The 72,089-nt window shown below is 36.4% G+C and overlaps 1 protein-coding gene across 1 annotated transcript; it reads right to left on the bottom strand.

The window, feature by feature from the left end:
• Positions 1-19,548: 19,548 nt before the first annotated feature.
• On the bottom strand, positions 19,549-70,729 carry KATNBL1 (katanin regulatory subunit B1 like 1). The gene is made up of 10 exons (XM_065871962.1): positions 70,490-70,729; positions 31,291-31,421; positions 30,306-30,346; positions 28,583-28,862; positions 24,567-24,685; positions 23,816-23,866; positions 23,627-23,716; positions 23,194-23,283; positions 22,290-22,383; positions 19,549-20,541 (listed from the first exon to the last, which is right to left on the bottom strand). Exons 2-10 carry the CDS (start codon positions 31,405-31,407, stop codon positions 20,509-20,511), a joined length of 915 nt encoding a protein of 304 aa, XP_065728034.1. The 5' UTR covers positions 31,408-31,421; positions 70,490-70,729; the 3' UTR covers positions 19,549-20,508.
• Positions 70,730-72,089: the final 1,360 nt, after the last annotated feature.

Raw genomic sequence — 72,089 nt, 5'->3', positions numbered from 1 at the left:
GGGCCTTCCCGGGAAAGATGCTTCCATGTCCTCTGCCTGCCTCCTGTTAGTAGAAAAACTTTAGCCTCCTAGGCCTTCCCTGAGTTCCAAAGAGCAAATTTAATCAGAGAAGTGAGAAAATGCAGAAACAAAGGAAACAGTCAAATAAGGCAAAATAATATTTAAGCCATTAAACAAAGTCAAGGACCTTTAGTTCCTCCTCAAGGGCTATGGATAATATTCTGGGCCATATCCAGAATATTTTGCGAATACTGAAACCCTCACGAGGTGGAAAAAGTTAACTGCATGCTGACCACCAGCACGTAGACCCCAGACTGGTTGGAACTAGAAGGTTGATAATGTTGACTCCCGTCTACCTCACCACCAACCAATCAGAAGAATGTCCACAAGCTGGTCACACATCCTGCAACCCTCTCCCTCACCCTGTCTCTAAAAACCTTTCCCTGAAAGCCATCAGGGAGTTCGGGTCTTTTGAGCACAAGCTGCTGGTACTCCTTGCTTGGCCTCGCAATAAAATGCTGCACTTTCCTTCACCACAATCTGGTGTCAGTAAATTGGCTGTACTACACATGGGTGAGCAGACCCAAGTTTGACTCGGTAACAAAATGATAATTGCTGTCCTTGAAGAAGAGTAAATGATAGATTCCTGGGCTTTTCATGGTGCTCTGTGGTACTCCCGACTTAGGCTACTATCCTTTACTTTTCTGAAAGAGCAGGTCACATGGAAAACCTAAGACAGAGGTTGGCAAAAGGCTGCCTACTGCAACATGAGAATGTTCTAGGCTTAATTTTCATTCTGCCATCTTAGGGAGAGATACACATTAACAACTTATTTCTTATGTTAAAATCTTAGGTAGAAACAAACAAAAACAACAAAGCACAAAATGATTGCAAGCTTCTTTTAGAGAGGCTTCTGATATCATTCCATTTCATTTTTTCTTTGTACTTAGCTCTAATACTCAAATTAAGAAATCCTAATTTGTAGTATTTTCTAATATTTGTGGTATAAATACTCTCACCATGACCAATGACAATTATTATGTCATGCCACTGAAGGGAAGGTAGAGTTGGGATGTGCACAACTGGCTATTCCAGAAGTTGGTGCAAGCTGGTTGCAGCATACCATTGCATGTGATCACAGTTGAGCCATACCAACTAACTCAAGACAGTCGATTCACCCCCACTTATGATCCAGTCATGGTTAGAGTAGATATAATCTGTTCCTGCTGTGCTCTGCCCAGATTCCTGACTCCCCAAATTGTGAGAGTAATAAAATAGTTTTGTTTTAAGCCACTGTTTTTTTTAAAACAGCTTTGAGATCTAATTCACATACTATATAAATTCACCCATTTAAAGTGTACAATTCAGTGGCTTTTAGCATATTCATAGAGTTGTGTGTCCATCAGCATAATCAATTTTAGAACATTTTCATTACCACTCCCCCCAATCCTTCCTCTTTAGCTATCATTTCCCAATCCTTCCCCAAAACCCTTCCCTAGGAAACCAATCATCTATTTTCTGTCTCTATTTATTTGCCTGTTCTGGACATTTCATACAAATGGGATCATACAATGTGGCTTTTTGTGACTGGCTTAATTTACTTAGTGTAATATTTTCAAGGTTCATCAATGTTATAGCAAATATTAGTGTGTCATTTCTTTTTTATTATCAAATAATATTCCATTGTATGGATATACACATTTTATTTATTCATTTATTAGTTGATGAGCATTTGGATTGTTTACACTTTATCTTAGTTCATCCAGGCTGATATAACTTGTAAATTAGGAGCCTTATTTTCGTTTTGTGACCCTTACTATACAGCGTCCTAGTTAGAAACAGAATGAATGATAAAAGGACTTTCCATATTACTCTTTACAGATTTTCTGCTTTATGGCTATATTTGAATAATAAATATGTTTCACATACACAAGGAATGTACAATGAGACAAGTTATCTAAATTAAACTGTGGTAAAAACAAAGTACTTTAGATATAATAGCAACATAATTGTTCCTTTTCTCTGCCTTAACTCAATGCACAGGCTTATTAGAGTTATTTTAGCATCAATTTTCTTAAATAGTTTTGCTTATATTTATTAGGGTATTGGTAGATTATAATTTAGCCACAGATTAGACCTGATCTTGCCAATTTTGATGCAAAGGAGGTTTTGATATCTACTACAACCTCCATAGTTAAGGAAAAATATAAGCAGGAACACCTTTGATTTCTTGCTATATTTAGCACAATAAACTTTAAATGGAAATTTTCTTGCTCCACCTATAACTGAAAAGGCATAGCACCATAGGAATGATGTTGTGTAGTGCTGCAGTAGCAGAGAGACATGGTTAAAAGTATACATAACAGGTATGAACACACAGATATATTTTAGATCTTATAGAGAAATGACTGCTATTAAGAACAACTGAAACAGCAGAAACTGATCAAAAACATCTGTAATTAATATGTATCATAAAAATATTAGACACATATTTTGGGAGAATAAAACATTCTTTGAAGAATCACAAAATTCACATATGTCAGGCATGATAGTAATACCTAATTAAATGCCATATTCAAATGTCAAATTTTGCTTAGACTGCCCCACCTCCACCCCTTTTCCCCACCTCTTTTCTCTTACTATTTTAGGAGAGGAAAATAGTTCTATGGTTAAGAGCACAGACTCTAGAGTCTAGTTGCCTGCTTTGCTACTTATGAGCTGTGTAGTCTTGGGCAAGTCAGTTAAACTCTCTGTACCTCCATTTCCTGATAAGGACAATTATAGAACCTACCATATGGTGGCTGTGAGGACAAAATGAGTTAACATCAATACATGTAAAGTGCTCAGATCACTGCTTGGCACACAGTTAGTAGTCAGTAAGTGTTAGATATCATCTCCAGAAACTTTTTCTTCTGAGGGCCTTCAATTAAAACAAGGGCTTCTAAAAAGGGTGAAATATTTGTGTTCCTTAGCATTATCACTTCTGATCTTCAATAAGACATACATATGCACAATATCAACAAGAAGTCAAATGATTAGAAAAATGTTTATTAAGGTAAAGCTGCAAGGGACTTTCCTGGTGGCACAGTGGTTAAGAACCTGCCTGCTAATGCAGGGGACACAGGTTCAAGCCCTGGTCTGGGAAGATCCCACATGCCGCGGAGCAACTAAGCCCATGCACCACAACTACTGAGCCTGTGCTCTAGAGCCCGCAAGCCACAACTACTGAGCCCACGTGCCACTACTACAGAAGCCCGCACGCCTAGAGCCCATGCTCCTCAACAAGAGAAGCCACCGCAATGAGAAGCCCGCGCACAACAAAGAGTAGCCCCCGCTCACCCCAACTAGAGAAAGCCCATGCACAGCAACGGTGACCCAACGCAGTCCCTAAAAGGGCTGAAGGGATCACAAACCGAATCAAGTGACTCAGCAAATCCTGTTAGAAGGCAATGCATTTATTGAGTACTCTTGCAAATAAAGTGTTGTAATATTTCTATAAATACAGAAACTTAAAACTAATCAGCTAGCTGTTGTGTATTTATTGAGGTCTTTAATATCTTAACATACAAAAAATGGGAAGATCAGGCTACAGTGAAGGAGCTAAGCTTATTAAGGATTTAGCTCATTTTCTGGCACAGCATTCAGAAATATTAAAAAAGAAGTCTCAGTTGATATAAAACGGTGTGTAAATCTGCCTTTCCAAACCAAATTTGACATAGCTTTATCAAGATATTTTTTCTCTGTGGAGCCAAAGCAGAAGTTGTATAGCATGCTGAGGACTAATTGTCATGGACCAGAGTTAATTATTATTTTGGGTATTGAGCTAAAGTCAGACCCATTTCTCCTAATCCACATAAATGAAAACTACTTCACCTGATAATCTCTCTGAGCCTGTTTTCAAGTGTTTAAAACTCAGGGTCCCCTGATCCTAATCCAGTACTCTTTCCCCTCTGCCACACTACTTGTGACTCTGCATGTGCTAAGGAACAGCTTCCTTCTGAATCCTTAAAAGGAAAAACTCAAATTCCCCAGAACATAAGCAACTTTGGAATGAAAAGTTCAGCAATTTCATTTGAGGTAGTTCAGGGAATGTATTTATTTCAGGCTAACCACACCCCTGCAGAGGGAGTGCTTTTGGCATACGGCTTCATCTTGTGCATTAGGAATGCAATCTGCAGTCATTGCATAACCACTGTACAATGCCAGTTTCACGAGGCAATGGTATTTTAGCTAAAATAGTTATCTCAGGGAGGAGGTGAGTTGTTGGTATACTTAAAGGCTATGATTTTGCCTAATTTATACATAACTTTCTATAAAAGATAATGGCATGACAAACCCAAAGGAGAGCTACAGTTTTGCTTTTACAAACCATTTATAATTAAAATGGGACTATTCTCTGAAGAGCCAAAAGTAGCCATTTAGAAAGAATGTTGATACAACAATTCAGGAAAGAAAAAGCGAAAAACAGATACTTAGAATTTACCAAGCAGCCATTTACTCAGATGATACAGGACACAAGCACTGAGGGCACATGGAGCCTAGCAATTTACAATCTAAATGAATATGAACAAGGATGTTCATGACATGTGGAAAAAAAATTAAAAAGCAAAATATCAAAAAGGAAGGTGAAAAGAATATTTTTAGCAAAAATTTGAATTAGTTTCTTTAAGGGCGCATTCTCCTCAGCTTCCAAAGGTATTAATGGTTAAATGAGACAATTATTGTTAACTATAGGCACTATGTTGTACAGCAGACCTCTAGAACATATTAATCTTGTATAACTGTAACTTTACACTCATTGAACAACTAGTCTCCATTTTCTCCCTCCCCCCATCCCCTGGTAACCATCATTATTTTCTTCTTCTTTAAGTTTGGTTATTTTAAATACCTCATAGAAGTGGCATCATGTAGTATTTGTCTTTCTGAGAATGAGTTATTTCACCTAGCATGTCTTCAGGTCCAACCATGTTGTTGCAAATGGTAGGATTTTCTTCTTTTTTAAGGCTGAGTTAATATTCCATTGTAAGTATACAGCAAATTCATCTGTCAGTGCACATTTGGCTTGTTTCCTTATCTTGGCTATTGTGAATAATGCTGTACTGTGCACTGCAAATATTTTTAAAATTAATTAATTTTGGTTGCATTGGGTCTTCATTGCTGCACATGGGCTTTCTCTAGTTGTGCCGAACGGGGGCTACACTTTGTTGCAGTGCGCTGGCTTCTCATTGTGGTGGCTTCTCTGGTTGTGGAGCACGGGCTCTAGGCATGCGGGCTTCAGTAGTTGCGGCTCGTGGGCTCTAGAGCTCAGGTTCAGCAACTGTGGCGCACGGGCTTAGTTGCTCCACAGCATGTGGGATCTTCCCAGACCAGGGCTCGAACCTGTATCCCCTGCATTAGCAGGCAGATTCTTAACCACTGCACCACCAGGGAAGTCCTGTGCACTTAAAATTTTGATAAGAGTGTATTTCTTGCCACACACACACACACACAAAGGACACAAGGAAATTTTTGGAGGTGATGGATGCTTTTCTTTTTTTTAAGATTTTTTTTTGATGTGGATGATTTTTAAAGTCTTTATTGAGTTTGTTACAATATTGCTTCTGTTTTATGTTTTTCTGGCCCCAAGGCATGTGGGATCTTAGCTCCCTGACCAGTGATCAAACCTGCACCCCATGCATTGGAAGGTGAAGACTTAACCACTGGACTTCCAGGGAAATCCCATGGATGCTTATTTTTTGATTGTGGTATGATAAACATCAAATTGTATGCATTAAATATGTGCAGTTTTGGTATATCAATTATACCTCAATAAAGATGTAAAAAATTAAAATAAGTTTAAAAATGATCTGGAAATGTAATCAAGAGTTCTTCTGGGTCAAATTCTTGTAAGGAAAACGTCCCAGCATCTACTCATTAAACAAGTCATGGTATGCAGGGAAGGGTGGAAAGAACCCAAGACAAAATGTCCTTTAAAGTTGTACCTTAGTCCACTGAATGCCAGTACTTCACCTGTACTCAAAGCCAGTACTCAAAAACATCAATATGGACAATTAACTAATACATAGGCATATGTTATTTTAATTGAAGTATACTTGCTGAATAATATTGTATGTCACAGGTGTACAATACAGCAATTCACAATTTTTAAAGGTTATACTCCTTTAGTTATTATAAAATATTAGCTATATTCTCCATGTCATACAATATATGCTTGTAGCTAATTTATTTTATGCACAATAGTTTGTACCTCTTACTCCCCTACTCCTACATTACCCTTCCCTCCTTCCCTCTACCCACTGGTAACGAATAATTTGTTCTCTATATCTGAGTCTGCTTTTTTGTTATATTCACTAGTTGGTTTTATTTTTTAGACTCCACATAAGTGATATCATACAGTATTTGTCTTTCTCTGTATGACTTACGCCACTTAGCATAATACCCTCCAAGTTCATCCATGTTGCTGCAAATGGCAAAATTTAGTTCTTTTTTGTAGCTGAGTAGTATTCCATTGTGTGTGTATGTATGTGTGTGTATATATATGCCATATCTTCTTTATCCTTTTATCTGTTGATAGACACTTAGGTTACTTCCATATCTTGGCAATTGCAAATAATGCTGCTAGAAACACTGGGTTGCATGAATTGTTTCAAATTAGTGTTTTTGTTTTTTTCAGATATACAATATATCCAGGAGTGGAAGTGCTGGGTCATATGGTAGTTCCATTTTTAGTGTTTTGAGAAACCTCCATAGTTTTCCACAGTGGCTGCACTAATTTACATTCCCACCAGAAGTGTGTGAGGGATTCCTTTTCTCACATCCTCTCCAACATTTGTCATTTGTGTTCTTTTTGATGACAGCCATTCTGACAGGTGTGAGGTGATATCTAATTATGGTTTTGATTTGCATTTCTGTTATGATCAGCAACGTTGAGCATTGTTTCATGTGCCTGTTGGCCATCTGCATTTCCTCTTTGGAAAGATGTCCATTCAGTTCTTCTGCCCATTTTTTAATTGTGGGGTTTTTTTGATGTTAAGTTGTGTGAGTTGCTTATATGTTGGATATTAATCCCTTTATAGGTCACATTATTTGCGAATATTTTCTCCCATTCAGTAGACTGTCTTTTCATTTTGTCGATGGTTTCCTTTGCTGTGCAAAAGATTTTAAGTTTAATTAGGTCCGTTTGTTTATTTGCTTTTATTTTCTTTGCTTTAGGAAATGGATCCAAAAAGATATCACTGAGATTTATGTCAAAGAGTGATCTGCCCATGCTTTCCTGTAGGAATTTTATACTATCTGGTTTTACATTGCTGTGATTTATGTGAGATTGTTCTGCCTATGTTTTCTCAAGGAGTTTTATAGTATCCATTTTGACTTTATTTTTGTATATGGTGTTAGAGAATGTTTTAATTTCATTCTTTTACATGTAGCTGTCCAGTTTTCCCAGAACTTGTTGAAGAGACTGTCTTTTCTCCATTGTATGTTCTTGCTTCCTTTCCTGTAGATTACCTGATCATATAAAGGTGGGTTCATTTCTGGGCTCTCTATTCTGTTCCATTGATCTATGTGCCTGCTTCTGTGCCAATAACATACTGTTTTGATTACTGTAGCTTTGTAGTATAGTCCAAAGTCAAGGAGTGTGATTCCTCCAGCTCTATTCTTTGTTGTCGATTGCTTTGGCTGTTTGGGGTCTTTTGTGTTTCCATACACATCTTTAAATTATTTGTTCTAGTTCTATTTAAAAATGCCATTGGTATTATGATAGGGATTACATTGAATCTGTAGGTTGTCTTGGGTAGTATGGTCATTTTTTAAAATATAAATTTATTTTATTTATTTATTTATGGCTGTGTTGGGTCTTTGTTGCTGCACACGGGCTTTCTCTAGTTGCAGTGTGCGGGGACAACTCTTCATTGCGGTTTGCAGGCTTCTCATTGCGGTGGCTTCTCTTGTTGCGGAGCACAGGCTCTAGGCACACGGGCTTCAGTAGCTGTGGCACACAGGCTTAGTTGCTCTGCGGCATGTGGGATCTTCCCAGACCAGGGCTTGAACCCTGCACTGGCAGGCGGATTCCTAACTGCCTGCATCACCAGGGAAGTCCCAGGATGGTCATTTTAAAATTCAAAAACATGTTACCTCTTTCCATTTGTTTGTGTTGCCCTCCGTTTCTTTCATCAGTGTCTGATAATTTTCTGAGTGCAGGTTTTTTCCTCCTTAGGTAGATTTGTTCCTAGGTATTTTATCCTTTTTGATGTGATGGTAAATAGGATTATTTCCTTAATTTCTCTTTCTGATATCTCATGGTTAGTATATAGAAATGCAACAGATTTCTGTATATTATTTTTGTACCCTGTAACTTTACTAAATTCATTGATGAGATCTAGTGGTTTTCTGGGTGGTGTCTTTAGGATTTTCTATGTATGGTATTGTGTCATCTGCAAACAGTGACAGTTTTACTTCTTCCCTTCCTATTTGGATTCTTGTTTTATCTTTTTCTTCTCTGATTGCTGTGACTAGGACTTCCAAAACTATGTTGAATAAAAGTGAGAGTGGGTATCCTTCTCTTGTTCCTATCTTAGAGAAAATGTTTTTAGTTTTTCATCATTGAGTATGATGTTAGCTGTGGGTCTGTCATATATGGCCTTTATTAAGTTGAGGTATGTTCCCTGTATGCCTATTTTCTGAAGGTTTTTTTTTTAATCAAAAATTGATGTTGAATTTTAGCAAAAGCTTCTTCTGCATCTGTTGAGATGATCATATGGTTTTAATTTTTTGTTAAACTGGTTAATTTGCGGATATTGAAAAATCCTTGCAGCTCTGGAATAAATCCCACTCGATCATGGTGTATGATCCTTTTAATATACTGTTGGAGTCAGTTTGCTAGTATTTTGTTGAGGATTTTTGCATCTATGTTCATCAGTGACATTGGCCTGTAATTTTCTTTTCTGTGATATCTTTGTCAGGTTTTGGTATCAGGGTCATGCTGGCCTCATAGAATGAGTTCAGAAGTGTTCCTTCCTCTGCAACTTTTTGGGATAGTTTCAAAAGGATAGGTGTTAACTCTTCTCTAAATGTTTGGTAGAATTCACCTGTGAAGTCATCTGACCCTGGACTTTTGTTTGATGGAAGTTTTAAAATTACTGATTCAATTTCAGTACTTGTGATTGGTCTGTTCATATTTCCTATTTCTTATTGGTTCAGTATTGGGAGATTGTGCCTAAGAATTTGTCCATTTCTTCTAGGTTGCCCATTTTATTGGCATATGGTTGCTCACAGTAGTCTCTTAAGATCCTTTGTATTTCTGTTGTGTCAGTTGTAACTTCTTTTTCATTTCTCATTTTATTCATTTGGGCCCTCTCCCTTTTTTTCTTGATGAGTCTGGCTAAAGGTTTATCAATTTTGTTTATCTTTTCAAAGAACCAGGTTTTAGTTTCATTGATCTTTTCTATTGTTTAGTCTCTTTCATTTATTTCTGATTTTTATGATTTCTTTCCTTCTACTAACTTTGGGTTTTGTTCTTCTTTCTCTAGATGCTTTAGGTGTAAGGTTAGGTGGTTTGAAAATTTTGTTTCCTGAGGTAAGCTTGTACTGCTATAAAATTCCCTCATAGAACTGTTTCTGCTGCATCCCATAGGTTTTGGATTGTTGTGTTTTCGTTTTCATTTGTCTCTAGATTTTTTGATTTCCTCTTTGATTTCTTCAGTGATCCATTGGTTTTTTAGTAGCATATTGCTACTAAAAATTAGACATCTAAAACATTAGATGTTTTTGCAGTTTTTCCCTGTAGCTGATTTCTAGTTTCACATCATTGTGGCCAGAAAAGATGCTTGATATAATTTCATTTTCTTAAATTTACTGAGGCTTGTTTTGTGGCCTAGCATGTGATCTATCCTGGAGGACATTTCATGTATATTCTGTTGCGTTTTGGATAAGATGCTCTCTATATATCAATTATAACACTAAACATAGTCATTGAATCACAAAAGAAGAAAAAAGGGGGAAAAAAGACCTACAAAACAAATCCAAAAGAATTAACAAACAGTGGTAAGAACATACATATTGATAATTGCCTTAAATGTAAATGGACTAAATGCTCCAGCTAAAAGACACAGAGTGGCTGAATGTATACAAAAACAAGACCCATATATATGCTGCCTACAAGAGACTCACCTCAAAAGAAACAGACAGACTGAAAGTAAGGGGATGGAAAAAGGTATTCCATGCAAATGGAAATTAAAAGAAAGCCAGAGTAGCAATACTTATATCAGACAAAATAGACTTTAGAATAAAGACTGTTACAAGAGACAAAGAAGGGCACTACATAATGAGCAAGGGATCAATTCAAGAAGATATAACAATTGTAAATATATATGCACCCAACATAGAAGCACTTAAATATATAAGGCAAATATTAACTGACATAAAAGGAGAAATCAATAGTAACACAATAACAGTAGAGGACTTTAACACCCAACTTACATCAATGGACAGATCATCCAGACAGAAAATCAATAAGGAAACACTGGCCTTAAATTATACATTAGACCAAATGGATTTAACTGATATATACAGAGCATTCAGCTGAAAGCAGCAGAATAATACGTAAGTATAAATATCATACATCTAACTTAGAAATAAACAGGAATGGCCATGGTATACAAAACTCTCTTTTAAGCTTAATCATTACTTGGGTTTCGATTATAAAGGTCTGAGTCATCTATTGACACCAGGGCAAATAGCTTCCCTCTTCTGCAGCTAGTCATCTAGTAAAAAGTAACAGACACTACATAAAGAAAAAAACACTAAAATGTTCAATATACTACCTTATGCATTTGAGTATGAAATTGCTTACATGTCAGTCACCCTAAAACGTATAGATAATAACTAAATCTTTCAAAGTCTTTCCCAATAGTATGGTTTTAGAATCATGGTACATTTATATAGTATTTTTAAAACAACTCTTTGAGGACAGGGACTGTATCTAACCTTTCTGCTTAACATCAACAAGCATATAGCAAGTAACCTGTTGATTATGGATGGCCTCACTACCTCAATCAGCTGACATCTTATTACCCACTGGGTATCTGACAGCTTAAAGCCTCTGTTTAGCATCTGGAAACAATGACATATAGTCATTGTTTAGACATAGCCTCAATCATACCTGTCAGCATCCATTGGGACATAAAACCAACTTTTTAATTTTCCAATAGAAGTTTTAGGAAACTTACTTGAAATATGACTTTTAGGGAGCTGTTTAATCAGAATGAGTAACAGGAGAAAAAAAATTTGTATTAATCTTTCTTGAGGAAAAAAATATTCCACAGATTCTACTTTATAAAAATTTAAATACTTGTTAACAACTTAATTGTTGAACGTTGAACCAAATGTTTCTTTGGTATTTGTAAACATTTTGTTTACAGTGGTTGTGTACATATATTTCTAAACTATCAGTGTTACAATTTACTTAGATCACTACTAATAAATATTACTAGTATGTATTTGAGGAAGCTATTCCTTCCATATAGTCAGCTGTTGCTTTTTACTTAAAAGAGGTGGAAAAGAATGATCAAGAGGTAAAAGTAGCAGACATGAAACTCACACATGTGATTTGACAAATGGGGGTGGGCCAGCTGCTACAAGCAGCTCATGGAAGCTGTGTATATTTTATAAATATCTTTTAATTAAAGTATTTGATTTCAAAGATATAATGCAGTTCCTCAAATACACTAGTCAACAGCTGAATTAACATGTAAAAAAAAAGCACTAAGCTGTGTCATTTAAACACAAATCTCATAACTGAGTCCTCCCGTATCGACTTGTATTTGCAAGGAATTAATAGGTCCTACTACCTCATAAAAGCGGAAAAAGAAAGTCATTATTTTCATTTAGTTCAAATTGCAAAAGTGTATCATTTGTCCAAGAAAATCTTAAGTATATGGTTTCATACTTTTCTAAAACATTAGCTACTCTCTTGAAGATTACACAAACACATGTTGATTATTATAACTATAGTTTTCCCTATTTAAATCCAAACTTACGTCAATATTTAAATAATAAAATTTACAGAAAATTACTTTAAATAATTTGACCAATCTATAATTTCTAGTTATCATGAGAAACTTTTAAAGCAAACTTTTGCTATTTCATAGTTTGAAGACTTGTAGAATGAAGTCATTATACACAATAATCTAACTACATTCTGACTAAGCAGAAATCACTGATTAAATTATTAGACTAAGGCAACAATAACATGGACCTGAATCAATATTCCTTTTTTTTTTTTTTTTTCCACGGGCCCAGCCGCTCCGCGGCATGTGGGATCCTCCCGGACCGGGGCATGAACCCGTGTCCCCTACATCGACAGGCGGACTCTCAACCACTGTGCCACCAGGGAAGCCCGGCCCTGAATCAATATTATCAGACATTCTTGAAAGCCTAACATGTTAGGTTTGTTTCAGTTGCTATCCAGTCACCTTTAAAAATTGTCTTTATTTTAAAAAGCTCATAAATGACAAAATGTTATATTCGAATGTTCAAAAATTATTAATTAGAAGGGTACTAAATAATTTTCTATTGATCTCTTTTGCTGTTAATTGGCTTTAAAAGTGCCAAGTCGAAGAAAACAAAACTATACTAGGTTAAATCACCAACAACGTTTCAAAACTATACTAGGTTAAATCACCAATAACTTTTCAAATAATGTGGAGAATAAAATTTTATTGCTGTTCTTTAAAACAAACATTTAAATGGCTCTTTGTGAAAGCAAGCCAATATAAAGTGTGATCTTGCGAGTTGATGAAGACTAAGGAATTTCACCTAGTTAGCAGTGTAAACACACTAAACCATTACTGGAGACTGTTCATTCAATAAAAGTCATTTATGTGTCCATTTGTAAGAAACCCTCCCTCCCTTTACTCTGCATAAAGATATAATAATCTTTATGGTTGATCACAGCATAGGATAATAGGTTGATCCTAGGCATAGGGTAATATTCACATTATATATATGTGTGTATGTATAATTAACTAGCTTTACCTACCTCTGTTCCTACTCACCATTAATTTTTTCTCCATTTCCAGCATTAAGTGATTTTCTTCCTGGACAGAGTGCAATGATTACTTTTTATTTAAGAATACAGAATCTAACGAACAATTATTTAGGCAGAAGAGAAAATTATTCACTTAGAAGCACCTCATTAGATGGACTCTTTGTCAAAAATGTTTTAAGAGAGAGTCAGGTTATTTGGAATTGATTTATTTGGATAGGGCTGAATCTTAAATATCAAATCTTAGTTCTATACTGACTCAACATTTATAGTACTGCTTAATGTTATGTCAGTTTCATAAATAAGGACTAAACTACTATTTATTCAGAAAATTAAGTTTGATGGCTAGGGGAAATACACTACAGTAGAAGTTGAAATTTTGAAATTTTGTTCCAAAATACTTAGAATCATTTAAACAAACCTATGTTTCTTTTCAAAATACAGAAAATTATATTCTTTTTCCTTATAAGCTCCCTTCCTAAAATAAAATTTTTTAAAAAGTACATAATGATTAGTAATGGTCAAACAAAACAGAATCCTATAGTAAAAATTCTTCAAAGGTAATTCTCAAATATTTTTTCACCTCTTCCAATTTCCCCAAAGAAATTAATAGCTTTTAACACATAGCTTTAATAGGCAAAAAAAGTTTTTCAGTTACCTTCAAGCTTTTCCAGGATATGGAAAGTAGGAAACAATATACCAAACATCAGTATGTAGAGTATGAATCCATTTGCATTAAAAATATGCATACATATGGAATAAAAGCTGGAAAGATAGACACAGTGGTTCCTCTCTAGGTGGATGAGATTATGGGTATTTAATTTTCTTCTTTTTCTTATTCTATTTTCAAAAGTAAGTATGAACTACCATTGTAATTTAAAAAGGAACTAATAGAAAAAAAACCTCACATGATTCTCAGCTGCTTTAAGATAAAAGCAGAAGAGAAACACAAAACATCAATTCCAGGAAAATTTATGTATTTTACGCATTACATGAAAATACCTTAATTTTGAACTTTATAGATGGTCCTTACTTGCGTGGGTCTTGTGTGGAGTGTAAAACCATACCATAGAGAAATAAATGTAACGTCTTTTAAGAATCAACCATGGGTCTTCCCTGGTGGTGCAGTGGTTGAGAGTCTGCCTGCCAATGCAGGGGACACGGGTTCGAGCCCTGGTCTGGGAGGATCCCATATGCCGTGCAGCAACTGGGCCCGTGAGCCACAATTACTGAGCCTCCGCTTCTGGAGCCTGTGCTCCGTAACAAGAGAGGCCGCGACAGTGAGAGGCCCGCGCACCGCGATGAAGAGTAGCCCCCGCTCACCACAACTAGAGAAAGCCCTTGCACAGAAACGAGACCCAACACAGCCAAAAATAAATTAAAAAAAGAAACACATTTTAGCTAAGGTTGTATTTTGTTGCAGCATGAACATTTATAAACCAATTTCATAAAACAAAAAAGCAAGAGAAGAAAATTGGATATTTTGATTCTATAACTACTCATTTTTAGCTGCTATGCTATCGCACAATAGCTTTGGACTACTAAATTACTTCCTCCCACAGTGTATGCCCAAAGATGCCACACCCTTGCATTTTTATTCCTAAGAATTAAATGCCTACTACTGGTAGGCTAGGTAAATGCTAGGTACTGGGGATATGACAGAGAACACAGACCCTGGCCTCATAAAGCTATCAGTCTACCTGGGAAGACAGATGGTAAGCAATTACAATACACTACATAGAGTTAAAAACAGGGTTGAGGTGAAAGACTTGTGGCAGAGTCCTCTAACAGCTGAAGAGGCTTCAGAGAAGTCTCCGAGAAATACTGTGTTTAAGCTAAGACCTGAAGGCTAAGAACATGATAAATGGGTGAACTTTGGGAGAAGAGTGTTCAGGCAAACAACCCTTGCAGAGGAAGTGTAATGTTTTTCAGAAACTGAAACAAGTTCATTCTAGCTAGAGCATCGGGAGGGGAAGGGAGAAAGGTGGCAGTCGAGATTGTAAACGATACTGTTTAGACTCTCTCCTAAGTGGCCTTAAGGAGTGACACGGTAAAAATTTGTGCTCTATAGACTATTCTGGGGGAGCATGTGTGGAGAATAGGTTGTAGGGATGTGGGACGAATGCCAGAGAGGGAAGTCAGGAGGCTGCTGGAATAATGTGGACTAAGTAATGGCAGAAGTGGAGGGATACGGCAAAATGAGAGAAATTTAGGGGGCTGTACCAACAGGATGTGATGAGCGATTTGGAGATGATTCAAAGATGACTCATGGGGTTGTGGCTTGATAATTGTTGATATTAGGAATACTCAATGAGAATGGAAATCCAACACCCAGACACAACACTTTTATCTCCCTGAGTGGTGGCAGGAGAGGGGGTTGGTGGCAGGTTCGGGGCAAGGGAGTGGAGGTGGAGAATGAGGTCAATTCTGGATACACTTTATTTAGGATGTCTACAAGATAATCCCAGTGGATGTTTCCAGTAGGCAATTGGATATATAGTGTATGCGCTGAGTTGGGTTTAGAGCAAGATATACATTTGAGAATGATAAACATACAATTCAGTGTTTTCTCAACCTTAAAAAAAAAAAGATCCATGCCTATTTGATCAGTCAAAAAATGACCTCCCTTCTGTTCCCCAAATGAGAACAATTAATGTGGATGACAAAGGACGCCATGGGAATAAACAATGTTTTTTTCAGGGAAATGGTAGAGGGAGAAAAGAACCTAAGAAAGAACCTTGAAGAATACCTATGTCTAAGGGAGAGGCGGTGTGGGGGGGGCTTTCAAGAGATTGAAAAGTGAACTGGTTTCTCCCCTTCACTGATTTCTTGTCATCTATATTCTAAGTAAGGGGAAAGGAATCTGGATGGCAAAGGGGGGGAAGATAAGCATCTTCTAAACCTTTTGTAAGCTTTGGAACCTACCTAAAAGGAAGGTTGTTAACTTGCATTTCTCTTGCTGTCGTTGGGCCTAAGCTACATGTGTACAGAGGAACCAGCAGGCTACTGCAGGGCAAATGAGAGGTGATGCAGGTCCTCATTCACTGGTTCAACTAATTCATGCAGAGGTCTAATGAAGTTTTTACATTTCTCTCTCTTTCTCCTCCTTCCCCTTTCTTTTTCAAATGAAAGTAGAAAAGTAAATGGATGCAAATTCTGCTCCTGACTTCTGGAAAGTGAAGTCTAATTCCAATCCAGGCCCCATGTTGCAAGTTTGGTTAATAAATGCAATACAGTAATTCTAGAAGCTAGTAATTGTAGCAATTCAGTGTATCCCAGGACTCTCACTCTAGCTGGATCAACTCTTCTGAGCTTTTGTATAAATCCATAGTGTCACAACCGTCTTGGCCAGGTCCCGGACCTTTAAAAAAAAAAATCCTGGTTTAAATCTGAATGAAAATACAGAATACTATAAAGCACAGAACTTGAACACAACATACATTTGGGGGCTGACTCCTTATCTAGACTCATGGCATCTACCAACAGAAAACTTCTTCGTAGTTCAGAGAATAGTAATTCTGTATATCAAAGAATATATAATAAGCATTGCTATAAAAAATACTGGCAGCTGTGGGGCTGCCCTTTCACAGAACTACTGGTACACAGTAACTATGTCTTTTCATGTTTTATGATTAATTATAGTCTATAAGAGAAAATACTGTGGCATATATTTGTATTTGTACTTAATTTTTACTGAAGTTTGATTTTAGCATTTACTGTTAAGTCAATGATCTGACCCAGAGAAAATTATGATGACTACAATATTCTATATATTAAGTACAGCATTGGAAAATGTACTCAGTATCCTGGTTTTATGATATGCAGTATTTATTTTTATTGTTATACTTGGTGCTGTTATTGAATCAATCAAATTATATTACAAATTAGAACCATACAGTGTTTAAGGATGAACTTTTTATTCTATGTGCCTGTTACAGAATGAAAAAGGAGGGGGAAGAGTGTGTCACAAAGTTCTATGACAATTTCCATAGCTAGAAGAATTAAAAATTAAGGGAGAAAGAATAACATAGGAGTAAATACCTACCAATAAATGTCCAGCAATACTATTTTCATCTGAAAATAATCTAGAAAATAAAAGTCTGTGTTGAAAGATAAGTAGTGTATCCAAATAGATCACTCCAGTTGAGTCAGCTGCTTGTGATTCTATTTTTTTTTCTTTAAATCAACAAAGGCAATTGACATTACCATTTTGTTCTTAAATAGGAAGAAAAAAAACTGGGAATGACCCACCAAAATATTAACATAAATTTTGTTTTTTCAAACTCCTTGACTAACTTAAGTAACTAAATAAACATTTAGATATAATTTCTATTATCAGCATTTAATAGCTAATAATTATTACTCAAATTAGTTTTCCATTGATAGTAATTATATCAACAACTTGCCAAATATAGAAATGTTCTAAGTTTGAGAGAAAACTATTTCAAAGTCCAGATATATAGCTTTGAACCCACACAAGGATTTTTAAGGTTAGGACATGACATGTACCAAGTATGTTTAGGGGCATTAGGATTTACTTCCTCAGTAGCCCTTAGAGTTCAGTGCTGATATTAATGATCCCTCAAAGTAGATATAGATATTTATATCCAAATTCTCATACTTCAGGATTCATGTAAATAATGTATGTCAATTACTTTTGAAATTACTGCCAAAAGATAGTTTTAAAAACCATCTGACAAGGCTTGCTTCTTAACTTTTAACTTTTATTCTGAACACTCATAAAACCATTTACTGTATCTCTAGAAGAAGCAAATTACTTGATTATAACCCTCTACCATCTCAAAAAACTACCTGTCCCTGGACTTGCAAAGTTAGAAAGTCACGAACAGAAAACTGAAGAAGGTAGAAGAGGTAGAAAGGCATAGAGACCTTGGGTAGTCCTTCAGTTATACTGCTTAGCAACACAGCAACAAAAGAGCGATGACAGACAGCAATTGTCCTAATCTAGGTCAATACAACAGCCAAAATACTTTGTAAACACTTTCTTTGGCTCTTTCTGGAGATCAACACTGTTCTAATTAAACAGCATGAGAAGGGCTTGATAACAACATAAGAGTTCATCAATATTTACTTATCCAACACCTTTTATCCAAGAATCTTAAAATCAGCTAATACTAATCATAACTCAGTAACTGAGAGAGGTAGGTACTAAGGTAAACTGCAAAGGCCAAGAACAGAAATTGGGAGTGTGTGCCATTGAATAATATTTGTGAGCTAAAGACTGCTGCCTTATATGGCTCTGAGTATGTAAAAAGAAGTATTATCTACTCTCCTTTAACAAACCCAAACTCAGCATTAACAGGATAATACCTTTTTTTTTTTTTTTTACTATGTTTCATTTGTATTTGTACCTAATTTTTACTGAAGTTTGATTAAGTTTGCTTTTCAGAGGACAATGTTTAGTCATTGAACTTACCCAGAGAAAACTATATTGACACAGAATTTTAGATATTACATTATTTTTAATATTACTTTAAATATTAGATTAAAGTCTATAGTATCCCATGTGCCAATTATTAGAGTTATCTTTCCATTTGAGGTGAAGGGTTTGTGTTATGCTATACACACCATCTTCCTTGTGACCAAGAGTGAATTTGTGAGATGGATACCTAAGAGAAGGTGCAGTCTGTAGCCATGAATAGTTCTGTGTATGTGTGTACAGTTAACAAACACCTAAAAGGATTGAACTCTTGTCCTTAGCCTCATTAGCACCATGCACCAACTGCGTTGACTGGTTGAAACTCTTAGATAAGAGAGTGCAAACTAAAAGGAATAGGAACAAAGGAGGGTTGTATTTCATCATCTTAAGGTTTCACAGAGATGACACAGGTTTACAATACAAATTCCCATCTCCTGAAAAATGACTTCTTAAATAACTCTCAAAACTCAGAAGTGCAGTAATCTGAAATTATTCTAATCTAAAAACTTTAGAGAATAACCAGTTACTACAATTGATGTTCACTGTAAGGAATACATAGCTATACAAAATATAGCTACACAAAAATAGAACTCAGTGAAAAAATAACACGTTTTAAAGCAAGAAAGATGCTTGTTTTGGATTCATATCAGTAGTGGCTAATTGGATAAATGTTAAAGATTTACATTCAAGTGCTGGAAGGATTACTGCACAGAAATTCAATTACTCAAAATCTTTGCTCAGACGCCTCTCACGCTTATTAAAGATGAGATGATGTATGAACCACCAAGAGTGGCATTTAACCCCAGCCACTTTCAAGATAATGCATACAGCTGTTAAGACATTCCAGAATGTTAAGACATTCACTGATACTAAGAGTGGTATTAAAAAAAAAAAGACCTCATACAGTCTGCTGGCATTTCATACCAAACTTTGGAGGAGGTAGTAAAGTGTTGGAATTTAAAATACAAGGTCAGCACTAAGTGTAAACAATTCTAAAGCATTGTATGCAATTCTTTAAACATATGTAGTGAAAAAAAAATCAGAATTCATATAAAATCAGAATTTAAAAAAGCAAAAAATAGAAATTTTAGTGAATTTACTCAAATGAAGAAAACTTAAATGATACAGAACTGAAAATATTAGAAATCTATATACAATAAAAAGTGAATATAAATTAGCCAACTCCATGGACATTTCCAGTTAAGCATTCATACAAATACACAGTCACCTTTTTCTTATGTATGGGAATAACACATACACATACGACATGATGATTCTGGCAAAAAAAATAAATCAGAGATACTAAAAATATTCTCAAGTTTTAAGAATGGTGTGGAATAAGTTTAAACAACAACATTCTACATGAATGGAAACCCCTGATTTAATTCCATGATTTTATCATGCCAGAATCATGGTTGGTTTTAATTTTCTTAAACAGATATTGGTATCATACACATTGGCTTATTAATAATTAAGGCATTCTGCATACACAGTATCTCAGTGTGAACAAAAAACTTTTAGTATTGATTATCTGCTATGGTTTAAACTTTCAAAGTCTTTTCAACATAAGAAAATAGTAGCTGCACACATTTAAGTGTTTTCTTATAAAACACAATCTTAAAAAAAGTAATGATGATTGGTCTTTATAATTCCTAGTAATAAGTCCTGTCTTATTTTTCACATAGTATAAATTATATTCTTATGCAGGATTGCATTAAGACCCAGTAGTTCTTAAACAATGTTACCAAATAACCATATAAATCCCAAATTGCAGCAAAGGTGAACAATCTTCATAGTGCACTTTCACCTCACTGAAGTTGAAGCTGCTCCTTTTGGATATTTTTCCACTTCAATGTGAAGTAGATCCTTAGCGTTTCATTGGTGGTCTCATTATGTGGCTTTTTAAAGGAAAAAATGGTTTTGATTTCTTCCACAGTTCAGAGTTCTCAGTTGAGACATTTTTGGGGAAATCATATAGTCCAGGGGTGTTTTGAATAACCAAATGCTATTTAGCAGATGAAGTCTCTCAATGCAACTGTAATAAATAAGCATCTACATCCTTAGAGAATAAAACAAAAACATTTCATTAGCCAGTACTGTAAATACAACACATACACACACCCCATTTTCTTCTCCCTTTTGGTCACTAGCTTTGCCTGTTTCCCTTTGTGACCTTTTGAGGGCAAAAGATTTGTCTTACTCAACATTTTATCTGCACTTTTGTAGCACACAGCATGTGCTCAATAAGTGTTTGCAAAGTGCTTAGTGAATGTTTTAGTTTCTGTGATCAAACAACTCTGCTTTTATAGAGTAAGTAAGATCATTACATCATTCACGGCAACTCCTTCAGTGCTATATAAACTGTAGACCAGCTTGAGGATAGCCGTTCTGATTTCTACCCTCAAAAAATTGCATTGAGGGTTTAATATTGTAAAAGAGGTTTTATCACAGCTTAAGGAACTTCATAGATCTTTTAATCACTCAATATTGTTTGCAATAATAAATACAGTATCTTAAGGTTATGTTCACAATAAAGCTTCTCCCTTTATAAAAAATTACAATTGAAAGCAAATTTCTAAGGAAACAAATTTTCAGTTCTACTACTAAGAAGACAAGGCACTTCCAGAAAAAGGTGATATATCATGTATTCTATTTTCTGTCAACTTTTACTTCATTTTCCCTCCTATTATCAAAAGAACAATTAAAATTGTAACAATAAAAAAACTTCAGGAAATTGATTTCCGTTCATAACATTTTCATCATTAAGAATTCTACACAGGGCTTCCCTGGTGGTGCAGTGGTTGAGAGTCCACCTGCTGATGCAGGGGACATGGGTTCGTGCCCCGGTCCGGGAAGATCCCACATGCCGCAGAGCGGCTGGGCCCGTGGGCCATGGCCACTGGGCCTGCAACAGGAGAGGCCACAACAGTGAGAGGCCCGCGTACAGCAAAAAAAAAAAAAAAAAAAAAAAAAGAATTCTACACAGTGGTAACACACTTGCTTGATACATCATTATACTTCCTCTCATGAAGGTTATTTCAAGAAGAATTTTATAAGTCCAAGACATAAATCCTCTTATTGACATCATTATGCTTCCTTTCATGAAGTATTCCAAGAAGAATTTTATAAGTAAGTCCAAGACATAAATATAAATATTGTATATTTTTAAACCAAAGAAAGTTTTTATATTTCTGGCTAGTACATAATTATTAGCTAATTATTAGCAGTATGCCCAATACAAGGGTGGAAATATTTCTTAACACTGATTTTTTTCCTGCAGTTATGTTTTAATTACCAAAACTATTTTGGAGTTTAAATATTAAAATCCAAAATAACAACGTACCTTTTCCTTTGAGACAAGCAAATCAAGCAAAAGAACGATGTCAAATTCATACTGTGATTTGAGCAATTTAACTTTCCCAAAAAAGCATGACATTAGCAAAAGCCAAGTAAAAATACCCCCAAACTGATTATGTTCCTCACCCCTTGCTTCCTGAGTAGCACTGTCTTTTCAGTTGCCTTTTTAACCTGGGTTCTTAACCTTTTTTCAAATATTTTCCTCTAATTGGAGCTACCTACTACCACATTATTTCTGTGGCTGTATCTGAAACACATTCAATGACTAATTCCTGTATTCCTTGTCAAAGTCATATTCATATCCAGAGGACCTTAAGCGTTTATAAATATGAAACTGACTTTAGACGTTATTAGAGTAGTACTGAATTGGACATTTGAAAGAGTTTGTTTATGAATGTATAATACTATTACATTATGTCTAATTTTTAATTAAGCTTAAATATAGATTACCTTGGCTATATTACCAGTATATCCTGGAACCAAAGTAAGATGGTTTTCCTGTTCCCACAATCCACTTAATTGTTGTTTTAAAATCTGAATATTTCTAGGAGAAAAAAAGAAGAAAAAATGCAAATATAGTAAGATATGGACTTTGGTAGTAAATAAACTTAATGAAAACAGCTTTAAAATTTTCAAGTATTTTTCAGGATACAATTATACCATTTGAAGTCAAGCAAATCTTTAAACTAGTACATGTCAATCATGGAAATTAAAGGTTACTTAGTTGTTAAAGGAAGTAAGAAAACAACAGGCATTTGGAACATTCAGACAGTCGAGTATGAAGTGGGAAAGTGGGAAAATTCTGAGAGCCTAGAAAGCAAATTATGGATTTAAAGGAAACTGTTGGGAGATTTTTTTTTTTTGTAATTTCATGATAATCTGGCTCATTTGGTAGAATACCCACACATTTTCACATCAAGGCAATACTCAAATTATGATTATAATACAGTTTTTAGAAGTGTAATCATCCACACTGGACTCCCATGTTAATGTCTGGGAGCCAAAGGACCCCACAGGATGACTCCATTCCTGTGCCTCAATCTTATTCCACTAAAAGCCATCTCTTTTTCTCTCTCTCACTCCTTTCTAATGGATATAAGGGTTAAACCACTGCTGTGCTTTTGCCTCCCCAAATGAAGGGTAGGATTCTGCCAGAACAATATATACAGGGGGTTACTGGGCTCTGGAATTCAACTTTTCACATATGAACAGTATCCCAATTTAATATTTCTCTGAAAATGAAGAGAGTAAGTATTACATACTGATAATCATGAAATAAAATTCTCAACTAGCTTAATCAAGCTGCTTTTCCTGAAAAAAAACTTTATTAGTATGAGTTTAAAGGTATACTCACCCATCATTTATAATTTCTGTTTTGGATGATAGTTCTGACCACCACCTTTTTATGACTGCTTGAAGCCAGTTTAAACCAACTATTATATATCTGAAATGACATTTCATTACAAAATTCAAGTGTTTTCATCCAAGAAGCCTTTAGAAAAGATGACACTCTACCCCCTTCAAAAAACACATACACACTTATCTTTCCCTTTTAAAAAATTTATTTCACTACTTTCACAAAACTATACTTTATGTAACATATTTATAGACAGTTTTATAATTGTTCTCTAGTCATTCCATATTCTTTTCCTAATTGGACTATAAGCTCCTGGAAAACAGAAACCATGTATGTCTCATGGAGCTCAGTCTACCACTATGCACTTATAAGGCACAAGATCAAGGATGTTAAAAGAGAAAAAAGAATTGAGATTCAGATTAGCACTTACTCTTCAAATTTGCTTTTAAGTAGTGACTTTACTAGAGGCAACAAGTCTACACAGCAGCCAAGTGAGATGTATTGTTTTTCCTCCTGTAAACTAAAGTAAATAAATACTAAGTTATAAAGTTATAAAATTATGAACAGGTCATCATTTGTCCTTTAAATGTACTTTTTTTCTGAAAAATATTCTTTATACCTATTGGTGAGCACAGGAAGGCAATCCACCACAACTCCAAGGTCTTCTATCCTGTGGGAACAAAATTGCCTAGATAGCTGATTTCCTTATTTATTTATTTTCATATTATAACCTTCACACTGCTTTTGAGAAATTTACTCATTCAACAAATGATCTGAGTGTCTATGATGAGTCAGTTGTTAGGGATACAGCCGTGAACAAAGAAATAGGGCTTGTATTTCAATATGTGTGTGAGTGTGGGAGGAGGTGGAGAGGGCAGGGACAGACCATAAACAAGTGAAATATATAAAGCATGTTGATGGTGGTAAGGGCTATGGAGAAAAATAAAATGGGAAAGAAGGATAGGGAGTGAAGAAACACGTATTTTTAAATAAGGTAGTCAAGGAAGGCCTCACCAAGGTAATGTTTGAGGAGACTTAAATACAGTGAGGAAGGTAATGGTTAAAAATTTCACTCAAATGGGATTTTTAAAAGGTTGATTTTCCCATAATGGTATCTCTTAGTTTTATAGATAAGAATCTTAATCAGAGAAGGTAACAGCTTTGTTCAATCTGATGAAACAGATGGTTTTCTGTATTTTGATAATAGATAAATAGACTGAAGATAAATGTAATTTAAACCATACTGCTACTACTGAAGCTAAACATAGGAAGTTCAAAATTTTAGCCAGTATAACATAAAAAAGAGGCACTTCTACATAATACATTGGAAATTACTTTTACTAAACAAAACCATAAAGGGTCACACTTACCTCACCAAATAAGCTACAAGTTCACTTATACTTCTCTTTCTCCAGAAAGTTAAAGCTACATTCAATCTCAAATTCCTGCTGAACAAAACCTGTGTCATTGTTTCATGGTCCTGAGAAACCTGAAAGGCAGGAATCTAATTAAGATATGACATGAAACCATTTTTTTCAATTAAATTATTCTGGTAGACATATTTTAAAATTAGGCAAAGATGACTCCTTTTACTGGCCCACAAAAAGGAATACTGCAGTGAACACAGTAAACAAATGATTTGAATAAATTTAGGACGTGTTTATTTTTTATCAATACTTTTTCTTATTTGCTACCATTTTCCTTTTAAATCTCAATAGTTCATAGAATAAATTATTTTTACTCACCTAAAAACCTAGGATTTAATTTATAATGTGTATTAAATAAAAAGGTAAACATATAGGCTAGTCATTAGCAACTGAATAGCATGAGTAGGGAACCACAGAAATTAAGTTTTGTGACAAGTATTTAAATTCATTCATTTTTTTCTGTATAATTAAGGTAATATATTCCTGTTGTAAAAAGTTCAAGTAGCACAAAACTTTATAAAATAAAAAGTGAATATTCTCTACTTGCCCACAAAAACAACTAACATTACTCAGGAGTAATCACAGTTAACAGACTGGTAAGTATCTTTCAAACCACTTTCTAGACAAAGACAAATTAGGTAGATATAAAATTAAAATATTCTAATATCTATATTTTTGAAAACTTTGTTTTTTCACACACATTATGAAGATTTTTCAACGTCAAAACATAGATTAGTCTCATTTTTAAAAAACAATTACATATTCTCCAGTCTTTATGTATCATAATTTTAGATTGATTCTAGTTTTTCCCTATTAAAACTGTGCGTCAATGAACATCCTTATGTATATAAATACGTGCACTTGTACAAAACCTTCTGTAGGATTAATTTTAGAACTGGAACAGCTAGATCCAATTTTTTTCAATAACAGATTAAGATATAATTCACATACCCATTTTGAATGTACAATTCAGTAACTTTTAGTATATACATTCACAGAGTTGTGCGAGCACCACCATAATGAATTTTAGAACCTTTTCGTCACTCCCAAAAGAAACTCTGGACTCCATTCTCCCCTCTCTACAGTTCCTCACAACGATTAATCTACTTTCTGTCCCTGTGACTTTACCTAATTTGGACGGTTCACATAAATTGAATCATACAATATGTGGCCTTTTTTTGTGTGTGGCTTCTTTCACATAGCGTGATGTGTGAAAGACCAAGATTTATATACAGTGTAGCATATTGGTGTTTTACTCCTTTTTAATGATCAAATAATATTCTATTGTATGGAATATGACACTTTATTTACCCATAGTCCGTTGATGGACATTTGGATTGTTTCCACTTTTGGCTATTATAAAATGTTATAAGCATCTGTTCATAAATATCTGTGTGGACTTATGTTTTCAATTCTCTGGGTATATACCTAGGAGTGCAACTGTCGGGTGAAAAGGTTATGTATATTTGAACTTTGACAAAATAATATAGCATCACTTTTAAATTTAGGTTTTTAGAGCAGGCACTAGTCAATCAGGAAAAACGTCTGAAACAACAAAAGAACAATCAATAAACCCATTATTTAAGTGTGAGGTTAATGCAGGTTTGTGAAAAGTAGTGAAATGGGAGCAAGGTTAAAGGAAGCCCTTGAAAAAATGCCACACTGCAGCACTAATACAAATGTGAAACTGCAGCTTTAAGGCATTTTCACTGAGAATGTTTATTCCCTCAGTTCAACTGAAGAACCAACCTAGGTCCCAATCTAGGCCAGATTTCTGGACTATATAATCACATGTTCTTTTCCTCCAGGGTATGTAGTTTCTTTGATTTTCTGATCTGTGTTGGCCTCATCACTTCTAGAACTACATGAAAGTAGGGGTAGTGTCTGTTATTCACCCACCAATCCATTTCTCAGAGCCTGCAGAATGCACTGCACAGCAGGGAGCAATCAATAAATATTTGTGAATGACTTACTATGACAGTGATCCTCTGTAACACTAAGGTTTAGGTACCTGTAGGTATCCTATTCTCCAGGGCTCATAAAATTCACTATTAAATTCTCCTTGCTCCCTCTTTTCTCACAGATACCATACACACTTCCTTCATCTCTCCTAGCATTACTAACTTTCTATTACTCCAGAATCTTTTCTTTTGGCCTCCCTGAGCAGCTTTCGGGATCTTAGTTCCCTGACCAGGGATCGAACCCAGTCCCACGTCAGTAAAAGCGCCAAGTCCTAACCACTGGACCACCAGGGAACTCCCCCAGGATCTTATTTACACAGGAACACTTCCAATGGCAAATGGAATCTTTGCATCATCTCATTATGGTTTTAGTTAATAACACTTTGTTTTCTACCTTTCTTTTGTATTATTTACTTGTAATTATTATCCTGCATATGATGCTCATTTTCATTCATCTACATACTTATGACCATTTAAATATAAAAAGATTCTTTTTTTGCTTGTATGCCACAGAAAATGCTTTTCAAACTGTCATGCCAGGTAGAAACAATACTAAGTTTACCAAGTCATAGTTAAAGAAATTAAGGTAAATTTAATCAATGTAATGTTATGTATCTATTAATTATATAATATCTTTGTATGGTGACAGATGGTAACTAGACTTATTGTGGTGATCATTTTGAAATGTACAGAAATATCAAATCACTACACTGTGCACCAGGAACTAACATAGTGTTGTAGGTCTATTATACATCAAAACAAACAAATAAACAAACTCACAAAAAAAGAGATCAGATTTGTGGTTACCAGAGGCAGGGCGTGGCTGAGGGGAAATCGGAGTAAGACAGTCAAAAGGTACAAACTTCTAGCTATAAGATAAATAAGCACTAGGGATGTAATGTACAACTTGGTAAATATAATTAACACTGCTGTATTTTATATATAAAAGCTGTTAAGAGAGTAAATCCTAAGAGTTCTCATTACAAGGAAAAAATTTTTTTTCCATTTTTAAAATTTTGTATCTATATATGATGGATGTTCACTAAACTTAATGTGGTAATCATTTCATGATGTAGTTAAGTCAAACCATTATGTGTATACCTTAAACTTTTAAAATGCTGTATGTCAATTATATCTCAATAAAACTGGAAGGGAAAAAATTGTAGAAGTGTTATTTTAATTACATGGAAAAATATTCAAATTTATTAAACACAAAAATCAAATTATCAAACAATATGGAGAAAAAATACACATCAAAAATGTAATACTCTTATTTACAAATGTTGAAATTACAGATAATTTTTTCCTTTGGATTTATTTTCTATAACATATACAATAAACATGCAATAATTATTATTGTAAACTCGTCGTGTTTATAAATTTTAACAAACCATTCTTTCAAATAACCATTAAAAAAATGGTTTTCCTGAGGTATAATTTACATACCATAAAACTCACACATATTTAAAATACGTAATTCAATGATTTTTAATAAATCTATGGAGTTGTGCAACCATCATCACAGTCCAGTTTTAGAACATTTCTATCACCCAAAACAATGCCTGTGAACCTGTTCAAACAACTAACTTTGCCTGAGCCAGAAGAACAGCAAAACTAAGCAGGTTTGCCTTAAAAAACTTTCCAATGGCAATTTTGAGAGCCCAGCAAAATGTGCCTGGATAACTGGCTTTTGTGGTTCACTTGTTAGGCAAGGTTTCTTCTTTTCCTTTTCTTTAAGTCTCTACTGGCCAACTTTCCATTCTGGATATTTACAGCAGCTTGTTAATCATTTCATTCTATCTCAGATATCACTAACTTGGAAAAATGGAATAAACAACTGATTCAAATTTAGTTAATCTAGAAAATTGTCTCAGGGAGTTACAGTCTCTCAAATAGTCTGAATTCAATCAGCAGTGAACTATTTTGCTAATAGACTATGGCAAAGGAAAAAGCCAGTATTAAAACAGGAATAAAGTTAAGCTTATATAAATGACTTACCTCAGAAAAAAACCCACTATATTTTGATGATGGGCTTTCTGTCTGTGAAGAACCAGAATCACTGGGGCTAACCAGATATGGTCGACTACCCTGCCGCACTTGCTCAGGGAGGCGGCCTGCACAAGCCAGCTCATTCTCTTTATTTGCCATGTCACAGCCCCCGCTGTTGGGGGACTGCTTTTTTCTGTAGCAAGGATTTTGAAAAGGATGATGAACTTTCTTTCTGTGACAGATCACCTTACGTAGTTTATCTGGGCTTTTCACAGCTTGTCCAACTGTTCTGTAAGAAGAATGGATTTTCTTAAATGAAAAAGAACCATATGAAAACCTTTAAAAGTTTTTAAAGAGAAAGATTTAGTAGGCCACATTTTGTGATCACAATCCACTAAAATTAGAAGTAAGCAGAATAATTTTTTTAAATCTTAACTCTCAGATTGAAGAGGAAAATAAAAGGGAAATTATAAACCATCTGGAAAAAAATGAAAAGGATGGTACTTTATACCAAAAGAGTAAAAAAAAAATGAAGAAGCATAATAACTAGATGCTTTTAAAATGAAATACTACAGGGCATTCAGGAAGTATGAAAATTTTAACAATTTCCATTCACCTAATCTTTTTCTAACAAAGTGATAGAATAAGTGAGCAAGTTTGAATATTTTAATTTGAATCAGGCAAGTCTGAATATATATTTTAATATAAAAGAGAACACTTATTTCGATTAAGCTGAAGTACATTTAATTTGTTTGAATAAGATAAAATACTACTAAGCACATCTCATGGTTTACTATAATGGTTCTCAAATGTTCTGACCTCAGGATGCTTTGCACTCTTAAAAATTATTGAGGTCTCAGAAGAATTTTTTTTATGTGGGCAATATCTACATATTTGATGAATCAGAAACTAAAACAGAAAATTTGTTAATTAATTTTAAAGATGATAAACTCGGGGGAATTCCTGGTGGTCCAGTGGTTAAGACTCCACACTTCCACTGCTGAGGGCATGGGTTCAATCCATGGTCGGGGCTAAGATCCCACATGCCTCAGAGCACAGCCAAAAAAAGAAAAAGAAAAAGATAAACTCATTACATACTACATAGAATATATTTTTTTAAATCCTTTATTTTCCAAAACAAACAAACAAAAAATATAGTGAGAAGAATAGCACTGTTTTGCATTTGTGCAAAATCTCTAATATCTGGTTTAACAGAAGACAGCTGGATCCTCATATCTGCTTCTGCATTCCATATATTGTGATATCAAGTATCATGTAGCTGCTGGAAAAACTCTACTGTACACTTGTAAGAGAGTGGAAATGAAGACGGTAAATAATGTCTTAATATTGTTATGAAGATAGTTTTGACCTCACAAACTCATTGAAAGGCCTTTGGGACCTCCAGGGTCCACAGATCACCCACTTTGAGAACCAGTGGTTTAGTAGAAAGCACCTTTGGAGTGTGGCAGATCTGACAGTAAATGCCGCTTTTACCACCTTCTGGATGTACAATCCTAAAGAAATCACAAGTCTTTAGTTTTACTCATCAACTGTTTGGGGTAATGATACCTATCTAATATTGATATGTTTAGCACAGTACCTGGCACAAAGGAGTTGTTCGACAATAAATTAATATTATTATACTAAAAGACAATACTTCCCCCCCCCCATTTTCACTCTTACCCAGTTTTCAATATTTGCTGTTTCCCACAAACTTTAAAGAAGCTCTTACCTAGTTATGTAAGCAGCCAACTGTTTTGGAGATTTCTTAACCTGAAAAATAAAAGTAGATAGTTGCAGCATATTTAAGTTCCTTAACAAAGCTATGTAAACTTTGTGATTAATGTCAACAAGTCTGAAATTGAACTATTAAATTTTTCAGATTAAAGCTCTTACTGTACTGATGCTGTACTCTCAATCATTGGTTACAACAACATTGTATGTAGGTATTTTTAACAACACAACATACCCATCTGGCTAGTTTCCACGCTACTAGTCACATATTATATATACAGAGTGCTAAATAAATGAGTTGAATTTTAATATGATTTTAAGAAATTATATCAGTGCTAATGAGCCTTGCAATGGTGAACAAAAAGCATCTCTGTGATTCCTCTAAAATTAAATTAAAATATTCAAATTATACTGTATCAAAACAATATACTGCCAAAAAGTTTTTAGAGCTTTTGGAATGTAGATCTCAATTATTTTATTAATTCTACTTAATTTTGGCAGATTGAGCAGAACTGTCACCCTCCCATTGTTTAAACACTTTAATAACCAGAAGTATCTATAGACTTAGCAGTTTAAATTGTATCAAACTGAATGACTGTGTCTCCCCAAAATTCCTCTGTTGAAATCCTAACCCTCAGAGTGATGGTATTAGGAAGTAAGGCTTTCAGGAGGTGATAAGGTCATAAAAGTAAAACCCCATGAATAAGATTAGTGTCCTTATAACAGAGAGCCCAGCGAATTCTCTCTCTCCCCTTCTATCATGTGAGGAAGTAGAGAAAAGCTATCTATGAACCAGGAAGTGGGCCCTCACTGGATACCAACTCTGCTAGGGCCTTGATCTTGGACTTCTCAGCCTCCAAAACTGTGAGAAATAAATTTCTGTTGTTTACGAGCCACACAGTCTATGGTATTCTGTTTGTGTAGCAGCCCAAACAGACTGAGATACTGTCTTACCCATTCCTAGAAACCATGGACTTACTTACCTCCTTCATGTTCTTATTAGTGAAATTAGAGACCCTTTTTCTAGGAACATCAATGAAATGATCTTCAATATTATTACAAAAGTTGCGTTTTTTAACATTGTGGGTTTCAGATGCCATAATCTCTTAAATACCTAGACAAAAAATAAAAATAATAAATGGAAAATACAAAAAGCAAACGAGCCTGATCCTTTCCTTAACACACATAAAAATACAATAGCTCTACGCTACATAAAAGAGGCTTACAAGTAAAAGCAAAGGACATGTGGGCATACCTCATTTTATTGCACTTCACAGATATTGTGTTTTTTTGGGTTTTTTTTAACAAATTGAAAGTGTGTGGCAACTCTGCATCAAGCGAGTCTATTGGCACCATTTTTCCAACAGCATCTGTTCACTTCATGTCTGTGTCACATTTTGGTAATTCTCACAATATTTCAAACTTCTCCATTATTATATTTGTTATAACAATTTGTGATCAGGGATCTTTGATGTTACTACTGTAGTTGTTTTTGAGCACCATGAACCTTGTCCACATAAGATGGTGAACTTAACTGATAAATGTGTGTGTTCTGACTGCTCCACTGACTGGCTATTCCCCGCTCTCTCCCTCTCCTCAGATCTCCCTATTCCCTAAGACACAACAATATTGAAATTAGGTCAATGAATAACCCTACCATGGCCTCTAAGTGTTCAAGTGAAAGTAACAGTGGCAAGTCTCTCCTTTTAAGTCAAAAGATAGAAATGATTAAGCGTAGTGAGGAAGGCATGTCAAAAGAGAAAAGGCTGAAAGCTAGGCCTCTTGCACCAGTTAGGCAAGTTGTGAACGCAAAGGAAAAGTTCTTGAAGGAAATTAAAAGTGCCATTCCAGTGAACACATGAATGGTAAGGCGAAAAAGCCTCATTGCCAACATCGTGAAAGTTTTAGTGATCTGGATAGAAGATCAAACTAGCCACAACAATCCCTTAAGCCAAAACCTATTCCAGAGCAAGGCCCTAACTCTCTTTAATGAAGGTTGAGAGAGGTAAGGAAGCTGCAGAAGAAAAGTTTGAAGCTAAGAGGTTAACTCATGAGGTTTAAGGAAAGAAGCCATTTCTTTTTTTTTTTTTTTTTTTTTTTGTGGTATGCGGGCCTCTCACTGTCGTGGCCTCTCCCGTTGCAGAGCACAGGCTCCGGACGCGCAGGCTCAGCGGCCATGGCTCACGGGCCCAGCCGCTCCGCGGCATGTGGGATCCTCCCGGACCGGGGCACGAACCCGTGTCCCCTGCATCGGCAGGCAGACTCTCAACCACTGCGCCACCAGGGAAGCCCAGAAGCCATTTCTATAACATAAAAGTACAAAGTGAAGCAGCATGTGCTGATGTCGAAGTTGTAGCAAGTTATCCAGAAGATCTAGCTAAGATAATGAATGAAGGTGGCTACACTGAACAACAGATTTTCAATGGAGATGAAACGGCCTTCTGTTGGAAGAAGATGCCATCTGGGACTTTCATAGCTAAGAGAGAAGTCAAAGCTTGGCTTCAAAGCTTCAAAGGACAGTCTGACTCTCTTCTTAGGGGCTAATGTGGCTGATGACTTTAAGTTGAAGCCAGTGATCACTTACCATTCCCCAAATTCTAGGGCCCTTAAGAACTATGCTAAATCAACTCTACTTGAACTCTATAAATGAAACAACAAAGCCTGGATGAAAGCATATGTGTTTACAATATGGTTTACTGAAGATTTTAAGCCCACTGTTGAGACCTACTGCTCAGAAAAAAAGATTCCTTGCAAAATATTACTGCTCATTCACAATGCACCTGCTCACCCAAGAGCTCCGATGAAGATGTACAATGAGATTCATGTTATTTTTATGCCTGCTAACAGAGCATCCATTCTTCAGCCCATGGATCAAGGAGTAATTTTGACTTTCAAGTCTTATTATTTACGAAATATATTTTGTAAGGCTATAGCAGAGTAAATTGAAAAACTTCTGGAACAGATTCAACATTCTAGATGTCATTATAAACATTTGTGACTCATGGGCAAAGGTCAAAATATCAACATTAACAGGATTTTGGAAGAGTTGATTCCAACCCTAATGGATGACTTTGAGGGGTTCAAGACTTCAGTGGAGGAAGTAACTACAGATGTGGTAGAAACAGCAAGAGGACTGGAATTAGAAGTGGAGCTGGAAGATGTAACTGAATTGCTGCAGTTTCATGATAAAACTTTAACAGATGAGGAGCTGCCTTTTCTGGAGGAGCAAAGAAGATGGATTCTTGAGATGGAATCCACTCCTGGTGAAGGTGCTGTGAAAACTGTTGAAATGACGGGAAAGAATTTATATAGAATATTGCCAAACTCAGTTGATAAAACAGCGGCAGGGTTTGAGAGGACTGACTCCAATTTTGAAAGAAGTTCTGCAGTGGGTAAAGTGCTATCAAACAGCACTGCATGCTACAGAGAAATCATTTGTGAAAGGAAGAGTCAATTGACGCAGCAAACTTCACTGCTGTCTTATTTTAAGAAACTGCCATAGCCACCCCAACTTCAGCAACCACCACCCTGATCAGTCAGCAGCCATGGACACTGAGGCAAGACCTTTCACCAGCAAAAAGATTACGACTTGCTGAAGGCTCAGATGATGGCTAGCAATTTTTAGCAATAAAGTATTTTTAAATTAAGGTATGTACATTTTTTTAAACATAATGCTACTGCACACCTAACAAACTACATATAGTATAGTGTAAACATAACTTTTATATGCAATGGGAAACCAAAAAATTTGTGTGACTTGCTTTATTACGGTGGTCTGAAACCAAATCTGCAATATCTCTGAGGTATGAACGTAGTTCTAAGTTATACATTTTTAAAAAGCCTTAAACATAGAGGAAGCACAAGGCAGGGGATTCCAGTAAAGTTCTTTCTGTTCTCATTCTTAAGTTGCAACCAGTTACAATAATATGGCATGTACTTTTTGCCAACACAACATGTCAATTTCCCCATTTTCCATATCACTAGCCATGTATTATTAAAGTTTATGAAATCAGGTCTAATAGTAGTGGTATCTTGAAACTGGAACGCACAGAAGCCTAAATTTTTGGAAGCAAATCACTGGGTCGTATACAACCATAAGCAGCCAGGGGAACCAAAATCAGACTATATATATCTGACTTGTTTTATGCCCAACCTTTAAATTTTTCTTTCATTCATGCAGCTAGCTTTCTTCCATCTTTGAAAAATATAACCCACATTCTTTTGCTCCTCCAATTATATCCAAAGGGCAGAAAACAGATGCTGCGACTTCATTTATGTAACAGAGGATGTTAGTAACTTTCCCACCTGCACTCAGGTTTCACATAGCAAATTTACTTCAGGTCATGCCCTGAAAACCAAGTTTCTCCCTCATTCTTGCTTTAAACATTTATTGAGGATTCATTATATGCCAGGCCCTGGAGTTAATGTAGATGACGGACAGAGATCCAGTTCTAAAGAATCATTTAGGAAGCTTTCTGAAAATACATCTTTCTGGGCCCTAATTTCAGACTATAACTCAGCAGTTATCAGGAAGAAAGCCCAAAGCAATTATATTTTTAAAAAGCCCCACAGGTATTTTTATCATTTAAAAATTTTTTTATTGAAGTACAGTTGATTTACCATGTGGTGGCAACCTCTGCTGTGCAGCAAACTGACTCAGTTATACACATAGAGACATTCTTTTTTAATATTCTTTTCCATTATGGTTTATCACAGGATATTGAGTATAGTTCCCTGTGCTACACGTTAGGACCTTGTGGTTTATCCATTCTAAATGTAATAGTTTGTATCTACCAACACCAAACTCCCAGTCCATCCCTCTCCCTCCCCGCCCCTCCCCACAGGTTTTTCTGATACACATTCTTAGTAAAAAAAAAAAAAATCTGTCTTAGAGAATTTTCCAAAAATATACACTAACACAGGAAATTCTGCAATCAATTTCAGGGTATTTTATGATTTCTTGCAGCTAATTCAGGGACAGCCCATCCACTTGTGCCCCCAGGTTACTAAACCTCTAGGATGAGACTTTTAAAAAAGTAAATAAATAATTGCAGTAATATAATAAGCACTCTGACAGAGGGGCACCCATGCAAGTCAGCAAATCTCCACTGAGGAAAAGTCTTCTAGGGCAAATAGCACATTGAGAAAATAGCATGTGTAGAACTGAAAGGCATGAAGCAACATGATTTGTTTGGCAATGTAAGTAGATGCATGTGACTAGAGCTTAGGCTGGGGGTGTGCTGCAGCAGAGTGAGAAATGAGGCTGGAGAGATAGGCAGAAGCTAGATCATAAAGGGTTCTGTGCACAAGGTAAGCTTTTTTGTTTGTTTGTTTGTTTTGTCTTTGAAAGAAAGGGGGACTTTTAGTTAAAGATAATGGACTAAACACGTGCAATCACTTTTACCTTTCCCTGAAACCCTATTACAATGACAGTAAAGAAGATTTTAAAGGCATAAACCCCATAAGGGCAAAGAATAGAAGATGAGGCAATGGCAACAACATTTTGGAAACTGCAAAGCATAAGTGGTAAATGACTTAGCAGATCTGAGAAAGCAAAATCCTAAAGCATCAGTGAGGAAAGGTGAAAAGCAGAATCCCCCAAAGGTTCAGAAATTGGCAATACTGAGGACCTCAAAAAGTGGGATAAAGGTGGGCTTAAGAACAAGTACAATGAATGAATATCCATTTAAGACACAGTTAAGAGTCCTAGATTCCCTTCCTCATTTCAGTAAAAAACTGGAGTTTTATTGTATGGAAAATCTAAAACAGAGTCCTTGGGATGGGAAACACCAGGCACAAATGTGGGTGAGAGGAACATATTCTAAACAGGGCGATCAAGTGAAAGTTTACGTACTAAATGTTAAGACCTCTAACCTTCTTTCTACCACATGCCTCACAGAGGCTTGCAGCCAGGCTTAAATACTCCAGGGAAAGAGTACAGAAGATGCTTCTTTGGGAACTCTGATCAGTCCCAGAGGAAAACACACACACACACACACACACACTCCTAAAAATACTGACATCAGTGATGGTCAAAGTCCCCAAAGAACTTTTTATATCTTGATTATGGTAGTAGTTGCCTGTCACAACTCTAATAGCATGAATTTTTTTTTGTTTGCATGTAAACATCTCAATAAACCCAACTTTCAAAAAACCCTCTAGAGATAAGAACAAACTGCATCCACGAAACACAAATGAGAAAAAACAAGCTGACAAAGACTCTTGGAAATTAAAAATAGGATGTAATAAGATAGCAGAAAAACTCAATAGAAGTTGGAAAAGAAAGTTGAGGGTATCTCCTAGAACGTAGGGTAAAAAGATTTTTTAAAAGAACCTGGATTGGTTTATAGAGACCAACATTCAAATAAACAAAATTTCAGAAAGAGTACAGAAAAAAACAAAGAAGAAAGCAAAGAATTAAAAACTGTTCATGGTTGAAGGACATGAATTCCCAAACTGAAAGGGCACATTGAGGGTCAGCATTGCAAATGAAAATAGACCTACAAGGCACATGGTCACATTTCAGAGCACCAGAGAAGCCAGAGAAGGGGAAAACATACAATAAACAAATAAACAAACCCCCCCTGAAATCCAAACTAAGTCACATACAAATGATAAAGGCATAGAACAATGCCTTCAAAATTCTTAGGAAACTTGAAAATTTATATCCAGACTAGTCACCACCTGAGTGCAAGTGTAGGAAAAAAAATCTTCAGAAATTCAAAGTTCCAAAACAAATTCTTCCTGCAGCAATCTGAGAAATAATAAAAATGAGAAATACAAGAAATGGAGAGCCAACAAGAGAAATGAGAAGGGAATTCTCATGATGGTTATGAACAAAGATCCCAGGATGATGGCTGTGCACCAGGAGTACATGACAACAATTGGAGCGGGTTAACAGAGTGAAGGGAGAAGTCATCACATAAATGAAATTCATTTATAATACCTGGGGCTCATTAGAGAGGAGATGGAGAGAACTGAGGGAGAGTCACAAGGCAGTGGCACATGTTTCAAGGGACAAAAGAAAAGAACTGTCAGCCCAGAATCTCCTATGTGGAGGAAATATCCTTCAGGAATGAAGGAGAAACCAAGACATTCTCAAATAAAAGGAAATTAAAGAAGGAATATTAGAACATCAAGGAGACAAAAAGAAAACTATAAGGTAAATTATGTTTGATGTTTGAAGCAAAAATTATAACACTATCTGATGTGGTTCAAAATATATGTAGAAGAATGTTTAAGACAACTATGTTGTAAGTGGGGAAGGGCAAAGGGATATAAAGGGAGGTAAAGTTTCCACACTACTCAAACTTGTAAAATGATGCCATGAGTAGACTGTGATAAATTATAGATGTGTAACATAATACCTAGAACCATTGCTAGAAGCTATTGCTACTGTTTTATTAAGAAACATAGTAAAAACTACTATAGATAAATTGAGATGTAATGTTTAAAATGTGTACAAAAAAAAAATGTGTACAAATAACTCATAGGAAGGCAAAAAAAAAGAAACAAAAAAATGGAGAGAACAGAAACAAAAAATAAAATGGCAGAAACATATCAATAATTACATTATATATGAATGCTCTAAACATATCAGTTAAAAACCAGAGATTGGCAGAGTACATTAAGAAACATGACCTAACAATATTCTGTCTATAAGAAATTCATTTCAAATATAATGATAAAGGAAAGTAGAACATAGAAGACCCTAATAGATCTTTAAAAGTTCTCATCACAGGAGAAAAAAGAAAGTAGTAAAAGGAAGAAAAAGATGTATCATGCAAATATTAATTTAAAAGAGCCAGGACTTCCCTGGTGGCACAGTGGTTAAGAATCCACCTGCCAATGCAGGGGACACGGGTTTGAGCCCCGGTCTGCGAAGATCCCACATGCCGCGGAGCAACTAAGCCCCTGCGCCACAACTACTAAGCCTGCACTCTATAGAGCCCACAAGCCACAACTACTGAGCCCTCGTGCCACAACTACTGAAGCCTGCACACGTAGAGCCCGTGCTCCACAACAAGAGAAGCTACGGCAATGAGAAGCCCGCGTGCCACAACAAAGAGTAGCCCCCGCTCACCACAACTAGAGAAAGCCCATGTGCAGTGACGAAGACCCAATGCAGCCAAAAATAAATAAATAAAATTTATAAAAAAATAAAAATAAAAGGGCCAAACCATCAAGAAAACATAGCAATCTTAAATATGTACACACCAAACAACACAGGTGAAAAAATACATGAAGCAAAAACTGACAAGGCTGGAAGTTATAATTTGAAATTGGCAAGAAACAGCAAAATTCCTCTGTTAAAATGCACTATGCGTGCAAGTTTATAAGTTTGAAAAATAAAGAAAAAAGAAGAAAAGTAAATGAAAACACCAAGAATAATTAATTTTATGATTTCATATCAAAAGGCACATAGTTGTAATTTGTTATTAAATTAGCATAACTAATTTTTTTATTGTCACTTTGTTTTGCTACTATATAAGTTAATCAGCTTACATAATCATAGAATCAGAGATATTTGAAATGGAAAACGTAATTAGTAAAATAATTCATTAGTACCTTACATTCCAAGATCTCAAAACTGTTTACCAGTCCTCCTTAACCAGTATAGAATATTCTGGTCATCAACACAGGGGCTCCTAAAATTAGGCAAATCTGTCTTCCTTTTGGACTCTGAAATAAGTTATTTCGGCTAAATTACAGGTATAAACATGGAGCCAGAGGATGGGATCAGCTTTAAAGTCATTCTAGAAACAGAAGTGATAAGCTGGAGCAGCAGTTCTCAAACTTTAGCATCGGAATCATTTGTGGAACTTCCTATGATACAGATTGTTGGGCCCCATCCCCTGAAAGACTGAAGTGGGGCCTGAGACTCTGCATTTCTAACAGGCACTTGGGTGATGTTCATGCTGCTGGTCTGAAGACCTCACCTGGGAACTACTGAATTAGAGTCCTCTCTGAAAGTTTCTCATTAAATACTGTAGTGCTCATTATTTTAAAGTTGTCCAGATTTCCATTCATTATAGCCAGTTCCATCCACCGCATTCTCTTGTTTATTTTATAGACATAATGTACTTACAAAGAAAGGATAGGATCTCACCTACAGTCAACTCTCAACTGTATGTAGCTGACCAATCTTACAGATCTTCTGGGGTAAAAATTTCATTGAGATCTAATTTTATTTCTCCCTCACCTTTCTCCTAGCCTTATTCCTAGACTAGAATGTAAATTAATTTTATTTCAGGATAAAATAAACAATGTAGGTCAGATAATCTGTTTGAAGGAATACATATGAATGAAATACTGTTTTGGTTCATCTGTGATGTTGCTGCTTTCCCTTGGTGATCCAGTGGGTAATGTTCTTAATCAGTTCTGTCTTTGGGTCCGCTATTACTTCTCTGGAGTGGCACCCTCTTTAAATTCCCCTTTTGAAAATAAAGACATTTGGTACCTGGAACTAAAGTCTATACATATGGCTAAAGAGTATTCTAAATCCAAATTCATACAATTTCATCATAACTTCTAAAATAAGGGGGTAAAAATTATTGTAATGTAGCACTATGGTAGTAACTTAGAGTGGTTCCAAAGATAAGAAAAGCTTCCAAATTCTTTTAAGAAGCCAGTATACCAGTGTTATTAAAATATAATAAAGATTGCACAATAAAACCATGGACCAATTTTACTGATGAATATCAATGCAAAAGCCCAGATAACATCATACTGTTGGTGAGAATGTAAAAGGATCCAGTCACCTTGGAGAACAGTTTGGCAGCTCCTCAAAAGTTTAAAAATAGAGTTACCATATGACCATATACATCCAAAAGAAATAAAACTTGTCACAAAAACTTGTACACAAATGTTCATAGCAGCAGCATTATTCATAAGAGCTAAAAACTGGAAACTATCCAAACATCCATCAACTGATGAATGGATAAAATGTGGTACATAAATAAAATCCATACAATGGAATATCATCCAGCCATAAAAATGAATTTTTGTCCTGATATATGGTCAATCATAGATGAACCTCAAAACACTATGTTAAGTGAAAGAAAAGAAGCCAGAAATGAAAGATCACATACTGTATGATTCTATTTATATGAAATGTTCAGAATAAGCATGTCTTTAGAGACAGAAAGTCAATTAGTGGTTGTCCAGCACTGCTATAATGGGTATGGGGTTTCTTTCGGGAGGTGATGAAAATGCTCTAAAATTGATTATGATGGCTGCAAAACTCTGTGAATATACTAAAGGTCATTGAATTATATACTTTAAGTGGGTGAATTGTATGGTATGTGAATTAGAGCTCAATAAAGTTTAATTATTAAAAAAAACCTGACATGGCTGAAAGGAGAAATAGACAAATCCACAATAATCTTGGAGACTTCAATATCCCCTCTCAACAACTGATAGGACAAATAGAAATTCAGCAAAGTTATAACATCATCAACCAATAGGATCAAATCAATATTTATAGAACACTCCACCAACAACAGCAGAATAATTATTTTCAAATGCCACAGAACATATACCAAGATAGGCTATATCTTAGGCTATAAAACAAACCAAAACAATTTGAAATAATTGAAATGATGCTCAGTATTGGTAATTATTAGAGAAATGCAAATCAAAACTACAATGAGGTATCACCTCACACCAGTGAGAATGGCCATCATCAAAAAGTCTACAAATAATAAATGCTGGAGAGGGTGTGAAGAAAAGGGAACCCTCTGATACTGTTGGTGGGAATGTAAATTGGTGCAGACACTATCCAGAACAGTATGGAGGTTCCCTAAAACACTAAAAACAGAGTTATCATATGATCCTGCAATCCCACTCCTGGGCATGTATCTAGAGAAAACTACAATTTGAAAAGGTACATGCATCCCAATGTTCACTGCAGCACTATTTACAATAGCCAAGACATGGAAGCAACCTAAATGTTCATAGACAGAGGAATGGATAAAGAAGATATGGGATATTTATTCAATGTAATATTACTCAGCCGTAAAAAAGAATGAAACAATGCCATTTGCAGCAACATGGATGGACCTAGAAATTATCATACAAAGTGAAGTAAGTCAGACAAAGACAAATATCACATGATATCACTTATATGTGGAATCTAAAAAAAAAAAGATACAAATGAACTTGTATACAAAACAGAAATAGACCTATAGACATAAAAGACTTATGGTTACCAAAGGGGGAAGTGGGGGGAGGGATAAATTAGGAATTTGAGACTAATATATACATATTACTATATATAAAATGGATAACCAACAAGGACCTACTGTATAGCACAGGGAACTATACTCAGTATTTTGTAATAACCTGTAAGGGAAAACAATCTGAAAAAAAATTGATATATATGTATGTATAATGGAAACACTTTGCTGTACACCTGAAACTAACACAATATTGTAAATCAACTATACTTCAATAAAAATATATATAAACACATCAAACTCCAAGATGTCAAAAAAAATAAAATAAAATAAAAAATAGGGCTTCCCTGGTGGCACAGTGGTTGAGAATCTGCCTGCCAATGCAGGGGACATGGGTTCGAGCCCTGGTCTGGGAAGATCCCACATGCCGCGAAGCAACTGGGCCCGTGAGCCACAACTACTGAGCCTGTGCGTCTGGAGCCTGTGCTCCGCAACAAGAGAGGCCGCGATAGTGAGAGGCCCACGCACCGCGATGAAGAGGGGCCCCTGCTTGCCACAACTAGAGAAAGCCCTCGCACAGAAACGAAGACCCAACACAGCCATAAATAAATAAATTTAAATCATATGGGCTTCTAAGAAGACCTCTGCTTAAAAAAAAAAAAAAAAAAAAAGCGAAATCATATAGAGCATGTTCTCCAACTACAATGAAATCAAACAAAAAATCAATAAAAGAAAAATAACAGGAAAATCTCCAAACGGCTAGTAACCAAACAGTGCACTTCTAAAAAGTTCATGGGTTAAAGAGGAAGTCTCAAGGGAAATCAATAAAATACACTGTGCAAAATGAATATGGAAATTTAACATATTAAAATTTGTGGGACACAGCTAAAACAGTGCTCAGGGAAATTTTTAGCACTAAAATGCATAAAAAGGAAAAGTCTCAAATCAATAACCTAAGCTTCCACATCAAGAACCTAGAAAAAGAAGAGCAAAATAAACCCAAAGCAAGCGGAGGAAGGAAATAATAAATAATAGAAATCAATAAAACCGAAAACAGAAAGACAACAGAAAAAATTAACAAGACAAAGAACTAGTTCATTGAAAGGTCAAAAAAATTTTCAAACCTCCAGGGAAACTGACAAAGGAAAAAAAACAAATTACCAATACCAGGAATGAAAAGGAGATATCACTATAGATGCTACAGACATTGAAAGGATAAGAAAATACCACAACCAACTCTACAAACATAAATTTGACAAGTTAAAAGAAGTGGGCCAATTCCTCAAGAAACACCACAACTCACTCAATATGAAATAAGCAACTTGAATAGCCCTGTAATTATTAAGGAAACAATTCATAATTTTAAAACTCCCCAACTAGAAATCTCCAAGCCTGGATGATTTCAATGGAAAATTCAACCAAATGTTTAAGACTGAACACCAATTCTACACAACCTTTTCAAGAAAACAGAAGAGCAAGGAAGACTTCCTGATTCAATTTATGAAGCTAATATCTATTATCCTGATGCAAAAATATGACAAGAAAGCACAAAAAAGGGAAAACTACAAACAAATATCTCTCAAGGCTATAAATAAAAACTCTTAACAAAATATCAGCTAATGGAATTCACAATACAAAAAAGAATTATACACCACAATCAAGTGGCATTTGTCCCAGGGACACGCTTGTTCAATATTTGAAAGTCAATCCATGTAACCCATGATATTAACAAGCTAAAGAATAAAAGTCATATGATCATATCAACTGATGCCATAAAAGTATTTGACAAAACTCAACACCCATTCATGATAAATACTCTCATTAAAATAATAATAGAGGAGGGCTTCCCTGGTGGTGCAGTGGTTGAGAGTCCGCCTGCCGATGCAGGGGACACGGGTTCGTGCCCTGGTTTGGGAAGATCCCACATGCCGCGGAGCGGCTGGGCCCGTGAGCCATGGCCGCTGAGCCTGCGCGTCCGGAGCCTGTGCTCCGCAACGGGAGAGGCCACAGCACTGAGAGGCCCGCGTACCGGGGGAAAAATAATAATAATAATAATAATAGAGGGAAACTTCCTCAACTTGATAAAGAGCACCTACAAAAAACCTACAGCTAACATCACTCTTAATGGTAAGAAACTCAACGCCTAAGATTAGGCACAAGGCAAGTGTGTCCCCTCTCATCACGGCTTTTCAGTATCATATTGGAAGTTCTAGCTAATGCAATAAGAAAAGGAAAGAAAAGATATATAGATTGGAAAGGGGGAAAAAAACTTTGTTCACAGATGCTATGATCATCTATGTAGAAACTCTGAAAGAACAGACCAAAACAAACAAAAAAACCCCCAAACCTTTTGGAACTAGTAAGTGATCACACCAAGGATGCAGAATACAAGGTTAAAATACAAGTCAATCAAATTCCTATATATCATCGATGAGCAAGTGCAATTTGAAATTAAAAATACATTACCATTTACTTTAGCACTCCCTCCCCCACCAAAAAAAGTTCTGAATTCTAACTAGGTATCTAGGGAAATTGCAATGGTAGTCAAAACTTTTCCCTCTCAACAGAGTAAAAATGAGCAAGATACACAGTCAAAAAGATGAAGATAAATGTCGAACTGCTTTAAGTCTCTATGAAACTGGAGAGACTAGAAGAAAATACATGAGAGGAACTAGCTAATTCATTTTCTCTATTCTAAGAGATACGAATTAGGCATACATTTAAAAAAATACAGTATGCAAAGAACTGAGCACTGCTTTGAAGAGATTTCTAAAACCCACTTACTAAAAAAGAATTAATTTGTAATCTGATACAAATATATTAAGAAAGGTGTCTGGATCTATGGGAAAATAAAGTTCTGCTTACAAGTTTTGAACAGTCAATATAGTATTTAAAACAAATAATTCAGTCAATGAAGCAAAATGATGAAAGGAAAACAAAGATGATGTTCTTGCCTTTAAGAAACTTACTCTATTAGAGACACATGACATAATCACATGATAGTTATCTAATTCTACCAGGCTGTATACCTCACATAATATACAGACTAAACTTAGAGAAAATTAAGTTCTATATGAGTTCAAAGAGGGATAGAGTGTATTTCTGAAAACCACCATGATTAGGAAAGGCTTGGGAAGAAGCAAGGCTTAAACTGGACTTTTGATAACAGATTGGATTCAGGTAGGAGGAACTGAGAGCTTAAGGAAAAATACCAAATATCTCAATATTGTACAAGGTGAGAATAACTTGGTTATTTACCAGTATAGGTATCCAAAGAATAAATTTAAATCCACTATATACAACAGGCATTTACTACAAGGTGCCTCCCTCCATCTTTTTCTTATACGAAGATGCTAAATTAAAGAAAGTATTTTTAGCATCCTGAGTTGGATTCAAGTTACATTTTCCCATAGAAATCCAATTAATAGTACAACTGGATCAGCTCTAAACAGACTATTAAGGCCTAAGCTTGGAAACTAATCACCTATTAGAGTAGGCCTTTGTTTCTGTCAAAGATGTAATCTGATTACTAAACAACCAATAAAAAGTCAACTTTTTGGAATCCAACTCATCAATAAACCTGGAGTTGTCTCTATCACAAACAAACCTTAAGAAATTAAAGTAATTGGAAGAGAGAGTTCTTAATGTCATTCATATTTTTAAAATAAATAAATATAGTAGAATGATAATTGAAAGCATAATAGTTGTAAGCTGGGAGGAATAGTCCTGTTTCATTAAGACTGACATTTCTAAGACAGTGGTATCTGGTTTAAGATCCTAAAAATTTTTAAACAAAAAAATTTACTACAGAATAGTAGTTGGAAAACTAATTTTGAAAGCTTAAAATGGGTAGTGTGACAATAACAACAATTTCCAAGAAAATAACAGTTACTATCATTATATCATAGAACTGTGGCTGCTTTATATTGAGTTACCTCATTTAATCATCAGCACAATCTCTGATGCAGAAATTACAATCCTCATTTTTTTTTAAAAAATAAAGTTTTGGGAAGGTAAGTAACTTGGTCTAATGTACCAAAGCTGTTTTATGTCTACTGAGGCCTAAATTTGCCTGATCAGCGGATGATGGATTACAAAATTTCTCATCAAGGAAGGCTCTGTGTGTTTGCTACTCTGTATCTGAGGAATGCTTTCCCCTCATATATTCTTATGGTTTTCTTCCTTACAACATTTTTAGGTTCTTGCTCCAATATGCCCTCCTCAGAGTGCTTTCTCTGACCTCTCTTCTCAAATAGCACCTACTTTCATTTCTATCTTCTCACCCTATCCTATTTTTCTTCATAACATTTACACTACTAGACATATATTATTTGTCTGTTTATCATATGTCTTCTCCACTAAAATGTAAGCTCCATGAGGAGTGGGATCTTGCCTGCTGGTTCACTGCTATATTCCCTGGGCCTAAAACACTGCCTGACACATAGAAAGTGCTCTATGTGTATATATTGAATGAATTAGTAAAATTTCCATTCTATACTATGTAAAAATGATAATTAATTGAAACAACTTTCACCTTTAGTCTTTATCCTAACTTTTTCATAGCAGACTACCAGAATCCTTTATCCACAGATTTAACCCTGTTTATTACACACAAACGTGTGTATGTATATATGTATTAAGTCTGTAGATTTGAATATTTTTTCCTCTAGAAGATAGCATTTATTTATTGATAGGCTGTCCCCCTTTCATATGGGAAAAACATTCATCTATTCATAGGCCAGAAGTTTTTTTTTTTGGTTGTGCTGCACAGCCTGTGGGATCTCACTTTCCCCAACCAGGGGATGAACCTGGACCATGGCAGTGAAAGCCTAGAATCCTAATCACTAGACCACCAGGGAACTCCCTAAAATAGTTTATTAAAGAACAAGGTTGCATTTTTTTAAGAGCGAAGGATTTAACATCATTAGAAAGATGCAAGTCAAAATGACAATGAGATATTACTTCACAACCACCAGTATGGCTAGAACAAAAATGACAGACAGTGACAAGTGTGGAGAACGATGTGGAGAAACTGGCACTCCCACATGTTACCATGGGAATGTAAAATGGTACAGCTGGGCAGTTTCTTAAAATGTTAAATATAGACTTACCATATGACCCGGCAATTCCACTCCTACGTATTTACTCATGAGAAATGAGAGTTTACGTCTACACAAAGACGTGTATGCAAATGTTCATACAACATTATTCAGAATAGCCAAAAAGCGGAAAGGACTCAAATGTTTATCAACTGGTGGATGAATAAACAAAATGTAGTATATCCGTCTGGAACATTGCTCAGTAACAAAAAGGTATGAAGTACTAATACATGTTACAATATGCATGAACGTTGGGCTAAGTGAAATAAGGCAAACACAAAAGACCACATATTATGTGATTCCATTTATATGAAATGCCCATACAAGTAAAATCTATAGAGACAGAAAGTAGATTCGTGGTTGCCTATGGCTGGGTTGGGAGTGGGAATAACTACCAATGGGCACAAGGCTCTATGGTGGGTGATGGAGATGTTCTAAAATTAGATCTGGGTTGATAACGGCACAATTCTGTATATACTTATAAACAGTGAATTGTACATTTAAAAAAAGGTGAATTTTATGACTTTATTGAGTAAAGTCTTAAAGAAGAGAAGGAAATTATCAAAGTTCTAATAGTTAAAGTCTCATTACAAAGGATTTTTTACACTACAAATTCCATTTTGCTTTATGTCTTATGCATTTGGTAGCACCTTTCTTGGCCAATAACATCCTTTTCCCCAAGAGCATAAGATAGTGCTATTCAAATGGTTTAAAGCAATTATTGAGGCTTCTAGGTGTTTTCTAAGTGCCACTTGATAATACACACAAAGAGAATAATCTGCAGTGGGATTAAGAGTGGTTGAAGGCAGTGATTACAGAAACTGGAAAGGACAAATCTTTTAATGAAAAAAGAATAAAAGAAAACAAGGCGTTAAGAGAATAAAAGCAAGGGCTAGGAGATATTGAGAAGAGAAAAAAGTACTAACTGATAACTATTCTGAATTTGGATATAGTGCATATTTTCTTAAATCAAGACATTAAAGTGATTGCTTATGGGTATTTTCTTGAGAAGGTAGAAGAATAGTGGCATATAGAAGGAGTTGGAGGGATGAATTCCCTTTATATAATACTTATCTCCTACTAGAAAGGTGAAAAGAGATCTATTGACATAATCTATTACAATGGCTACCAAATCAAAAGATTAAATAGTTCTAAGTGTTACTTAGATAGATACTCCCTATCTACTCAGGACAATGAGAAAAGCTCATCATACAGAAATGAAACATGTCTGGACTTTTGTCTCTAGTAAGTTACAGCTCAAGATCAAATTAACTTAAGCTTTCTTTTTACATCAATATACTACAGTACATCAATTATTTGCACTGTATTTAACTCTGCAATTTCACTAGGCAATTTCAATCCTTGCCTTGGAAAGCAAAGCATGGTTATACAAAGAATTATAATATTGAATAATTAGTATTCCTGGTATAAGTGATTCTCTTCCAATTACCACCATAGAGTCAACTCTCACTATCACAAACGGCGTGAACTGTATTCCCTAAGAGTCTTGAGGCTGAAAACTGACCACTATTGCAGAGTAATAAAATATATAAGTAAAAAAAGAGGTTTTCGAATTTAAAGCTTCAGCCTAATTTTTTCACCCTGAGAGATCAAGTAACTTGCCCAAAAACACTAACTAGGTTAGTGACAGAGTGTACGGCACAGAATCTATGCCATTCTACCACATCTCTGTTTTCATTAATTGAATCCAATTCATTCCCAACTACAATAAAGTGAACATTTTCAATCCTGAATAGCCAAAAAAGTCAAATAAGATGAGAGTGCTAATTTTTCTGAGGAGATGACAAGACAGGGATAAATGAACGTAAACTATAAGGGAGCCCTACTTTCCATCCTTCCCTCGTCCTATAAGGGTAACTTTTTCTTTTCTAGCGCCCATCAGGGAATTTATAGGGCTTAAGGACAAATCATAAGTTTCCCCATGACACAGCTGCCCCACAAAAAATGAAAGGGAAGGATGAACGTGGACTTCTTCTCTCAAGAATTTCAGTGCAGGGGAGAAAAACAGAAGGTAAAGATGAGATTTTCTGGGGCAATCTTTAGGGCCTGGGGATACTGATTCTTTCCTCCAAAATTCAGCTACCAGCCTCTCAATAAATGCTTTGCTATCTAGCACTTAAGATGAATAATGGAATTTGGATCAAGTTAAAAAACAGGGTGATAAAAAAAGAAATTGAGAATGCCAAAGCTGACTCAAATGGGATCAGTGCTTACAATGGAATATTAAAAATACTATTTTCAAAGAATGTCTTGTGACATGGAAGAAAGTTCAAAAAATAACAGTATTATAAAAAGCAGGACAGAAAATTGAATGTACAGTATAATTCTGGTGTTTCCAAAGCTGTATGTATATATATAATCAATCCATTCAAAAGAGCGCTATTGGGCTTCCCTGGTGGCGCAGTGGTTGAGAGTCCACCTGCCGATGCAGGGGATACGGGTTCGTGCCCCGGTCTGGGAGGATCCCACATGCCGCGGAGCGGCTGGGCCTGTGAGCCATGGCCGCTGAGCCTGTGCGAACGGAGCATGTGCTCCGCAACGGGAGAGGCCACAACAGTGAGAGGGGCCTGCGTACCACAAAAAAAAAAAAAAAAAAAGCGCTATCAAAACATTAGCAGAAGTTATTTATTGCTGGTGGAATTATAGGTAGGTTTTTTCCTTCATTTACACATTTCTCTATTTTCTACAATGAACATGAACTATTTTCATAATCTGAATACTATTCTAACTTAATGAAGTCACCATCTTACAAAAGGCAGCTAAATTATATAACTACCTTATAGTAAAATAGTGAGAAAGGTGTAAATGCCACCACATAGAGGTAACATTTCTAGGGAAGAATTTATTTTAACTTTTCCAAAATTAGGGCAACTCCATCTAACTTTCTCAATTCTCACCTTCTCACCTCACTTGGGACTTAGCTCCCACACACACTTTTATATCTTCAATGTCTCCCTTTGAACTGATTCCTCTCCTTCTGCTTTCAAACTTGCTCAGGTTTCCCCTCTCAACTTCTATACTCTTTCTCTACTTCTCTTTCCTGCCAACTTTCTACAATGAGTGCTTTTTAGTTTCCATTTTCTCTTTAACCCTTTATAACCTTGTTTTTACTCTGCACTCTCATCTGAAAAATTGCACCTTCAAAGTTACTTGAAGCTATAAGGGAGCCTTTTGGAGCACTGATGATGCCCACTTAGGTCAGCCATGATAACTCTACAGACTTTGCTCATTCTTCATCACCATTTAGCTTTTTCATCCCTTCATCTTTCCCACCCTCAATCTTTCTGATCACAGCACACAGCACTATCTTGACTCTCCTTGTTCCCTTTCTCCTTTTTGGTTCCTTTTCCTTCAACAACTCTCTTCTCTCTACACTAAAATTGGAAAAATATGCTTTCATAGCTTCAGTTATTTCTGTAGTCTCTGACTCTCCTCTAACTTCTATGCATCTGACTTCTTGATCTGCCACTGCTAGGTCAAAGTCAACACATCTAGAACAAATCTCTTCAATCTCTTCCTACATCAGGACAACTACCTGCCCCTCCTAGCTACCAAATTTTAAATTACTGCCATCAAATTCCTCTCAGACTAGAAACCTAGGAGTTATTATTATTTTTTTTTTTTGTGGTACGCGGGCCTCTCACTGCTGTGGCCTCTCCCGTTGCGGAGCACAGGCTCCGGACGCGCAGGCTCAGCGGCCATGGCTCACGGGCCCAGCCGCTCCGCGGCATGTGGGATCCTCCCGGATCGGGGCACGAACCCGTGTCCCCTGCATTGGCAGGCGGACTCTCAACCACTGCGCCACCAGGGAAGCCCCCTAGGAGTTATTTTGACTCCCCTCTCCTTCCTTCCAATCAATCACTAAGTCTTCTGGAATCTTTCTTCAAAATATTTCATGGACCCATTTGGACCTTTCCTTTCCTAGTGTCAAAATGCTAGCCCTATCACTTCAAGCCTAATTACTATATGAATTATTTGATTTTCCTGCCTCCAGTCTCTTCCTGGTTCCTATAAATCAACCTTTGCAAGCTATGGTATTGATGGCAAAATCCCCAAATCTCTAAAAGGTCCCTCCTATTTACTACAGAATTTCCCAAATTATGTTTAGAGCATCCACATAGATTTTAATTGATGTTTTACTCTGTTCACGTAAGTTTAGATATGCTAGATGTTAAATCTGCTTCTTGGAAATTAAATACATTAAAAAGGCTCTGAGGAGCCTGCATAATTTTATTTAACTCTGATTCCCAAACTTAGCCACCATCCTACTTTAAAAAAATTTTTTAAATTTTGACCAATACATATAAAATTTGAAAGATGCAGATGTACCAAGGAACAGAGTTTGTGGAATTGATTTACTACATCAAGACTAAACTATCAATAGTTATCTAAATATTGAAGACCTCCATAATCAGGCACCATGCTATCAGAGATTAATAATTTTTTTTAATTATAAAGGAAGTTGAGCAAAACATTCCGTACTATTTTTTTATATGGGGGAAAGCGAGGTTTTTTGTTGAGGGAGGGAGGTTCTATTGCAATGGTGTTAATGAAAGAACGGTAATATCATTAAAAATAATAGCAGTCTTTATCAAAAGCTTACCACATGCTAGCCATAGGCATTGTAGTTATATCATATTATACCCTTTCTATAGATGAGGAAATTAAGGCACAGAAAGATTACATAATTTGCCTAAGGTCAGACAGCAAAAAAGCGGTAAGAGTCAGGACTGGAACCCAGGCATTCTGTCACCATTGCCTCCACTCTTAACCAATATACTATACTGTCTCTCAAGTGATATGAGATATTAAGGGTAAATGTGTAGATAGACAATGCGGGTTTTATCCCTTTTAATATCATGATTTTTGGCAAATCATTTATTCTATTCTGAATCAGTTTTCTCAAATGCAAAATGAGACTTGTGAAGATCAAAATAAGATTACATGCAAGTTATTACTGCTGTTATCATTCAAAATATTTATATGAAATATAAATATATACAACTCTGGTATTTTGGAAGGCAAAACTGACAACACTATAGAGCAATGAACTATGAACATATCTTGTCACTCAGTTTACAACAGCCATATAATTTATCATCCAAACTAGGACATATTTGAGAGTAAAAGGAAATACTATTAAAAATTACTCTGGGTCAATAGACATAAACCAGGTTTATCCCAAGCAAATTGGGATGCACTGTCACCCCCAACCTGCCCCAGTTAAAATGTTTACTTTCCTAGATTGATTTTCTGCATCAACTACTCAGCAAAAAAAGGGAACAAATTATTGAAAAACATGATAACACAAATAAGTTTCAAACATATTACGCTAAATGAGAGAAGCCAGATTCAAAAGGTTACATACTATACCTTGTTTTTATGACATTCTAGAAAAGGTAAAATTATAGGGAAACAAAAATATCAGTTTCTTGCCAGAGTCTGGGAGAAGATGTTGACTCTAAAGGAAAAAGAGGGTACTTTTTGTGATGAAGGACATGTTCTATATCCTGACTGTGGTAGTTACTATACAACTGTGCACATGTCGAAGCCCACGTAAATAATACCTCAATAACCTGACTTTAAAAAACTGGAGTGCAGAGCACATGTCATTAATAGCTTTTCACTAGCCTCCTTGGACACCCAGAACTCACTTGATGAAACTGAGAAATATGGCTCAGGGCCCACATCCATTCTTTTTTCTCCAAGAAATTGAGATCCACACTTCAGGCCTAGAGGTTCCAGAAACCTTCCTCAAGGCATTTGGAATATATCTCTGTTTTGACAGATGATTACTAAAGCCTCCCCTTCTGGTTTTCTCTTTATGCTACTAATCCATATGGGCTGTGTCCGGCCCTGAGGACACAAGATACCCTCGGTGCCCTCCCTGAGCGATAATGGGAGGTGAGTACTCTCACTTGGAGGCTAGTGGGAGTTAAAAGCTTACTCTGCAAAGGCCTCAAGGCTCCTCCTGTCTCACTCAGCTCTCTAGAAATCTTTCTGCTCACTATGCAGTAGGAATCACAACTCATTATTTGGGTGAAAAATTAGAGACTCATCCAATCTTAAAAGGCCAGTGTAGCTAAAAGATTAAGTCAAACCGACCCATGTTCAAATTCTCAGCTTTCCCACTTAACCAACTACATGAACATCAGAGCCTCATTTTACTGATCTGTAAAAGTGAAGATGTTTACTCCTGCCTTACTCCAAAAGAATAAGAAAAACTTGCAGACATAGGAGCATGTAAATATATAAAGCTAGTATTAACAGACATAAAGGGAGAAATTGACAATAATATAATAATAGTAGGGGACTTTAACACCCTACTTACATCAATGGACAAATCATCCAGACAAAATCAATAAGGCAACAGTGAGCATATGAATATCATCACAATCAAAGTATACCAGTATTTTAAGGTTCATTTTTTTAGATGATTAAAGGAAAGAAAGCATATGTATTTAATTCAGCATGCGTTTACTGAGCATCTACTATGTGTCAAGAGTTTAATAAGTGTATGCCTTATTTCTCAAGAAGCTCATAGCCTGGTGGGAAAGAAAGCCAATAAATATAAAACAATAAATGCTATACAAGAGAAACAGTACAGGTTGCTAAAAAAGCATTAGCAGTACATCTAATTTGAGGGGTAGTGGAATACCCAGAAATGTATCTCAGGTTACACTAGATCTGAGTCCTGAAGATAAACAGGAAATTGTGAAAATGAAATGAAGGAAAGCTCCTATTAAGCAACCATAGTAAAAAAAATTAAAACCCTTATGTACTCAAAAAATCAGAATCTAAAGCTTTCCTTGCTTCCATATTTTCAGTTCTTCTCCAGAAATGGTTGTTCAATTTGAGCATGAATAGAAAGCAAAAAAAGATACAGAAGCTGATGGGGAACTTTATAACGGATAGATCAGGCTGACAACATCCAAATCACTAACCAACTTTAGCATTACAAAGAAGGAGACAACCAGACATTATATGCCTCGTGATGATGTGATACATACAATAGGAAATACTACACAACACTACTATTAAGTATGCTTGTCAAAAAATCTAACCTGAACATAATCAAGCCTCAACTACTTGTTACCAACTACCAGTTTAAAGGAAATACGCTAGACAGAGAGGAACCTGCTAAGCACTACCATGAGGATGTAATTATAAAAAATCCAGAATACAGAAATTCTTTGGGACAAAAAACTCAGTTTCCTCAACAAATACTTTGCAAGGAAAAAAAAAAAGAGGAGGAAACTACATATCAAAAAAGGCTGTATCAACTGAATATAGTATGTATCCTAGTGAAAAAAAAACCTGTTAAGATGTGTTAGAATCAGGGAAACTTGAATATCAACTGGATATGTGATATTAAGGATAATTTTTGTTTATAACTCTAAAGTATAACTAACATATAATAAAACTGCACACATTTAAAGTGTGTGTATGTATATATATATATATACACCCATTAAACCATTAACACAATCAATAGTGACCCTACCCATCATCTCCAGAAATATCCTGTGCCCCTTTTTAATTTCTCCTCAACCACTTCATCTGCTTTCTGTCACTACAGACTACTTTGCATTTTCTAGAATTTATATAAATGGAATCATACAGTATATACTCTCTTTTTTTGGAGGGAGATGGTTTCTTTCACTCAACATAATTATTTTGAGAACCATCCATGCTGTTACATGTATCAATAGTCCATGCCTTTTTATTGCAGAGCAATACAGTATTCTATTGTATGGATGTACCACAATGTGTTTATCTATTCACCTGCTGATGGATCCCTGGGTTGTTTCCAGTTTTGGTTATTACTAATATAACTGCTATGAATAATCATGTACAAGTTTTAGTATGAACAGATACTTTCATTTGTCTTGGGTAAATACCTAAAGAACGGAATGGCTAGGTCATAGGGAAGGTGTTATGTTTAACTTTTTAAGAAAATTGCCAATTTTTAAAAGCTGTACCATTTTACATGTACAGTGTATGTATGTACAGTGTATGTACAGTGTATGAGAGTAAGAAATTATTATTAATTATTTCTAGTTGAATGGTATTGTGATGTCTTTTTTTAAAAGAGTCTTTCAGAGATACATACATCATACAGATGATGTACAAGAGATGATGTACAAGATTTGCACAGATAAAGGGAAAATCAATAAAACAAGAAATGTTGGTAACTGTTGAAGCTCGGTAATTGGGATGTTCATGATACCATCCTCTCTATTTTTCTACATGATTAAAATTTTACATGTTATAAGAACTAGATAAGAGGAACTTCCCTGGTGGTCCAGTGGTTAAGACCCCATGCTTCCACTGCAGGGAGCCTAAGTTCGATCCCTGGCTGGGGAATTAAGATTCCGCATGTCGCGAGGCATGGCCAAAATATAATTTTTAAAAAATAAGAAGAAGAAAAAAAAGAACTAGATAAGATACTAGACTACTTCAGTGAGCAAAGCTCATATGTGGGCTATATATATATATATATATATATATATATATATATATATATGCAATGTTGTCAAAGATATAGTTAAAATGCCATGTCCTTGCTCTTTGGGCTAGAGGTGGTATTCCCTCTAATGACTGTAGATGCAGTCAGCTTTGCCTCAACAACAGTACTGTAAAAGAGGCAGGGGAGGGGGAAAGGGATAGAAACAACAACTGTGCACAGGAAGACTATGTCTTGTCCCTCCCTCCCTCACGCCACATCCTTGGATTTGGGAGTAGAAGGAAGTGTGCTGCATAAAAGAAAAAAAATCAGAAATAAACATTGATAAAAATTATCTCTCTCACTTAAGAATATTCCAGCAAACACTGAATGTTTCCACAGAGGTGAACTGCAAAGCTAGGGACCGGCTGAGAAACTTTTTACTTTAAACCCCCTTTATACCAAATTTTGCATTTCATTACAAATGTCACTTAGCTTAAAATAAATTAAAATAAAAAATCACCAGTAATTCAACCACCAATAATATTCTGGTGCTTCTCCTCTCATGCTGTTAGTTTTATATGTTGCATTTTGTCATTAACATATACTTTCCTACATATGAAAACGTTTCTTTGAAAATGATTTAAATTAATATATATTTTATCACATGGATGCTGTTTGTTTTTATTTCTGCTATTACAGAAAATACTTGATGAATATCTGTATACACAAATATTTGTACCCATTTGATTACTTCCTTTGGATAAGCATATTACTGGGTTGAAAAATACGGTTTTCGAGCTCTTAAAATATATAGTAAGAGCCCTTTCATATAATGTGACTGGGAGTGATGGTTGGTCATTCAACATGATTAAAAAGGGACTTCCCTGTGGTGCAGTGGTTAGGAATCTGCCTGCCAATGCAGGGGACACGGGTTCGAGCCTTGGTCCAGGTAGATCCCACATGCCACGGAGCAACTAAGCCCGTGAGCCACAACTACTGAGCCTGCGCTCTAGAGCCTGCAAGCCATGACTACTGAGCCCACGTGCCACAACTACTGAAGCCCACGCAGCTAGAGCCCGTGCTCCACGACAAGAGAAGGCACAGCAATGAGAAGTCCGCGCACCACAACAAACAATAGTCCCCGCTCACTGCAACTAGAGAAAGCCTGCGCACAGCAGCAAAGACCCAACGCAGCCAAAAATAAATATAAATAAATGTATTTTTTAAATGATTTAAAAAATCACTTAAAATGAGGGTTCATGAAAAAAAGTGACAGATGTACACATACACCTTAAACATTTTAATTTAAAATCTAAAAATAATGCATAAGCATCATCTATGATTTCTACTTTGGATTTCTTTAAAGTGGCTCAAGAACTCAATGATACTCACAAAGCATTATCAGTGCAAAATCCTAAACTGTTCGATTTTCTTCACTTACCTTCAGCTTTCTAACCTACACTGCATTTGATAGCAAGTTTTTGAGTCACCTGCCTTCATCCAGTCTATCCAAACTATTCCAATTAGTTTTCATAGAAACAATGTTTTTAAACTCCTATTTTAAATTTTTATATTTTCTACACTGGGTAACTACGTAAGCTTGGCAAATGGGGCAGAAATGGACAGCTACCCTCTAGATCCTCTAGATCCAGACTCCTGCCAAAAGAGGTAGAGAATGAACACTATCAGCACTCTGGATAACAGAAGATTCTGTATTATCAATTTTTCCCTTTGAAAATTTGACAATAAACAATACCATGTTTTAGTTTGCTTTTTTCTTAAACAGCAACATTTAATTATAAAGATGATGCATCACATTTTTACACATGTATTTTAGAGTATCATACTGTATGTTCATAGGACTTTACAATTTACAATATTCTGACATTTCCTTCTGCTTATTGGGGAGTTAGAGCACACACGTGCTATTTACATATCCCGGGGTAGCATGCGACACCTACCCTCTTCCTTGTTCTCAGTAAGACAGGTTGAATTCCCTACTCTGTCACCATCTAGCTATGGGATCTTAGGTAATTTTAACGGCTAACATTTCTTGAGTGTTTACTAAATGTCTGGAACTCTTAAGTCCTTCACACGCATTTACTCATTTAATTCCAAATCAGTGAAGTAGGTATTATTATTTTCATACCACTTTATCACTTTACCACAGAGAGATTGTAAACTTTTCCAAATGCACATGGTCTTTATTTGCTGAGCTGATTTTGAATTTTGGCATTTTGATTGTAAAACTGCCAATCATGAATTCTGTACTCTGCTTACCTTCCTTGTAAGTCACTACCTTTCTTTTTTTTTTTTAATGGCTTTGTCAGAGTTTTGGCATTACTTTCTGCTGATTTTATAAAATTAATTGGGAAGTGTTAACCTCTTTCTCTATTTTATTTTTGAATTTTTGAATTTTATTTATTTTTTTACACAGCAGGTTCTTATTAGTTATCCATTTTATACACATCAGGGTATACAGGTCAATCCCAATCTCCCAAATCATCACACCCCCCACTCCCCCCCCCCCGCCACTTTCCTCCCTTGGTGTCCATATGTTTGTTCTCTACATCTGTGTCTCAGTTTCTGCCCTGCAAACCAGTTCAACTGTATCATTTTTCTAGGTTCCACAAATATGCATTAATATATATTTGTTTTTCTCTTTCTGACTTACTTCACTCTGTCTGACAGTCTCTAGATCCATCCACTTCTCAACAAATGACCCAATTTTGTTCCTTTTTATGGCTGAGTAATATTCCATTGTATATATGTACATCTTCTTTATCCATTTGTCTGTCGTTGGGCATTTAGGTTGCTTCCATGACCTGGCTATTGTAAATAGTGCTGCAATGAACATTGGGGTGCGTGTGTCTTTTTGATTTATGGTTTTCTTTGGGTACATGCCCAGTAGTGGGATTGCTGGATCATATGGTAATTCTGTTTTTAGTTTTTTAAGGAACCTCCATACTGTTCTCCATAGTGGCCGTATCAATTTACATTCCCACCAACAGTGCAAGAGGGGTCCCTTTTCTCCACACCCTCTCCAGTATTTGTTGTTTGTAGATTTTCTGATGATGCCCATTCTAACTGGTGTGAGGTGATACCTCATTGTAGTTTTGATTTGCATTTCTCTAATAATTAGTGATGGTGAGCAGCTTTTCATGTGCTTCTTGGCCATCTGTATGTCTTCTTTGGAGAAATGTCGATTTAGGTCTTCTACCTATTTTTGGATTGGGTTGTTTGTTTCTTTAATATTGAGCTGCATGAGCTGTTTATATATTTTGAAGATTAATCCTTTGTCCGTTGATTCATTTGCAAATATTTTCTCCCATTCTGAAGGTTGTCTTTTTGTCTTGTTTATGGTTTCCTTTGCTGTGCAAAAGCTTTGAAGTTTCATTAGGTCCCATTTGTTTATTTTTGTTTTTATTTCCATTACTCTAGGAGGTGGATCAAAAAATTTCCTGCTGTGATTTATGTCAAAGAGTGTTCTTCCTATGTTTTCCTCTAAGAGTTTTATAGTGTCTGGTCTTGCATTTAGGTCTCTAATCCATTTTGAGTTTATTTTTGTGTATGGTGTTAGGGAGTGTGCTAATTTCATTCTTTTACATGTAGCTGTCCAGTTTTCCCAGCACCACTTATTGAAGGACTGTCTTTTCTCCACTGTATATCCTTGCCTCCTTTGTCATAGATTAGTTAACCATAGGTGCGTGGGTTTATCTCTGGGCTTTCTATCTTGTTCCATTGATCGGTTTCTGTTTTTGTGCCAGTACCATATTGTCTTGATTATTGTAGCTTTGTAGTATAGTCTGAAGTCAGGGAGCCTGATTGCTCCAGCTCTGTTTTTTTCCCTCAAGACTGCTTTGGCTATTCGGGCTCTTTTGTGTCTCCATGTAAATTTTAAGATATTTTGCTCTAGTTCTGTAAAAAATGCCATTGGTAATCTAATAGGGATCACATTGAATCTGTAGATTGCTGTGGGTAGTATAGTCATTTTCACGATATTGATTCTTCCAATCCAAGAACATGGTATATCTCTCCATCTGTTGGTATCATCTTTAATTTGTTTCATCAGTGTCTTACAGTTTTCTGCATACAGGTCTTTTGTCTCCCTAGGTAGGTTTATTCCTAGGTATTTTATTCTTTTTGTTGCAATGGTAAATGGGAGTGTTTCCTTAATTTCTCTTTCATATTTTTCATCATTAGTGTATAGGAATGCAAGAGATTTCTGTGCATTAATTTTGTATCCTGCAACTTTACCAAATTCATTGATTAGCTCTAGTAGTTTTCTGGTGGCATCTTTAGGATTTTGTATGTATTTTTAGTTTGCTTTTGAAATATTTAATATAAGTTGTATTTTTCTTATGTGATTAAACTGAAAGGACTAGGTCGTATGTGGTAAGGGGCAAACACAAGTCTTGGAGTCAGACTTCCTGGGTTTCAGTCCTGCTTTAACCATTTACTAGTTATGTGATATTAGGCAAGTTACTTAACCTCCTATTTCAGAGTAGAGTTGTGAGGATTAAATAAAATAATCCACCCACCACAATGTCTAGCACATGGTTAATCACTGTAAATGTTAACTCTTATTAAGTTACACATAAACATCACTAGTGAAGAAAATTGCCTTTGGTGTGAGAAACATGTTTTGTGGTGTCAGCAAATTTTAATACCAGTTCCTAAATTTGTTATATGTTTCTGTATATGTGCACACATAGCACAGGAAAAGAAAAAAGACTGAAAGGATAAAAGTTCTTTCTAAAGAGTGCTACTATAGTTGAATCCTTTTTTTTTTTCCTATTTTTCTACAGTATTAAGGTTGAACCATTTTCTTTGGCTTATTTTTCTGTATAAATTTTCTACAGTAAAAAAATTCACATTTTAAATAGAAGAATTAACTTTCTTTTTCAAACATAAGAGGACAATACAGTAATAAGAAATAAAGTTTCTTAAGCCTCGAAACACATAAATTCCTAAGTTATGTAAAGCAACACAAAATTGTAAAATTCATGACTTGAATCACTTTAGGTAGAAGAATTCTTGGTATTACATACAACTACATCAGAGTAACTAGGAGTTTTCTGCTTCATTCCTGCTTATAACCTTAAACTTCCCAAACTTTCCTACTGTAAAATTCTCACCATCACCACAAGATTTACAGTGGGAGAAACACAAACAATTATAATACATTAAGCATAGTGATATGATTTATCTAAGAGCTTACGGGGGAAAATTGCTCTTTGAGTTAAAATATGAAATAGAATGGTTTTAAGCAAAGCTATTTACAGAGTCATTTTACAGAGTAACAATAGCTTTTAGGCCAGTAGGACTCACCCAGTGACTCTCAATGAGTGTTTAACTAAATTTTAATCAACATGTAAAACGTATTCTCATAACTATTCCAACAGGGTGTTCAACACAAATGGTGCGCTGAACAGACTATGTGACCCAGTGTAAAGCAGATACAACTTATCACATGTAAGAACTAAAACAACATACTTTAATGTCAAGCCAGTTTCAAAAAAAGATTACGTGATCCCCTAACTGTGACACTGATTTATCTAGTATATTTGGGCGGGTGGGTGGGGTGTGGTTTACAAAGGCAGCAGACACTTGTACTACTCAAAAGTGATGAAGTGAATGGCATGTTAACTGTGCTTTTCATAAACTATATGAGAAACTATTACACTGGCAGAGTAATGATACATTGTGTTGACTTGTTTCATTTTGTTTGAAGCCTTTTAATCCCGTCTAGATTCTAATCTGATTGAAGGTTAACATTCTGAAATAACGTGTCAATTAGATGGGGTATGGACTGGGGACAGGGGGAGAGGAGGTGAACAATTATGGAGAAGAAAAAGAGAAGCACAGAAACAAATACAGCCGGTGCTTATTCATACACTGTCCAGGGAAAGAGTGCCCCATCAAGTTACCCAGATTTTCTAGTACATTTCTAGGTTTATTCCTATTGAGGAAATCAATTTACCAAGTTATCAGGGCCCAATATCATTAAACAGTCAAATCATAAAACTTAAGTACCATCATTCTGATTCCATGTTCTTAACAACTCAAACCCCTAGTACCTGGAGTAAACCCCAAGGGCTTTTTTATTTGCTAAATGATTCAACACATCACCTTCTCTTAATTCAGTTTCCCATGGAAGGCTGGTTTGAGAGATAATGTCAAATTCAGAAAGGTGGGTCAAGCGTGAAAATACAGATTTCTGACAATTCAGTGGGTACAACATGATGATACATCATTTCAATCAATTAGACCAAACTGAATTCCAACTCTCTTATGACTAAGTCACCCCGAAATAAAAATTACAAAATTGATACTAAGTGGGAATTACTATTCCCACCACCTACTCCTCAGCTTGTTTTCTTTTAATAAATTTATTTATTTATTTATATTTAGTTTTGGCTGCATTGGGTCTTTGCTGCTGTGCACAGGCTATCTCTAGTTGTGGCGAGTGAGGGTGTGGTGCATGGGCTTCTCATTGCAGTGGCTTCTCTTGTTGAGGACCACGGGCTCTAGAAGTGCAGGCTTCAGTAGTTGTGGCTCGTGGGCTCTACAGCACAGGCTCAGTAGTTGTGGCACACGGGCTCAGTTGCTCTGCGGCATGTGAGATCTTCCTGGACCAGGGCTTGAACCCGTGTCTCCTGCACTGGCAGGCGGATTCTTAACCACGGCACCACCAGGCAAGTCCCTACTCCTCAGTTGTAATAATTAAGTCCACTGAGTATTCTACATTAAGGAATTGAGATTAATAATGGGAAAACAAAGTTAGCTAAATTCTGATAACTAGGTGTTTATTTATCGTCACCTTTATCAATAGTTTTGGACATACAGACTTAATTTTTTCAGTGACTTTATGCCTTTTACTGGAAAGTTGGTGGGTGGCGGGGAGATAAGGTACAGAACAGTATGCTGTTACTTAAGTGAAAAATAAAGTGTACGTGAGCGACTGCTTATATATTCACTGAGTATCTTTGGAAGGATACACAAGAAACTGGGGAGAAAAGTCATTTCTAGAGAGAGGATATCTGTGGCTGGGGGATGGGGTGAAGGGAGATTTCCCTTTTGGACTTTCTGAATTTTGTATCAAATGCAAATATTATGTTTCATTTTTAACCGTTTTAAAAAAATTGAAGTATAGTTATTTTACAATGTTGTGTTAGTTTCAGGTGTACAGCAAAGTGATTCAGTTACATCACATATATATTCTCTTCTATTATAGGTCATTATAAGATACTGAATATAGTTCCCTGTGCTATACAGTAGGTCCTTGCTGTTTATCTATTTTATACATAGTAGTGTGTATATATATTAGGAGTTAATCCCAAACTTCTAATTATGTTTTAACTAAATTAAAATGTATTATATATTTCTTTTCTTATGACTATATAAACACCTGAATCTTTGGGAAGACTTAGGGTTTCTTAAGCCACATAGATAATTATTTTAGCATGTTCTGATGAGTATCTCTTACTCTCCCTGTTACAACATTCCATTATTTTTCTGGAAATATTCACAGGGAGGAAAAACCACTCTAATCCTTTCCAATTGTCTTCTTAAACTCAGAAATGTAAATATATATACATATATATAAAACAACATCATCTTAAGGATCCTTTTTGACCCCTTGTTTAGCTACTAAAGGTATTCCTGATGCTTTCAAGATAGACTCTATATATGTGAAAGGATATGCCAATAAGATACATAACACTCAAAAAAGACAAGCTGATATAAACTAATTTTAACAACCTATCTTCATGATTTGGACTAGGATTACCAGTCTGCTGTAATACATGTTCCTAATTTTTTTTTTTTTTTGCAGTACATGGGCCTCTCACTGTTGTGGCCTCTCCCGTTGTGGAGCACAGGATCCGGATGCGCAGGCTCAGCGGCCATGGCTCACGGGCCCAGCCGCTCCGCAGCACGTGGGATCCTCCCAGACTGGGGCACGAACCCGTGTCCCCTGCATCAGCAGGCGGACTCTCAACCACTACGCCACTAGGGAAGCCTCATGTTCCTAATTTTGAAATCAGTAGAGTGAAGTATACCCTAAGACCCTAAATATTAGGGTAGATTGTCCTTTGAGAATCAAATGAAGAAATCAACAGAAGATGATGCTAGCATCCTTTTATAGCAATGGTTCTTAATGCTTCTTACACTAGAATGCTTGTGAGGATTATCGTACATCCCATCAGTTACAAGGTTTGTTACCACCATTATCCTGGGCTGAAATCAGACCATACTGAAGTTTGAAAACGCTCCCTTCTCTTAGGGAATACTCCCTTCTCCAGAGGAACTGCATACTGCTTTAAGGAGATATAATGACTTCCAGGTCTAAGACTTAACTGTAACCAAATTTAACATATTAGCCTCATTAAAAAAAAAAAATCATTTGTCTCAATGTTTCCTCTAAACTCTGGAGTTGTATCTCCAACTTCCTACAAGTCAGTTCCACTCGGGTGTCGAAGAGTCATCATTCTTGAACTTAATATATTGAAAATAGAACCCTTAATATCCACCCTCTCAAAGCTGCTCCTCCTAACTGTTCCTAACTCAGTAAATGGAACCATCATCTTCCCAGTTGCTCAAGTCCAAAACAGAGGATTCATCCCCGATTTCTCTTTTCCTAAACTCCCTATATCCAATACATTGATTATGCCTTTATAATATATTCCCAAACTAGAATATAGTTTGGGAATATATTACCACCATCCTAGAGCAAACTACCATCATCTCTCCCTTGGACTATAGCATCAGTTTCTCCTAAATGCTCCAGCCATACTGGTCTTCTGTCTTTAAACATGTTGAGCTCATTTCCATTTTGTGGCATTCCTTCTGCTTAAAATATTTCTCCCATATACCCTCAGGGATGCTGCTTCCCAGCTCAAATGTCACCCACCCCAGAAGATTTCCCTGACCACCCAATCAAGGATAACCCTACCCTCACCACCAACCATTCTCTATAGCAGTACCTTATTTTTCCCCTCCATAGCACTTATCACTGTCTGAAATTAACTTGCTTATTTGCTTATTGTCCATGTCCTCCCACTAGACTGTGAACTCCATGAGACCAGGAACCACATTCATTGTATCTAGGATAGTACCTGACATATAGGGGATACTTAAGGAAGAGCTGATAAATGAAGGAACATATCTAAAGAAAGATTATGTCAACCATGAAAGATAACAGTCAGACAGGAGAGAAGAGTAATAATACATTCAAAAATGTCAAAGGGGGAGTTGGTTTTTGGACATGAGTCCACCTTCTCTCCAGGCTGCCGGCCTCCTGAATAAAGCAACCTTTCCTCTCTAACTTAAAAAAAAAAAAAAAAAGTCAATGGGTGCCCCAACTGTGGTGAATGTTAAAACTGTGCCATGATATTCCAGTTCTCCTTTCAGATACATGATAGGTTTATACCTGCCCATCATCTTGAAGTTAGGCATGGTCATATGACTTGCTCAGTACTCCTGAGCAAGGACAACACACAGTAGAGCCCCCAGACAACTCACATGTAATATGAATTGAGAAGAAATAATCCTTTGTTATTTTAAGCCACTGAGATATGGTGGTTATTTGTTACTGCAAAATAACCGAGCCCATCCAGACTGATAAACCATCCAAACAATGCTGTGGGCACAGAATTATATAGTCAGTCTCACTAAGTAGTCAACTAATACCACTAAATATATATACTATACATATACTTAATTTCCAGATACGTCTGCCAACAAGGAGAGAAAAAATTGTTTATGTAGAGTTTTAAGGATTCTTGTTCCTTGATGTTATTTTTCAGTAAATTAATAATTCAGCCAAATAATCAATGCCAGCCAATACAAGGCTTCTTGAGAAATAGTCTGTCAGCCTCTCCTTATCTGAAAACATACTTTCTAGGTAAGAATAATTGTGTTTTTTGTTTCATTATTATCTACAACAACTATTCAATAAGTTAGAGTCCAGGGAATTCCCTGGTGGTCCAGTGGTTAGGACTCTGGGCTTTCACTGCCAAGGGCCCAGATTCCCCCCTGAGGAACTAAGATCCTGCAAGCCGCATGGCACAGCAAAAAAAAAAAAAAAAAAAAGTTACAGTCCAGGTCACTGCAGCGGAAAGACTAGGATAGACTAAAAAGGTAGACTGGCTAAAATGCAGAATCACTGAATGCCGGGTCCGGAATCTTGGACTTTAGTTTGTAGACAAAACAGGCTTACTTAGAAGCTTTGTATATCATATGATTAAAAATATTCCTGAAGATTATTTTATATGGCAGTTGTAGAATTAGGATAACTGGAATAGGAAGGCTAAGAGTACTAGTTTCTAACTGCTGTGCCATGAATCCTCCATAGATGAAAGACCAATTTTTAATCGATATATATGATTTATTTTTGTGATAACACTAAACATACTATTAATGATAATATTAAGTGGTATAGGGAATAGGCAGAGCATAGATTTTTGCAAATAAGAGTAAAAGGCACATTGAAAAATCAGGCTGGCACTAAAGTAAGATCTGGTGATGGACAAAACTGCACTCTGTGAGCATGAAGGGCAGTCAGGGCAATCATTACTTAATAGTTCTGAAAGCAGCCAAGTGAACAATGGATGCTTTACAACAACTAGGAGGTATTTTTATATTGTAGGAATGATTGGGTTGTAATCTGGTTGATTTGTATTCTGAGTTCTTTCAAGGTGCTCAGAGGATCTGTACAGTACTCCAACAAGCTTGTCTTTCCTCAAAAACAACCCATTCCTTCACTCATTCAACAAATATTAACACATGTTATATACTAATTACCACTCTAGGCACTGGGAAAACAGAAGTGAACAAAACAAAGTTCCCTGCCTTCCTGGAGCTTGTATTCTAGTGCCATTTAAATTCCATTCTAAAATTCCTCCCCCAGTCTTATGATATGGGAGTAGCTTTTACAAATGCCTTTGGAAGAAATCATTTATGATCTATGATTAATTCATGCTGCAATGTAAAAGACTAATAGTCTCCCCACGGTAATCACAAAAGCAAATACTTCACAGATTCACAGACTCTTAAGATTTGGAAAGGATCTTGGAGATAATTTCAATTTACAGATAAGATTAAGGCATTTGCCCAAGAACACTCAGCCACTAATAGGAGAACCAGGCTTAGAACTGTAACTTCCAGTGTTACAGCCTTTCCCATATAACCAGGCTGCCTGTTTTAAGATTACACTAGTTAGAAGAGATGCCAGAATGGGTATTCATGATTCATACATAGGTGGTAGGTTCCTGAGTGACTTGTTCAGGAATTTTAGGCAGTGTGTAAAACTGAAGGAGAGACAGGTGATTATAGGGGAGGCAAATTGGGGGGAACTTTCAGAAGACCCTTTCCTTCCATCTCTACCCTCATCATGTCCCAAGAACAAAGAAATTACAAAACTTCTCCAAAGTTAATGGATATTAGCTATTAGTGAGAAGATACCGGGGGTGGGGGATGAACATGAAGTACTAAAACAGTCAGTAGAAAAAAAAAGTCAAATTATATCCTATCCAATTTGAAAAGCGTATAGTCCCAGTAAAAGTACCATTTGTATTAGCTTTAAGGTTTTTTTAAATTTACTTTCCTAAATACATTTTCCACAAAGCACCAAATTAACTGATAGAGATCAACAAGTATAATGATTGATAAAATAGCAATGTAATATAGACTGATGTGATGTAATGATGCATCCCATAGTGGGCAAGCATTTTTAAAGATAATTCCTCCTCCTCTGGAAGAGTTATACTCACCTCTTGCTTATAAACTTTAGCAATCTATACATTTTAAAAACTCGAACTAGTCATTTAATCTTTCAAAGTAAAGATTCATGACCAACAAACTTGAGCCTTACTTAGTATCCTAATAGAAAACATATTTCAAAAAACCTTTCCAAGAAGGGGAAGACTTGCAAAGAAAGAACTGAAAAATAAGCTTAGTACAAAAAACAAAAAGTTAAAAAAAAAAAGAAAGAAAAGAAAAGGAAGATTATTATAGAGGTTTGAGGAAAAATGTAAGCTGATAGGCATCACGGATCCTCATTAAAATCTCATTATGTATCTCTGTAAACAGCAGTTTCCATACCTAAGATGAAAAGTATTATGAGAATCCCAATTTATTTCAATAGCTGCACCATTATTTTAGCTTCCTAGATTTAAAACCTTGGAGATACCATACACTTTTACCCCTATTGTTTCCTACAGTTAATCAGTCATCATGTTCTAATATTTCTTCCTTCAAAATGTGTCTTTTGAATACAAAGCAAAATCCCCAACTTGAAAAGAACACACACAAAAAACAAAGAAGACTGACCATTAAAAAGAACATTTTTCTAAGAATGGGAAATACTCATGATATGCTGAGTCAAAAAACAAAAATAAACCAAAGCCACAAGGAGAAAAATGTATAATCCTAGTCTTATGAAGGAAAATAGGTATCAACAAAGAAAAAGATTTGAAAGGAAACACCACATGAAAATGTTAACAGTTGTTCTTTCTTGCTTGGGGGATTTTATAAGCGGCTTTTGCTCTTTTTACACTTTCTCTACATTTCCTAAATTTCCTACAATGAACATGCATTATTTTCAAACTTGGAAAATATATTATTTAAATAGTTGTCTCATTTTTACCACTACTTGTTCACTCTCAGTGCTCCTATCCTAATTCCTTATAGCTTCTTTCCCCCAGGACTCCAACAATAGCTGCCTTCTTGAGGTCTCTGAGGCAGCTTCTCCTTAACTTTAATATTGCTTGTACTCATGCTCTGAAAATTCATCATTCATATTTGTCTACAGCACATGGAAACAGAAGCTGGCCATATAAGCAAACAACTTAAAAGAGGATTTCTCGGGCTTCCCTGGTGGCGCAGTGGTTGGGAATCTGCCTGCCAATGCAGGGGACGCGGGTTCGGGCCCTGGTCTGGGGAGATCCCACATGCCACGGAGCAGCTGAGCCCGTGTGCCACAACTGCTGAGCCTGAGCTCTGGAGCCCGCGTGCCACAGCTACTGAAGCCCGTGTGCCTAGAGCCCGTGCTCCGCAGCAAGAGAGGCCACTGCAATGAGAAGCCCGTGCAGAGAAAGCCTGCGTGCAGCAACGGGGACCCAAAGCAGCCAAAAATAAAATAAATAAATTTATTTAAAAAAAAAAAAAAAAAAAAAAGAGGATTTCTCAACCTCATCACCACTGACATTTGGGGTAATTATTTCTCATGGAGGGGCTGACCCATTGCAGGATGTTTAGCAGCATTCCTGGCCTCTATCCACTAGATGCCAATAGCACCCCACCCCCCAAGGCGTGACACTGCCAAATGTCCCCTGAGGGGCAAAACTGCCAGCAGCTGAGAATCACCGATTTAAAAGTTTTTAAACTTCTAAAATCATATCTCTTTTTATATATATGTCAAACCTATACTTCTTTGACATATGTCTTATATAACATTCCTCATAGTCTGCCATAATCTTATTTTTCTCAACAGGAACTTTCCATATAGACCAGACTTACTGTTCCCTAGAAAAATCATTTTCATTCCCAATTTCAAGTCTTTGAACACACTGTTTCCTCACTAAAATTCCCCATTCACACTTCTATTCAATGCCCTACATCCATGCTTCAGTTTGGGTTCTTTGCAGAAGCATTACTGATTACTCAGTTCAGTTCATCATACACCCACTGCACTAATAAAGAATATCTCATATATCTTTCTTTTTTTTTTTTTTTTTTTTTTTTTTTGGTGGTGGTGATCGTTGTTAATTTTATATCCCAAACTAAACTAACTTTCCTCAGGTTTGTTGCCCTGGCACATTTCTTTTGTATAACCAATTGGGCCTAACATTGCTTGATAACTGATGAATGAAATTAAAAATTTAAATGCTCGGCTGTAAATAAGTGTAAACTGATTTCTTAATTGCTTTTGAATCCTATTTCTTGTCATGGAGTTATTAGTTAAGTTAATCATTCCAAGTACAGAGTAACCACTCAGTAAGTTTTCAGAAAGAATCATTAATATATAATGGTATATTTTAAGGAATTACATAGGTTTCAAACTGTTCTCTACACTTTTAGGAAATGACACAAAGGGATTAAAACTATAACCTACAATACAAACATGAACTTTATAAATTCTATTTATCTTAATATAGCCAATGGATTTTGCTGCTCGATGCACAAAAGTTACGTCCACAAGAGCAGAGAACTCGATTTAGTACTGTGTGCATGTACACGAACGCACCTCACACGTATATTATCTCCCCAGTTGAGAGAAGTAAATAAAATTAAACTGCTTTGTAAACTAAAAAGAGCAACATATAAATGAGGCAGTAGAGCAGCATAGCTAAAAGCATGGAGCCAGCCTGCTTGGGTCCCAATTATACTAGCTGTGTAACCGTGTACAAGTTACTTAACGTCTCTGTGCCTCAGTTTCCTCTTTGTCAAAATGGGGATAATAATAGTATCTGTCCCAAAGCAAAGCTCTCAAAAGAGTGCTTGGCATATAGAAAGCACAAAATAAATATTAACCAATGTTATGATTACAGCGCTAGTTATTAGCCAAGTAAAAGCCTCAACGTATAAAGTTCTGATTCAAGTCTGAAGCTGGTTTAAAAAACAACACAACAAGACAAACTACACAAATTTAAGCGATTAGGTGGACTAATTTCTCATAATCTTTGCCAGTGCTAAACTGGTGATTATTACAGACCTAAATTCTGTTAGTCTCTTTTTTTTTTTTTTTAATCTCAAAGAAACTGACATAGAAACCTCTGTTTTCAAGGAATTTTACAAGCCACAAGGAAACAAATCAACTCTTTGTTTTCTCCATATTTAAGCCCATTTAAGACCTTGGTAAAAGCCTAGGTACTGTTACAGAACAACTTTTCAGAAAATACAATGAGGTTTTTAAAGTTGCAATCAGCAATTCTTATGCAGTTATGTCAAGTTTTTGTCCTGCTGAACAAAAGGTTATGTGTCAGGGAAGCAAGGACCCGACAGAAAATAAGGAAATACCACAGCCGGGCCTAGGCGGCTCTCGGGAAAACCTGTCCTCAAACAGAGCGCCTCAGACGCCGGCGTCCTTCCCCGCTCACTGGGATGCACAAGTCGGCTCCATCCGCAAATAAATGACAGCAGGTTCCGTCCCCGCCTCTCCGGGCCCGGACCCCTCGCGCCCACCCGGGCGGGCTCCTGCGCCCGCCGCCCTGACCCTCCTCGCCGCGGCCGGGTAGGGAGCTCCATGCGAGACCGCGGCCCCGCCGCCCCGACTCCCGACCCCTGACCCCTGCAGCCCTGCGCCGGCCGGGCCGAGAAGAGGCCGCCGCGGGGCCTGCAGGTGGGCCCAGGGCGCGGTCAGGCCCGAGGAGAAGCCTGGCCCCCGGAGGGCAACCGCCGGCGCGAGGATGGCGCAGGCCCGGTTGTCACTTACCGGCGCCTCATGGTACCGCGGCGCCTCCGTCTAGCCCAGGCGCTGACCGACTGCGCCCCGGCAGCCCAGACTATCCCTCAGGTCCCCGGACGAGCCCACTCTGAGCCATTCAAACGCGGCCGCACGCGCGGCCCGCCGGGATAGCTCCTACTAGGGCGTCTCGGAGGCTCCGCCCAACACTGCCTCCGCCCCTCTCAGGTTGCGCAGGGGCGCAGGGAGCGGGAGGAAGAGGTGGTGCGGACACAGTGCCCCCTGGCGGACACAGGTACGTATGGTAGTCCTGCTACGATGGGGCAAGTAATACCGCTCGGGGAACCGAGGGTGGATAAGAGTCAAAGAATGACCCTGCGCTAGTCACAGTCTAGTGAGTGAAACCGTGCTTTAAGTGTTGCACCAGGAGGTGCTATATCTGCTATAATCTGCTATAAAAATATGGTGCAGGGATGGGACTTCCCTGGTGGCGCAGTGGTTAGGAATCTGCCTGCCAAGGCAGGGGACACGGGTTTGACCCCTGGTCTAGGAAGATCCCACATGCCGTGGAGCAACTAAACCCATGCACCATAACTACTGAGCCTGCGCTCTAGAGCCCGCGAGCCACAACTACTGAGCCTGTGTGCCACAACTACTGAAGGCCACTCACCTAGAGCCCGTGCTCCGCAACAAGAGAAGCCACCGCAATGAGAAGCCCGGGCACTGCAACTAGAGAGAAGAGCCCTGGGCTGCAACGAAGACCCAACACAGCCAAATAAATAAATAAATAAATTTATTTATTTAAAAAAAATATGGTGCAGGGAGAGACTTATTCATTCACTCCTATTTAAGTGCACTAAGGCAAAATATTTAAAAGGGTAGACTGGAGCTCTGCGACCTCGGGGAAGTCATATAAACTCCTGTGAGCTTTGGTTTCCCCATGTGTAAAATGGGGATGTTAATGGTATCTGCCTCATCGTTATGAGGATTACATGAGTTAACACATATAAAATTCTTAGAGGAATGTATCTGGCACATGGTAAGCACTATATAATTGTTAGCTCTTATTTGTTAGTTCCTGATATTTGCCAGACTCTGTTCTGGACTGTTAAGAACACAAGAGGGCTTCCCTGGTGGCGCAGTGGTTGGGAGTCCGCTTGCCAATGCAGGGGACACGGGTTCGAGCCCCAGTCTGGGAAGATCCCACATGCCGCGGAGCGGCTAGGCCCGTGAGCCATGGCTGCTGAGCCTGCGCGTCTGGAGCCTGCGCTCCGCAACAGGAGAGGCCACAACAGTGAGAGGCCCGTGTACCGCAAAAAAAAAAAAAAAAAAACCACAAGAAATATGCATGCCCAGGAAGCAGGCTCAGTTTCTTTGGGATGGTGAACACTAGAGGATGAGGTTAGGGTTGGATCTGTCCCTGACATGCTTTTAATTACTGAGGGTAATTCTCTTCATCTTAGTGGAGACAGAGTCTACCCATCTTCACAGGTAAGCTACTGGTCAACGTTAACCAAATTGTGACAGGAGCAAGTTTGTCTCTGGTGGGCCTCTCATCCCTTGCAGAAGCCTATCAAGTAGTACATTTGGTGTAACAGTTGCTCACTGCAAGACTCCACATCCCTGGACT

This window comes from Phocoena phocoena, chromosome 2 (genome assembly GCF_963924675.1).
Source record: "Phocoena phocoena chromosome 2, mPhoPho1.1, whole genome shotgun sequence".
NCBI lineage: Eukaryota > Metazoa > Chordata > Mammalia > Artiodactyla > Phocoenidae > Phocoena > Phocoena phocoena.
The sequence above is the reverse complement of the archived record's forward strand: the minus strand, read 5'-3'. Positions and strand labels throughout refer to the sequence as shown.

What these genes read in the sequence shown, in the direction of transcription:
- KATNBL1 (XM_065871962.1), bottom strand. Translation starts at nt 31,407, where the DNA reads ATGGCATCTGAAACCCACAATGTTAAAAAACGCAACTTTTGTAATAAT. An exon ending in ATAGTGGGTTTTTTTCTGAG is followed by an intron (nt 24,686 to 28,582) that starts GTAAGTCATTTA and finishes CCTGCCTTTCAG; the next exon opens with GTTTCTCAGGACCATGAAAC. An exon ending in ACAGAAATTATAAATGATGG is followed by an intron (nt 22,384 to 23,193) that starts GTGAGTATACCT and finishes TTTTTCTCCTAG; the next exon opens with AAATATTCAGATTTTAAAAC.